The sequence below is a fragment of the Haliotis cracherodii genome, unplaced genomic scaffold, assembly GCF_022045235.1.
Source record: "Haliotis cracherodii isolate W230 unplaced genomic scaffold, xgHalCrac1.p SCAF_18, whole genome shotgun sequence".
Taxonomy (NCBI): domain Eukaryota; kingdom Metazoa; phylum Mollusca; class Gastropoda; order Lepetellida; family Haliotidae; genus Haliotis; species Haliotis cracherodii.
The window spans coordinates 1379292-1443741 of NW_027266273.1; the positions used below are offsets into that span (position 1 = coordinate 1379292).

The window sequence follows — 64450 nt, forward strand, 5'->3', positions numbered from 1 at the left end:
GAGTTAAAAAAAACCCGTTTGAATTATCCATCCTTTTCACAACAATCACTCTCTACTTTCTCTAATCAATATGGCTTTTGTTTCCAAGAAGGTAATTCGGAAACCATATTCGTGTCCTATCCCCTTCTTACCATCAACTTAAGCTTCTGACATATTTCTCAAATGATTACTAATAGATTCTTTACAGCATGTACGGTGCACTCAACTTTGACGGAATGAAAAGTATATGCGTGTGTGTGATTGAGTGTTTGTAATTGTGTGTGTGGTAGAAATCAAGTTGTGAGAGAGATGTATCTTTGTTGACACGATGCACGTTGTAAATATAGACCGTCAACGATGAAGAACCATCGCATACTACGAATAAACATGTAAACTCACATAAAAGTAATATTATCAATTGATGCTTATGTTCAAATTGTATTTGTGATCATGCTCCCCCCCTCCCCAAAGTACTAGAATCTGTACTTAACTGAGAAACTGTTGTCACAAATGTAACATGAGAGAGACAGCAGGGCCGCCCCATTGACTGGACGTGCCGGGAGTCAAACAAACAACAAACAACATATAAGAAATAATATCCATGCCGCAGCTAAATACCCCACTCAGACTCCGAGCGCCACGTAGGGTAACAACGAGTACCGTCTTTTGGTGTGACTGTGAATAAAACATAGGAATTAATTAATGTTATCTGCATTCTTCTTACTAGGTGGTTCAGTTGTCATGAACAATGTGTGACGTCATCCATTGGATCATGACATATCTATGCCAGTTTTCGAGGACGCGTAAACGAGTTTACAGTGGAGAAATAGTAGCGGGAACCTTTTGTTTTTGTATTGTCAATAAATATTTGTTTGTAAATTTCGCGTGATTTTGAGGATACGATGCGATTTCGAATATTCGAATTTTTGAAACGTCCGACCAACGCTGTCGATTCAAAGTGAAGCTTTTGGGCATCGAACTCACACATTAACACCCACATATACTCAACAAACTGTCAAGTGAAAAAGGGGGCTCACAAAAATTCGCTGATCACCGTTGTCCGTCTTATTATAGATTGTCTAATTGGGACAAGAACCGAATAACGGACAAAAAAAGAAAGATTTGATGTTGTCTCGTGAAACATATGATATTTGAAACTACTGATAACGCAGACCTTGAATGTCAACGTTTGATCGTTGATATGGTTAATCAAAATAGTATACGAAGTAAACCCGAGTTAGAATAGGTCTGCTTGCTGTAAGAAGCGACAATGCTTTCGTAAGAGGCGACTAACGGAACCGGATGGTCAGGCTCGCTGACTTGGTTGATGCATGTCTTCGTATCCCACTTGCGTTGATCGATGCTCATGGTGTTAATCATTGGATTGTCTCGTCCAGAATCGATTATTTACAAACCGCCATCATACAGCTTGAATATTGCTGAGTGTGGCGTTATACAACAAACAAACAATATATGACGATAAATACGAATATACACCTGTGAACATGGTGAGTGATTTCCTATGTTACTACTGTAGCAAATTTCCTTCTTCACATGGGCACTTAGATTACATTAGATTTTAAAAATATTTACGAAAAGGTAAATACAATTACACTGAAGTACAGACCGTGGAGCGTAAACCGTAAATATTTAAAAACCTTTGCCATATTATGTTCAGAGGCAGAAATCAGAAATCATAGCTGTTTCTTTTTTGCTGACTCGGCGTTGAACCAGGACATCCTTCAGTGAATGTTATCATCGTATATATATATATATATATCGTATGACTATAAAGGAGGAAGCGTAGGGCAAGACCATCACTACTCTTCCTATGGTTAGCTGCGACACGTTTACCAAGATGGAACTAGTGCTTGTTGTGGCGATTCTTCAGATACTTCTTCAATCTGAACAAGCATACGGCACATGTGTTGATGGCTTCCTACCAGATGCGATAATACAGTACATACAGTAAAGTACGGTTATAACGAACTCAAAGGACTTCTAATTTTAGTTCGTTATAACCGTAGTTCGTTATAAGCATATATACAGCATAACTACAGCAAATAGTCGGGACCAAAAAAGAAAGTTCGTTATATCCGTCAGTTCGTTATAACCGTGTTCGTTATAACCGTAGTTTACTGTATTTAATACCGACGCTGACGGCGAGCCCGTACTCGTCCTGTGCCCATCGAGCTTCTGGGTTCAGTCGTCGTCGTCGTCAGGCTGACTACACATCGTCATCATGAACTCCGCGCCCTCCTTTCAAGAAACTCTCCCGAATACCAGTTTCTCTACGGTGCATTTCGTTTAATAGAACGGGCTTATCCATCGCGACACCAGGGACTTTTGGATCGGTTTGAGACGGCGTACCTTAATGGTAGGAATGGGTTTTTAGATTGGAACAGCGTTACTGGTAGAACCTACACCCAAAAAGTAGCTTGGGTTTTTGGAGAGTTGATTTCAGCAGCTCGTATTACTGGGGATAATCGGGAATTTAACCGTCTGTTTTCCGCGGCAACATCCGTAGCAAACTATCGCCAGAGTACCCTTCGGAGACGAAACAGGAACCGCACATGCGATGAAGGACATCAGTATACACTCGATGCCTGGAATCAGCTCGCACTGGACATGGCTCACAGTGATGTTGGACGACAGATCAGGTTATCTTGTAGTCATTTGTACATGTAACAAGGTCAAACTACGAAATGGTCGAAATGGAATCGACGGATTATTCTTCGTACTTCTTCGGTCTTTACGATGAAACATCAATAGCTCTGTGTGGGTGTCGCATGCTGTCTCCAACACATGGTGGTCTTATTGGTTGGCAACATTTTCAAGGAACAGACCTCGGGCTTTCCTCCCAGCCCCAAGTTGTTCAAAGCGGCATAAAACCCAACTCTCTCACCTTCTCATTCAAGGAGGAGAAAACGGTTTTTTCATCGTGACGTTATTAACAATCACGTGATACTAACCGTACAAATATATGATTATTAATTATTGAAATTATTAGGGTGTAGGTTGCACTTTGATATCTGATCTTGAACTGTTTTTCCTCGGACTGACCAATATGCCATGCATTGCTAACTGCTATTAAATGTTGTAAACATACACTGCTATTTACAAACGGTTTTGTCTTTATTTCTGGGCTGACTGCAATATATAGATGGATAGATAATCATTGTTGGTGTCGTGTTCCCAACACCATTCTTATGCATTATATGCTGAGGTACACCTGTGGGGTTCTTGGTTAGAATAGATTCCCAGCTACCTAGCCTTGTAGCACGAGGCGACTTAATGGATCGGTCTGGAATGCTATGATATCATAATAATATATGACTGGTTTATCAGGTCCAGACTCCAGACAGTCACATAGCTGGAATATTGCGGAACTCCGCCATGCAAATCAAAGACCAGTAGTTGAAGTGTTGCTTCGTTATGACGAATTATCTGGTTCCAATTCCCACATGTGTAACAGCGATAAGCACCTTCCCGGGTGACCAAAACAATGAGGTGTGACAATAATGCTGAAACGTGGCGTAAAACTAACTGACTCACTCACTCTGCATTAAAAAGTTTGAATGCGCTACCTTCACACATTTACATATGGTACTGGAGGGTTAGGGCCACATGATGTTGGTATTGAAATGTAATTAATGATACCAATTATTTGATAAACGGTGAATATCTGATAACAAAATACTCTCACAAACGAACCGATATTGTTGCATGGGTAGATGCTAGAGTGTGTGACTGAATAAATAAATGTTGCTTTACGCTTCAGACGTCATTATTCATTGTAACCTGGTCACGCATTGTCATCATCTAATCCTCATTCACTGGAATACTGTCAAAAGCGACGTTGAACCCAACTGACTGACTGACTCACTCTTACAACTAAAAACGCGGACACATGTAAACTGAAAAGCAGTGTCATTACCTATTCATTATCACATTTATCTGTCTATTTATTACATTATTTTTCTAACGGCACAGAAGCCGCGCCTTTCACCATCGGGCATGGTATGCTGGCGAGAAAGTTCTTAACAGCCCTAGGATCCAACGATCTAAAACAAATAACTTATGTAGTTTATCTATCGATTGTGAGTACCACGGCACAAAGAAGAATGCCACTTTACAAGACGTCCGACACAGAAACCTCTTCACTCGTGCGCAGCGTTCGACAGGAAAGATTTTAAAGCAGCACAGCAATAAATAGAAACAGTGATGGTGTTTCGATGAGGTATTCATGTACAGGGTGTCCCTGACTTACTGACCCGCCTGTTATTGTGATAGGCTCGATAAGTCTAAATTAAGTGTGTTATGGGTCGTTCATGCTCCTTGAGCTGCAGCCAGGAATCAATGTAATACTCCTGCAACGGTTAAGTACATGTATAAGTTAAATGCAATAAAACACGACTTCAAAGGTGAAAGGAGTGGTCGTGATTTGATTTCGACACGCGTGAACTGTTTTTTTTCTGTTTGCCACCACTGTTGCATTCATCACGACTGAAAGCGATGATCAGCAAATTACATTTTGAAATACAAAAATATATTGGTAATTGAAGGTAAAAGAATAGCAGGACATTGTATATTGATTAATAAGACAGAGTTTCAATAAAATGTTTTTTTTTATTCTGCTTGCGGAAACATGTGTAAAACACCACACTTGAGAAAATGGCAACATCAAGATAAAACATTGTAAAATACTTATTTTGTTTTACATTATTATAATATTACTCAACAGAAGAAAAACCATCATGAAGGTAGAGCTCATAAGCGAGGAGGGTTATTAACATATTTTAAAGCTATGAAAGTTTAATCCTTTGCTTCGTTTAATAATTCCATGGTATTTCTCATAATTATATTCAAGAAAACAATAACAATAAAACGTGAATTGCTACTCGTTACTCGTCGACAGCAATATTCTCCTGTGCCAGGGAAAAGCTCAGAAAGCTCAGTGACGATTACTGCGACACAGAAGGGAAAGGATCTCGAAAGCTCGAAGTGATGCAGGTCTTAGAAGTTTACCACTTCGATGAAACCCATGAGCACGTATATGGACCTGACAAACCTTGAAACATAATCTGGGCGAACCGGGATTCGAACCCTCAATCATAGGTTTCTGGCATACCCAAGGGACGCAACTCTGCACAGAGAATTGCGGCGCATTAGACGACTGGGCCACCCGTGCTCCCTCATGTGTTTCGAACAATGGACACTGTGTGGTAGATTATTCTTCATTATATTCCTTCGTTAGTTTCTTCTGTCTGTGTGTTATGTGAATCTACCTGAAGGTCAACATGATGTATAACAAATCACGATAACACGATACACGAGGGGCGTTCAAGTTTTGCAACTTCAATATAAGACCAAGTCGCACAATATCTTTTGCACTTATAATTTTCAATATAATCTCCATTCACCTCAATACACTTATTCCATTTGTCCTTCTAGCTTATAATACCACTGTTATAGATATCCGCAGTGTAGCACAACAATTTTAATAATAATAACTTTATAAGCTGGTAATACTAACGGTTAACAACGGCGTGGCAGAGTAATGCATATTTCGTACGTTGTGCATTGACTGCAATTATCTCTGTTTCTGACTGATATTTTGCTACCATATTATTTATGTTGTTTTATCCTGTATTTATATGATTCATGACTAGTGGTATTGGCAAATTATGAGCCTGGTATATTCCAAATTCACAATTAACATCTAGAAGTGGAATCGTCGTGATTACTAATATCTTATCATCGAATAGGACGGTGGTACACAGTAAAGTCTTACAGAAGTCCCATAAGTTGTCTACTGGATAATTCGCTAACCGGAATCTAAGGTGGGTTTTTATGTCGTTTATTAGAGCCAATAACTGACTTGGTGTTATGGTGCTGGGTGCTAAATGACCCAAAGCCAACACATTGATTTGCAACTGGAGGTGTTCTGAATATGACAAAAAGGTTTGTACCATGCTTCGAATATTTTCGATTATTAATTCAACTTGCAAATAGTTCTTTGTGGCCCATTCTAATTTTGCTATTTGATTGATCAATGTACTGGAAACATTAGCAATTTCTTGTCCAACTATATCCAGATCGTTAATGACTTCATTAATGGCATGTCGATTCACCCATACTTGAATTCTTGTCGTATTAATAACAGAGAGCTCTTCTTGAATGACATGTGCCATACCTGCTTCATTCTCTGCAAGCCTACGTACGTTTGCTTAGTAGCGCTTAGGTCAGCGTCAGACACAGTGCCAATTAAGAAACTCAAGGCACTGCCAACAAACGGCAATAGCGAACGCTTGGGTCGTCTGCGCAACCTACCATATTCTAAGAAATTGTCTGCTGGGCTATTCAAGGTTGTATTCAGTCTTGTAATTTCTTCGTCTAATTTGATATACATGCTTAAGATGCCTTGATTTATCGGAGTGGTAGCGACTCGAGAACTGTCTAACCATCACCGCGACTTGATCAATAATATACCTATACTTCCAAATAAACTGATTATATGGTTCTAAATCAATAACGAAGGTTACTAGCCATTTCGACCTAGTCGTGGTAATATCATTCAGTTTTTTTAAATACAATGTTTTCATACATAATCGAACCCTGTGCTAACCCCATGAGAGGAGTAAACCCAGAGTAAACATGTTCTTCTCTGAAACATAAGAATAAATAATCATATACACTCGTTCTACTCCCAAACCATATAAAACTAAAATAACCAGCCATTGCCTGGAGCAACTGTTTCGCCTTTTTACTTTTGTTGGAATGTGCGTTTTCAGTAGAAGCCTTAGTTCGTTTTAGTTCAGTGGATCCTGTCCACATGTCTTCTTCGTCGCTATCCGCAATGGAGCTTTGGGACTGGGACTTGCTCACCCTTTCCATAAGTTTTGGATCCGTCTCAGATGGAACTGTTCCTGGCTCTTAGTCTCTTTTGTAACTCCGCCAGTGGTATGTAATCTTCTTCTTCCGAGTCTGATCTCTCATGGCGGTATCACTTAGTCATCTGAGATATGGGGTCAGCAGCTTTTGGACCTGAGTCTTCACTACTTGACCCGTCTGGCGGAAAAATGTAGTAGGCCTTCCTCCTAGGTCTGTCCGGTAGTGTCCTCCGGAATTTCTCAGTCATCTAGTTTTGCTATTCGCAAATGTTCGGCATGTGCTTTTATCACAGTGCCGTCTAGCTGGCTCTGGATGATGGAAGTGACGGGGGATGTCTGCTCGATTACTCTGTAGTATGTTACAATCATTTGGATTGTAATTTGCTCTTCCGCTGGTGATGTTTAAAGTAAGCAGGATCACCAACCTTAATCTCATTTGGCTTGCTGGTCCTGTCAGACTACTTGGCTTGCCTTTTCTTTGCCCTCCTCACCAACCTATGTACTAACACAAATTACACAAATGACTTGTGTTAACTTGTAAGGCAATCTTATGCTCCTGTTCCTCATCATACTTTTTCCTTGGTTTTAGGAGTGTGCCTAATGGTAGTACTACATCTCAGTTGTACAAGAGGAAGAAAGGCGAGAACTTGGGTGACTCACAGATATTGAACCGAATCGCTGCTAATGTCTGGTTTAGGTGTAAATCCCATGTAGTTAGGTTGTCATCAAGTTTCTTCGCCAGGATATCGTATAATGTCCTGTGGAAACGCTCCACTCTACCATTAGCCTGTGGGTGATAAAAGGAAGTTGTCACATGGTGAGTGCCTAATGATGCGTGTGTTTCTCTTACTACACGATTCACATTCTCTGTTCCGTTGTCGGTGACAATCTCTTGTGGGGAGCCATATCAAGGGAAGATCTCCTCTATTAACAGGTGAGCGATGGTTTCGGCAGTTTTGTCTGATCCCAAATGTGAACGATAACATTCCCTATCTCTAGCGTAAAACGCTGTGAGTAGATCACGGTTGTCTTTTTTTATTCCGATGTTGACCTTGCCCTTCGATCGTTCGCAGCTGCCACTGACATGCAAGCAGACTTGAATTTGTTGATTTTCACGTCTTCAGTATAGGGTGGTACAGTTAACATGAATGTCTTTGGCGAACACTTCGATTTCCCTCTCCAAAAATGGTACGAACATGATATAAATTCAGCTGATAGATCAAGGAAACCAAACCATTTTGATTGCATAGACGGGACACCGCCAGTGCGAGTGACCGACTGTTAGATCTAGTCCGATATTCAAAGCGCGGCGCTAATGTGACTTTTCAAATTGTCTTATTCGTACTGACAACATGGCGCTTGAATTATCATAAGTTGAAGAACTTCTTCCAAAAGGATCTTGAGCGTCGGTGCTGTTTTGTTTGCAAACACAACTGCAGGCGTATGTTGTTAATGCGGATGCACAGAAATGTCAACAATGCCCATATTTGGGCATATATCAATATTCATGCGCATCCAGATTTTGCAACCGGTTTCAGTTTGGTCTGTCAACTAACGAAAGTTGTTATGTATTTACACTTAAATATATATTTTACGTGGGTAATAAATAAAAAAACACACTCATTCTCGTTAGATACCATTTTTACGAAACTCGTGAACTTTCTATGGTATCTGATCAGTGTGCATTCAAATTACTCTCCTAGCTCTGGGGGAGTTTTCCAAAGCAAGCTGTCTGTTACATTCACAATCCTATCTCATCCTGCTGGGTACCAATTTGCAGGCGGATGAAAAGGGACCACTTATATTTCTTGCCTAATGAGACACTATATATTGGGTCCGTATTATTCGCCTTTGTACCTAATGGTCTAATGGTTCAGCATAAATCAAGGTGTTGTTTACTCTCGCCACTTCTGTTGCAAATAGTGAATATCTGGTGTTGTGGAAACAAGATTGTTATCAGCTTTGAAAAATAAAATAATGGACATTTCAGAATGCCCTCTGCCCCAAGACAGATGTTAATAGTCTGGCCTGTACTGATATGTTTTGTACGACAGTTAGACCTGGTAAAATGGCCTGTCAAGAGATAGGAGGGGCCTTCAAAAAGTTTTGCAACTTCAATATGAGACCAAGTCGCAGAATATCTTTTGCACTTTTATTTTTCAATATAATCTCCATTCACCTCAATACACTTATTCCATTTGTCCTTCAAGCTTTTAATACCACTTTTATAGAAATCCACAGATTGGCCCTCTAACCACGCCTCTGTGGCAGCCTTTATGTCCTCGTCATCCTGGAAGCGTCTTCCACATTGGGCAGATTTCATTTTCCGGAACAGGAAATAGTCACTGGGGGCTAAGTCTGGGTTGTAGGGTGAGTGATTTAACTGTTCAAGACATTCATGTTAACTGTACCACCCTATACTGAAGACGTGAAAATCAACAAATTCAAGTCTGCTTGCATGTCAGTGGCAGCTGCGAACGATCGAAGGGCAAGGTCAACATCGGAATAAAAAAAGACAACCGTGATCTACTCACAACGTTTTACGCTAGAGATAGGGAATGTTATTGTTCACGTTTGAGATGTTTGGGGCCACAAAATATGAAGTCAAGCACACTTCCACGGAGTTTCCGAATTATTTGTATGAGAACTGGTCACTTTTAGTGATCTGATCGTGCACTCGTGTACGTTCATTCATGAACAACACCTCCCGAAACAGCGCCACAAAATACACTTCGAAGGGGACACTGATGGCACAACCGGATCATCCCAAGTAAGTCAAGATATATGTCCAGATAGTTTAAACAGACTTGATTTCACCACGCTTATCCTTTCCAGCGGTCGGGTGCGTCACGCTCATGGGGACCCTCGCTCTATTGATCCGTAGTCGTACATTGTAAATGGATATAGCTCGATTATATCATGTCTGTAGAAGTTCTATGCATAACTTATATATAATGCAAACCAAATTTGATGCGTGTGACTATTTTGTATGGTTTAATGAAGTGTTTGTAAATCTCTCTCGTTCTAATTAATTTCTTCAGTTATTCCTTGTAGTTGCAAAATGAATGACGTCTCGCGATTTTTTATGAATGAAAAAAGTAGTCCCGGTGTGACAGAGGTCACGGTTATCCAATCAAAACGAGTAAAATAAGGTCAACCCTGTACGACACACGTGTGACGTACGGATTTAGTATCTTACCACCACGTGGATATCAAAGAAAGACGCGTGTTCAAAACTGAAACGAAAATATGAAAACATGAAGCACAAACGCAACCTCATGCGTTTTTCATGCAGCAATCGTGTTGGCAATAAAGGCACGTGTTGTAGGCACTCGTTATGCATTGTTTCTGCATGTCTTGACAACTGCAGCCCGGTTTAGAGATGCCATGCATATCTGAAAATGACCGCTTGAAAGCAATTGGTATGTTCCAGCCAGGAGTGTCGCAGCGTGTAGTTTGTTGCGTGTAGGCGATTGAACGTGCACAGAAACACCATTTGGACGTTATGGCAGTGGTTGCAGCAAACAAACACTGTCAGAGATCGACCAATGAGCGGCAGACTCTATCCCCCCCCCCCACACCCCCACACCCCCCCACCCCCCACCCCCCCGTCAAGTTGGTTGGATTCGAACCACCCATTTGGTTGGAAATTGGTTCCAACCTGCAACAGTCACTGTGAGAACAATCACTGGCCTTTGTTGAATATCGGCACATACTGTATGTCGTCGTCTTAGACGTTACGGGATTGTTGCGAGGAGACCAGCCAGACTTCCAATTCTGACCTACAATCACCGCCGATTGTGTCTGCAGTGGTGTAGACAGCGAGTGCGTTGGACGGCAATTCAGTGGAGACAGGTTCTGTTCACCGACGAGTCTCGTTTTCACCTCTGCAACGGCGATCGCCGAATACGAGTCTACCGACGTCGCAGTGAACGTTACGCTCAGAACCATGTTTTGGAGGGAGACCGTTTCGGAGGAGGCAGTGTTATGGTGTGGGAAGGAATCACTCGTTGTTCAATGGCAATTTGAACAGGCCGCGTTACCGTGACGAGGTCATCCAGTCTATTGTGCTGTTTTTGAGTCAACATGGACCTGGCATGACTTTTCAACATGACAACGCCCGACCCCATGGCACCCGGATTGTTCAACAAGCACTTGCTCGCTCTCCAGATCTTTCTCCAGTTGAACTCATTCGGGATGAAATGGAAAACCGGATCCGACGTTTACCACGTGCTCCGGCTACAGGCCAGGAACTGAGAGATGGAGGCTGGTGGAGATATGGGATGCCATCCCACAATACTGTGTTAGACGTTTGAACGCGAAGGAGATGCACTAGATGCATCCAAGCGAGAGAGGGACACACAGGCTACTGATGTGTTCTTGCATCTTCTCTTGTCATAACGTAATACCTGTGCTAGACATGTGTCATTAAATGAGTGAACGTATTTCACTGGTCCATTGTCTGAAAAAATGAATTCTTTCAGATGTGTGCATCTGCTTTGATCAGGTTCTTGTTTTATGTCGTGCCACAGGTCCTTTTGTTGCAGAGTATGCATGTAAACGATGATATAGTTTATACAACCAGTTTACAATCTATCATATCTTTTGGTTTTATGTGTTTAAACATTGTCAACAGAATATGTCTCTCATAAATCTTTGAGCGATTGGTAATGGGTATTTTACGAACATGTATATAAACACAACCGTGAAGACGGGAGTAGACAACACAACAACTGAGACGATAGAAATGGACAACGTGACAACCGGGACGACAGGAGTGCATCAAAAGCATATACCGAGATTCTCTACACACTCTCTGAACACCGTACTGATGTATTGGCAGAACTCCCGAAGGCAATACAGCTATTTATGTTTATAGTTTGAAAAAATTATCTAATCCAAAATGACAGAGTTTGCAATCGTTACCTTTTCAGAATTATTTGAAAATAAACCCATGCTACTCACGTCGTTATAGTGGAGATCGCTTGTTTGTTCACAAGGCCAATCGCTGATGTATTTGCCATGGAGGAAACATTTTGAAGAGGAACGTCGAAACGTGAAGGAACGACACCGTGCCTCATTGCTGCATAAAATAGCACATGCTGAGGCACTGTGACCCTCCACTTGTGCGACAGGTCCACCATTGAAACTGTTGGGGTCAACGCATGACTCCACCACCTTGAAACCCTTGAAGTCACTAGCTGATACAACATAGCTTGTCAGAAAAAACACCAGGGCCAGAGAACTTTTGAAACCCATTTTCTCTCTAACACGAGCAAATGATACAAATGTGTGTGAATGAATATCCCGATGAAAGATGAAATTTCAGTTACAACTGCCGATGATCTTGGGTGGTCAGAGTAGTTCAGATAAATCAACACAAGTTGTTTTCCTGGAAGTCTTATGAAGTAAAATAATGTTTGTATGTAGAGGGAATATTAGCTGCGTGACCAGATCGATATCCTGCCTTCATGGGAACGATTCATTGATTGCTGATTGACAGATAACAGATTTTACCAGATATATTGTTGTGTTTCCTGTAAATGTATAGCATAGACTAAAGTATGCTTGATCATGTAGTGCTACAGTTGAAGTGTCCTTCCTATTTAGACTACGTTTAAGTTGTAGATTCACATTTTCTTAGCCATATTCCAACGTACTGCTTATTTGGCATGTATTGATTATTAGAACTGTTATGTTTTACCATTTATGGACCGTTTTACAACACTTCATTTTATTCTGTTGTTGACAGCTCCACTGACACGAGGTTTAATGTTGGAAATGTATCTCTACCATGAACGAAACAAGATCGCCCAAACTTACACTAAACTCATTGTATGTAAACTTTGTCAAATGCATGACATCGATCAGCTTTATGTCGCACAAGTCAACAGATATGGGGTTCGTGTGACTGGAAGACGGTTTCCTTCATTTTCAGGTACTGCACATACTTTGACATGTTTAGCTTGCACGTACATATTGTATTTATGTTATATAGATTCGTAACGGACATTATCAATCATGAATGCAACTGTTTCAGCAAGTAACTGCAATAAAATAAAATTTATTGTTAATTTAGGAAGTTCCACACACACACACACACACACACACGCTAACATGTACTTTTTGTGCTAATCCACCCCTGGAATATAATGGGTCTATGCATATATTCATTAGTGTCAACAGACCGGTCAGGTTTCACTTTGGTGTGTTTAGTTAACAGTGGTGACTAAAGCGTTCGCTGAACGGACTCAGTTCGATTGCCCATATGGGAACGTGGGTACAAAACGTGAAGCCGATTTCCGATGTCCCCGCCATCATAATACTGCCCGAACTTTGGTGAAAGAACACTGTCTAACTATCTCACTTGGAAGATAGATGACGCCACAGAATAGCTTCAAAGTATACCATACTTTTCACAAACAAGAGTATTGGGTGGTCGTATCTTGTTAAACCGATGGCTGATTATAAGTAACAACGTATATATACACATTGAAATAAGTTAAGCAACACCCGTATAGTCTCAACACGTTCATCCGCGAGCTTGCAGGGGGAGGCTTGTTGACTACATGGTTGCCTCATTTCTAACATTCACAGCCGAGTCTTCTTTGCGGTCATGGAAAGGGTCGAGGTTGGCCGATTGTCACTCTGTGTGATTACCGTTAACTAGTCTCTTGGTTGACACAATCTTTGTAGCAGACACACAAAGTAAGAACACAAACTGCGTGATATTACTGAGCACAAACAAGTTGTTTTCTAAGATATTTTACTCGTGTACAAATACCCCAAATAACACTCGTACAATATTGTACTAAAACAATATCCGACAGTGTGATGAATAATTCACAATTGGTTCTCGCACACCAAGCAAACTGCACATCAGACAATTCTAGAAGTTCTCCTACTTTACGCAGTCAGTTTAGTTAGACGTCAATCTTGATTCGGGTCGGTCCTGCATAACTACACAGGGAAATGCGTTTATTCATACAACGCCACGAAAATACCCTTTTGTACTGATATGCAATGAAACTTCGTTTATCTGGAAACACCGACATCCGGAGAATTACAGTTTGCTATTACTCGTATGTTAATCAAGAATCTCTCATGTCTTAATGAGATCTAAACTCGTTTACGTGAATCATAAAAATATATTTTATATCCAATTTGACAACATGTAAGCGTTAGTGAATATGGTTTTAAGACGCTCCTATGAAGGCGACAAAACTCTCACTACAAAGCGTTAACGCCAGAGAAAAGTCAGTCTCGATTACAAGTTTTTGCCGAAAACATAGTAAGCAAAGCTTGAAACCAGAAGTTTGGTCAGCATCAGTCATGCTTTAGACAGCGGCCTGTAAAAATGGAATCGGGACCAGATAAACAAGTGGTTTATATTTTGAACATCATCACAATACGTAGATATGTGTGACCTTATGTAGTCAGACTATAGGGTTTATATAATATAATATAGCTATAAATCTAGAAACTAATTGTAAATATATCTGAACAAACGCCTAAAAACATAGAAATTGTCCTCCATAGAAATTGGTGTCCAATCTTTTAAACGTAAACTCAAATGTGTTTAGAAAGATAAACTAGACATTAATGGATGGTTTAATTGCTGAAAGATCATACACCGAAGCAAAGATCCGATAACAAGGAATAAATGCTACGAACTGTTATCGGTACTTTTTGTAAAACGCAACTTAGAAATTAGAAACGCCAAAGGAAATTACACAGAGTTGTCTCCCCGGATAACTCTCCACTTCCGGTGCGTACATTCGAAACGAAACATGACAGATGATAAATATTTGACAGTTACTAATAGATAACAACCGCTATCTTCTTGGTATCGAGTTAATTAACATGCTGATATGTGAACACAAGGTTGGATTAATGTATAAAATCCCGACTGCGATATCCCGGCATCAAACCAAAGAGCCCCATACGAACATCAATCACTGATAAAAAGGGAAACAAGAAAATATTGAAATACAAAGAAAGTAGCCAGCTATTCACAGAGGCTAATGACAGCTTAAATTTACAAAAAATAATTTCTATGTCATTTCTATGTCAAGGGGAAAGTCCGAAAGAAGAAAAGGAAACAATGGGCAAAGCTATTTCAAGAGTATATTTTCATATTTATTTTATGAAACAGGAAATAGTATGTTATTGTAGTTTGTTCTGGTGTGGTGTGATATTCATGCAGATGGGCGAATGGATGGACATAAAAAACCTTAATTAACTTCTGAGAAGCATGGATATTTAGGACGGCTGCAGATGAGAAATGCACAACACAATACAGGTGCCTTTATATAGACTGTTGTTCAGTAAACGAATGAAACGAATCCCCCTTTTACGCAAGCGTGACAACGATGTTTCCATAAAACGTTTTATTCCTTTCACAAGACATAACATAGAAAGCGGGTTTAATATCCTAAAGTTACATTAACGCTCTATTACTATATAAAAATTAATAAATAAATTATATCTAAAATGAATCACGGTGGTTAAATATTCACTTGAGTGAGTGAGTGAGTTGGGTTTAACGCCGCATTTAACAGTATTCCAGTTATATCACAGCATGTCAGCTAAATGTGGGAGGAAAGCCCGAAGTGATGCTTATCTCAGACGTTTACCACTTCAGTGAAACCAACGACCACGGGTATGGTGCTGACAAACCTCGAAACAGAATCGGGGCGAACCGGGATTCGAACCCACAATGAAATTGGCCAAGGGACGCAACTCTGCACAGCGAATTGTGGCGCCTTCCACGACTGGGCCACCCGTGCCCCCCTAAATATTCACTTGAAAGCAAATGAAGGAGAACGTATGTTCATGCTGCTTCATAGTAATTGAGTCAGGGTCTGGTTGTCTGATAACTCGATTACTAACAGACAGCAGGGATATAGCTGTGATGTTTAAATCACCGTTAAACAACAAATAAAACAAATAAAACAAATCAATAGTCAGCTTCCCGTGGCAAGGGCGTTAACTGAGTTTTAAAGTCCAGTTTCCACTATTGCCGAACTAGGCTGGAATTTCCAGGCTCGGCCGTAGCGCCACCAGTGGCTATTACGAGTTATTTCCCTTCTATTGACCAAACAACTGCCATTTGCTTCAAACATAAATGGCTGCGCCCTGTCAAGACGATCTGATCGATAATCAATATTAAATTATATTCGGGTCTTACCCGGCGAAGTACATCAAATCCCTTGATCACCTTGACTAAAAACACGAGAATATTTGCAAAATATCTGTCGACGCCAAGTTGACGGTACACATGATTTGCAAATCCTGCAGTCGACCGAAATCTGCACGCTGAAATCCATGTTGTTTAGGAACCGGGTGATTACATCGTTACGCGATTTTGATTGGACTATACATAGACTCGTAAGTTCAGCCGGAATTCTAGCCTAGTTCGCCAAGGGTGGAAACTGGACTTTTGTTCTCAGTTAACGCCCTTGCCTCGCGAAGATGGACAATGGTCTGCTCAAAACGTATCTTTAAAGACAAATAAAGTCATCATGCGGGACAAATATATTTATTCAAAACATTCTCCTTTATATAAACTTTAATTGAATTCTCCATCGACGTCAAGGTGGATAGTTGGAAACTGATCATGGCGATCGAAGACACACTGTGTCAAAATGACTTGTTTGCCAGCACGCATGACGACAAGATGTATCGGATTTGCATAACTGGTGTCCTGAATATATATAAAAAACAAAAAAGAATCATTTTAAGTTCAATAACCCATTTGGATATTGGTAAATTGTGTTTCATCAATCGTTCTCAGCTGACTGTACAGTGTCATACAAACGTCACCCTTAGCGTTCTTCATAAAGTCATACAAGTGTCGACACGCAAGAAATATATGATCGTGGGTTCGAATCACAGTGAGTCCCGATTATATTTCGAGCTTTGTCAGCACCATACCCGTGCTCGTGGGTTTCACCGAAGTGGTAAACGTCTGAGACCTGCATCACTTCGGGCTGTCTTCTCACATTTAGCTGACACGCCGTGATATAAAGCGGCGTTAAACCCAACTCACTCAATCATATAAGTAGCATGCAAAGTTTCGTACAAGTGTAATGCATGTGTCATACAAATGTCATACAAATGTCATAAAAGTAGCATATAAGTGGCATACGGAATGTCATGTTTTCTGTTATACCAAAGAGGCATCAAACACATGTTCCAATCCAGTGTAGGCGTGGTATGTTTGAAACTTAATTATTCTATCATCTTAATTGCAGTATTAATGTCTGAAATGTGTAAAGGTTAAATTATTAATGACACCAATCCAACTTATGTGTCTTCGGTGGGAATACATATGAAATATTAACATTAATTTAGTATTGTATTTGTATACTGGATGTGCTTCAATCTTTCGGAAGAGATTCTACAAAAGAGGTTAAGTGAAAGGAAACTCACTCCACAGCCTCTTTTGCTTTGAGATAACCGACACACTCTTTGGTTGACTGTTGAGCGTCAGAACAACAGCTTTCGTGGCACCATCCTGACTGACTCGGACAAGTCTGAAATCGTTGACACTGGTAATGTAGAGCACACTGTTCTCTCTTCTCTATATACATATGCGTGATAAGCATTCCAACATGACTTTGAAGTGGCCTGAAGATCAGTCAAAGTACGTTATATACATTAGCGTACGAATGTCATTACAATACCACCACAACACCCGATTCCGAAATACCATTTCTGAACACAAGACACATTATAATCTGAGGGCCATTACTCTAATGCTGGATTGAAACACATAGGAAAATCAAATGGGTAAATGTTAAGCAATGGTCTTGGCATACCACAAGAAGACGTCGTCCTAGTGTCAGGCCAACATTAAGCAATCTTCATTACGGTCCATGTTTCCAAAAATGAGAAAAACTACTTGGATTAAAAAAGATTGGTTGTTTGAACAAATTTCAGACAGACTAGAGCCTGAATGCTTGACCAATGATCCACGTCATTGGGAGCACGATGGCACCTGATAAACCAGGTCTCAAAACCTCAACACCCATTTCCAGTTTAAGTCGACTCCTTAGACAACGATGATATTCTGTTCAGGTGGGCTACCCAGAACCAGAATCCCATAGGGTGCGGTCTTGATACGTACCACTATCTTGTATTATACAACACTGATGACCTCATTTATTGAACTTTACCTTCCTTCACTATCGACATGAAAGTAGTAGTCGTCCGTCCGCCCATACAGCACACTGACATGTTCCATGACCACGGTCACACCCTTGCCATCTGTTCCTGCACTGAACACTCGTCCTTCAGCAAACCAGGTCAACCTGTTGGCTGCAAGGTATGTTTCACTGTAAATATAGCATTATATATACAAATGCAGTCAATGTCGCTGAGGAGTCAGTGGTGCCATGTCGTCTAAGGATCACGTGGACGTGGGTTCGACTCCTCGAGTCTTCCAAATTATAATAACCATAATATCCGAGTTCTTGGGTTTCACCAAAGCTGTAATCGTCTAGGGCCTGCATAACCCTTGGTATTTCTTCAGTGTTGAACTGACACGCCGTGATACAACTGTTTTTGTTTAACTCACTCACTTGGTCACTCTAATCTAGGGTTTCACTAAAGAGACAATCGCCTAGGACCTGTTTCACTTCGGGTGTTTCTCTCACATAAAACTAACACGTAATGATACAAATGCAATTATGTTAAATTCATTCAATGGTTGATGCAGAAACATATCCCGACATATCCCGTTGTATTCATATTCACAATCGGGGCAATACACAAGGGTAATACAAGAAACGTCATTATGTTGTTCCGCAAGGTCAGCTGGTAAAATATTCTTTACGTTGTTTATACGATTATATGGGGAATAAAATGGGATGAGGGTCCCGATCCGCAGAGCGTTCGCAATCTTACGACATATCGTAACTCTATAGTTAATCATAAACTTGCCGTAGCTACGAAGTCTTTGTGGATCAGGCCCCAGGAGTACTCCAAATACAGTGAGTGAGTGAGTTGGGTTTAACGCCGCTTTTAATAGTATTCCAGTTATACCACGGCGTGTCAGCTTAATGTGAGAGGACAGCACAGAAGTGTTATGTCTTCAGATTAAGCTCTTTTGTTTATGGACAAGTCATGTGGAACAAGTAGACAGAAGTGGGAATTAACGAAAGTAACTGCACCGATATCCGTGTCCCTAGGGATGATATAATGATGTTCTGTACAGCGTAATGAGACACCATGAATAGTACCTTCTTCGTTGATCTTAAGACCACAGATTGCCGTATCTAGAATGAGTAATGGGGATCTTTTCTTTTGACCAAAATGATACATCATTATCTTGTTATGTTCCGTCCAGTACATTGTGCTGAAAGATAATGCACATTTCAAATAAATTTCAAAAGTACTCATAGGTAACGGTGATCGCATTAATTCAAATGGCAATTAATAAAAAAACCCATGGACTATACCGAATGACGGAGTGATCCATCGATCGATCATCTTATTGCGCATCGAGTTTAGGCCACGCAACCAGTGGTTTGTCGCATGGTCACAACTACGAACGAGATATGATGACAACAATTCAGCCAAGTAACACTGCCCAACTTATCTAACCCTTTTCAGACATCTCTTACAAGGTGTGGCACAAGGGACATATCTTGGGTTCGATTCCCGACATGTGTACAATGTGTGAACCTGACTCATTCACTGTTGACTCAGAATCGATACAGGGAGTTTAGAATCTTTCATCAAATGGTTTAATAACCCAAGACAAAATGTAGGTTTGTACACAAATATGGTCTTAGCTATTTGTCTGAAGTCTGTAAAGTGATACTAGTTGTTGTCCTGTTTGCCATATCTAGTCCTGGATCATCCTTTAATAATTGATATCACAAAATCATTTTTTTATTGGTTCACATAGAAGGTATTTGAAACTTACAACTTTTGCTGATTGATGACAAGGTCACGTGGTTTCTCGAGACCATCAAGCACGAGAATGTCAGTGTCAAGGTCAGAGGTCCCGGCCCTGAGGGAGCCGCTGAACAGGGTGAAGAACACAATGCCTGATCGACTGTCCACAGCCAGACCCGTGATCTCGTCTGGGGAGTGGAATGTAATCGGTTGTCACTCCGTATATGTCGAATAATCGGTTACGTGGAATAGTTAGATATGTCGTGCAGTCGAATATATCGCATATTTTACCGGGGGTGAGATGTCAAAATGCCGATTATGAATTTAGTTGTATGCTTTACTGGTGGAAAGTTTACATATTAAATCAGGATGTTCATGAACTAATGCTACACGCAGGTCTAAATCAGGATTCTTTTGTCTGCCGTTGACATTCATCACGTCATGACACAACGTCGTTATGAATAATTTACAAACGCTTCGTTTTCTAAATATAAAATCGATACTTTTCAACAGCCAACCAGTTCCCGGGAGAGGATTAAACCATAAAAACATGATGCTGATGTAGCTGTGGGCGGCTTCTTTGTCCCACCACCTACCGTCCAGCGTCAACAATAGCTTAGGTTGACTGCCGTCCCACTTTATTTTCCTGATCGTGGCAGGCGATTCTGTGCAGTAGTAGATGAAGTCGTCACTGTAGGCATGGAGAGAGACGCTGCCAGTGGAGGTGGGGAGGCTGAGGTGGTCCTGGTCAAGTCGGCTCATGTGAAGCTTGGTCAGCGTTTTCTGACCAGTGGTCATCAGGATGTAGTGATCAAAGCGTTCGTAGGCTGTAATGCAGATAATGACGCTGTAACCAATATGGGCAAGGATATCGTTCCAATTATTTTCAGTATTTCTCACAGGGCATTATGTTTGCTTCGTGTTCATTGGCGTGTTCCCGCTGCGTTTTGCACTGTTTCCTTTGTTTTGAGAAGCGGCCCATAACAACGTGAGGTCACATCAACGCATTGTATCACAATAATTAGTAATTAACTTATATGAAAGACAGCGTCCTCCATTGTTTATGACGGCAATATGTGACATCATTCTGACAAAAGATTGACTGAGCCTGTGTCTCCACTTGTGATAGGAAACACACAGTTTACAACATTTTCCCGAAAAGGATTCTGGGTTATATATAGAATAACCTTTTCGCAACTCGAAATTACAGCTTAACAGTCCCTAGTGAAATTCTTCGCAAAAGCTTTTTTCAAACTGAATTTATTCGGCAAAGATATTCAGTAATAGCTTATTATATAAACAATCACGTCTTGATATTCGCTTATCTCTGGAGGAAACATGTCTTTTGATAAAACTCTTGTCACGTGACACAGCACACGTTAACCTCTGAGACAGCTCAATAAAACAGATGTTCTTTATCAATTTTGAATTTGTCTTAATTCTTTTACTGTGGCAGATTGAAACAGGTCAGCAAGATAATATCGTTGCAGATAAATTATACACTTATAATGTAAACCGAATAACATCATAGTGTCCATTTAAGTCCAAAAAGTAGCATCTTTCAAATTTTATCGAATCCACCGAATGCTTTCTCTATCTGTACGTTTAATGATTTACAGCGCGATTGAAAGGTCACCAGACTGCCATTATGAAATTTAAGTCGGATGATCTATTTTGAATATTTGTTCGAGGCATCCGTGAAATATGGAATGTCGACGGATATGATCCACATCATGCATAAAATGTAATAATTCATGTATATTAGATATATTAAATAGTCACCTTTACATGATGCTTGGGACGATGCCCCGATCAGCGACGTGGTGGAGAAACCATGGCACGGCTTACAGTCCATCTTTCCCTGTTGGTCCTGGTAGAATCCTTGAGAACAGGAGTGACACATCTTGTCCGAAAAGAAGGTCCCGGGGGCGCATTTAACTGCAAAATGGAGAGTTTGGTGAGCGTGGGGAAAGAGTGAGTGAGTGAGTGAGTTTGATTTTACACCGCTTTTAGCAATATTCAAGCAATATCACGGCGGTGGACACCAGAAATGTGCTTCACACATTGTACCCATGTACCCATTCTTCGGCGTGCCGCGACGGGCGAGCGCTTTAACCACTTGGCTACCCGACCGCCCCGTGGGGAAAGAAGGATGACGAACCAATAGACTCATACTATAATATTACTGTTACTTTATCAACACAGATGTTTAGTGTGTGAGCAGCGCAAAGAATGTATTAATGCATGTATATAATCGCAAAAAAAGGTGTATGTCTTGTTCAGTTAACAAATTTGGCACAGTTGATACAATGTTTTAAACAGAGTAGACATGCGAGTGAAAAGTTAAACAAACAAACATAAAAACATATGAACACAGCTTTAAATGTTGCCGAGGTTGGTTTGTTGCTGGTGGAAAAGTATGTGACCCCTCGTGTTTACCACAGAAAAGACCCCCTGGTACCGATCCGTCTGGACACGTCACTTCCTGTTCCGCTACTACGTGGGGGGTGTCTTCTCCTGCGCCCAGTTTGAACGCAGAATATTTCCCTCTCCTTATTTCCCAGTTGGATTTGTCCAGGTCATGCCAGGCGGACAGCAACTTGCCGACCTCGCCTTTAACTGTCAATTTAAAGGTACTAGTAATAGTCATTGGTTTCATATTTTCAAAGTGCAATTAGAACCTCACTTTCATTCATCTTTAGATTACAATATCAAAATACCTTGCTTTCCAACATTAAAAAAGGTTTTATAGTGCAAATTCACTGCATTAACACTCAATGTTTTCATCAATGAAATTATATGCAACTCACTGCCACAGTTTTATATGTGAAATGGCAATACATTATTACACAAATCATTTATTATTTGTATGACAATTAGTATAATATGTTTTAAATAATGTATACATAAGTATAACTGCGTTTCCATTTATCGATTAAAGGTACACATATTTAAAAAAATTCATAATAAATGTTTTGAGTTACATGTGTTTGAAATAAATGGATGTAAGACAGTAAAAATCAAAGTATTTGTTTTTCACATTCTTTATGTTCTTTTCCAATATGCATATGACATCACAAGTTGGTAAGGTCTGACCGTTAATTTACGAATGCCTCTTGATCTCATCTAGAAGCAAGAAATGAGTTTGCCGTTTGCATTTTATATCATAATGTAAAGCGAGATATCAAGAGTGAGTTTCACTGGTTAATGTCAATGTATCGACCAATATCCAACTACCCTGCACATCGCCGAGGCACGGGTGGCTCAGGCTCGGCCGTAGCGCCACCAGTGGCTATTACGAGTTATTTCCCTTCTATTGACCAAACAAATTCCATCTCTCCTTTCACTGCCATTTGCTTCAAACAAAAATGGCTGCGCCCTGTCAAGACGATCTGATCGATAATCAATATTAAATTATATTCGGGTCTTACCCGGCGAAGTACATCAAATCCCTTGATCACCTTGACCAAAAACACGAGAATATTTGCAAAATATCTGTCGACGCCAAGTTGACGGTACACATGATTTGCAAATCCTGCAGTCGACCGAAATCTGCACGCTGAAATCCATGTTGTTTAGGAACCGGGTGTTTACATCGTTACGCGATTTTGATTGGACTATACATAGACTCGTAAGTTCAGCCGAAATTCTAGCCTAGTTCGCCAAGGGTGGAAACTGGACTTTTGTTCTCAGTTAAAGCCCTTGCCTCGCGAAGATGGACAATGGTCTGCTCAAAACGTATCTTTAAAGACAAATAAAGTCATCATGCGGGATAAATATATTTATTCAAAACATTCTCCTTTATATAAACTTTAATTGAATTCTCCGTCGACGTCAAGGTGGATAGTTGGAAACTGATCATGGCGATCGAAGACACACTGTGTCAAAATGACTTGTTTGCCAGCACGCATGACGACAAGATGTATCGGATTTGCATAACTGGTGTCCTGAATATATATAAAAAACAAAAAAGAATCATTTTAAGTTCAATAACCCATTTGGATATTGGTAAATTGTGTTTCAGATTCGGATTCTTCAATCGTTCTCAGCTGACTGTACAGTGTCATACAAACGTCACCCTTAGTGTTCTTCATAATGTCATATAAGTGTCGACACGCAAGAAATATATGATCGTGGGTTCGAATCACAGTGAGTGATTATATTTCGAGCTTTGTCAGCACCATACCCGTGCTCGTGGGTTTCATCGAAGTGGTAAACGTCGGAGACCTGCATCACTTCGGGCTGTCTTCTCACATTTAGCTGACACGCCGTGATATAAAGCGGCGTTAAACCCAACTCACTCAATCATATAAGTAGCATGCAAATTTTCGTACAAGTGTAATGCATGTGTCATACAAATGTCATACAAATGTCATACAAATGTCATAAAAGTAGCATATAAGTGGCATACGGAATGTCATGTTTTCTACACCGTTCGGTGTAAGATGTGATTTGTTTCTAATACTGAAACAAATCAATAAATCTACATCATAATAACATTCATACTATACACCAGGGAAATATCCACAAATGTGAATGAATCCTATCTTACGCCACAGTAACTAAAATGTAACTTTCCAGCTACATCGAGACTGCCTGGAAATAATCAGTCTCATTCAGACAACTAGAAGTGGTCTACATCAGCATCATCACACGCCGCCCGGATGACACACATGCAGTCCATTAGGCATACAATGTACAATACAATGTACAATACGTTCCTCCGTCACCCGTGAAAACGTACGGTCGCTTTGCGGTGTAGTCGGATTTTACAACCAACGAATCAAAGGACGGTTCCAGCGAGAGGAAAGCCAGAGAGAACTCAGTTAATGAGTGTTCAGGTAACATCGGCAGATGTCATGGTATCTCGCTTGATGAGGTGACTGAAATGGTATGCTTGGTAGAAAGTTCACGCTCGACGCATAAAGTGTTAAAACGGCCTCATTTAGACACATAACACCATTATGACACTACATATAGGCCGCCAATGTATTGACGGGTGATGGAACAACGTAGTGTGGAGTCTTGATGACACTGTATACACCCGATTCTCAATAGAAGTTCTTATCATTAGTAGGGGGGGGGGGGGGGGGGGGGGGGATTATGTCCTGTTATACCAAAGAGGCATCAAACACATGTTCCAATCCAGTGTAGGCGTGGTATGTTTGAAACTTAATTATTCTATCATCTTAATTGCAGTATTAATGTCTGAAATGTGTAAAGGTTAAATTATTAATGACACCATTCCAACTTATGTGTCTTCGGTGGGAATACATATGAAATATTAACATTAATTTAGTATTGTATTTGTATACTGGATGTGCTTCAATCTTTCGGAAGAGATTCTACATAAGAGGTTAAGTGAAAGGAAACTCACTCCACAGCCTCTTTTGCTTTGAGATAACCGACACACTCTTTGGTTGACTGTTGAGCGTCAGAACAACAGCTTTCGTGGCACCATCCTGACTGACTCGGACAAGTCTGAAATCGTTGACACAGGTAATGTAGAGCACGCTGTTCTCTCTTCTCTATATACATATGCGTGATAAGCATTCCAACATGACTTTGAAGTGGCCTGAAGATCAGTCAAAGTACGTTATATACATTAGCGTACAAATGTCATTACAATACCACCACAACACCCGATTCCGAAATACCATTTCTGAACACAAGACAAATAATAATCTGAGGGCCATTACTCTAATGCTGGATTGAAACACATAGGAAAATCAAATGGGTAAATGTTAAGCAATGGTCTTGGCATACCACAAGAAGACGTCGTCCTAGTGTCAGGCCAACATTAAGCAATCTTCATTACGGTCCATGTTTCCAAAAATGAGAAAACTGCTGGGGTTAAAAAAGATTGGTTGTTTGAACAAATTTCAGACAGACTAGAGCCTGAATGCTTGACCAATGATCCACGTCATTGAGAGCACGATGGCACCTGATAAACCAGGTCTCAAAACCTCAACACCCATTTCCAGTTTAAGTCGACTCCTTAGACAACGATGATATTCTGTTCAGATGGGCTACCCAGAACCAGAATCCCATAGGGCGCGGTCTTGATACGTACCACTATCTTGTATTATACAGCACTGATGACCTCATTTATTGAACTTTACCTTCCTTCACTATCGACATGAAAGTAGTAGTCGTCAGTCCGCCCATACAGCACACTGACATGTTCCATGACCACGGTCACACCCTTGCCATCTGTTCCTGCACTGAACACTCGTCCTTCAGCAAACCAGGTCAACCTGTTGGCTGCAAGGTATATTTCACTGTAAATATAGCATCATATATACAAATGCAGTCAATGTCGCTGAGGAGTCAGTGGTGGCCACGTCAGGAGTCAGGATCACGTGGACGTGGGTTCGACTCCTCGAGTCTTCCAAATTATAATAACCATAATATCCGAGTTCTTGGGTTTCACCAAAGCTGTAATCGTCTAGGGCCTGCATAACCCTTGGTATTTCTTCAATGTTGAACTGACACGCTGTGATACAACTGTTTTTGTTTAACTCACTCACTTGGTCACTCTAATCTAGGGTTTCACTAAAGAGACAATCGCCTAGGACCTGTTTCACTTCGGGTGTTTCTCTCACATAAAACAAACACGTAATGATACAAATGCAATTATGTTAAATTCACTCAATGGTTGATGCAGAAACATATCCCGACATATCCCGTTGTATTCACATTCACAATCGGGGCAATACACGAGGGTAATACAAGAAACGTCATTATGTTGTTCCGCAAGGTCAGCTGGTAAAATATTCTTTACGCTGTTTATACGATTATATGGGGAATAAAATGGGATCAGGGTCCCGATCCGCAGAGCGTTCGCAATCTTACGACATATCGTAACTCTATAGTTAATCATAAACTTGCCGTAGCTACGAAGTCTTTGTGGATCAGGCCCCAGGAGTACTCCAAATACAGTGAGTGAGTGAGTTGGGTTTAACGCCGCTTTTAATAGTATTCCAGTTATACCACGGCGTGTCAGCTTAATGTGAGAGGACAGCACAGAAGTGTTATGTCTTCAGATTAAGCTCTTTTGTTTATGGACAAGTCATGTGGAACAAGTAGACAGAAGTGGGAATTAACGAAAGTAACTGCACCGATATCCGTGTCCCTAGGGATGATATAATGATGTTCTGTACAGCGTAATGAGACACCATGAATAGTACCTTCTTCGTTGATCTTAAGACCCCAGATTGCCGTATCTAGAATGAGTAATGGGGATCTTTTCTTTTGACCAAAATGATACATCATTATCTTGTTATGTTCCGTCCAGTACATTGTGCTGAAAGATAATGCACATTTCAAATAAATTTCAAAAGTACTCATAGGTAACGGTGATCGCATTAATTCAAATGGCAATTAATAAAAAAACCCATGGACTATACCGAATGACGGAGTGATCCATCGATCGATCATCTTATTGCGCATCGAGTTTAGGCCAAGCAACCAGTGGTTTGTCGCATGGTCACAACTACGAACGAGATATGATGACAACAATTCAGCCAAGTAACACTGCCCAACTTACCTAACCCTTTTCAGACATCTCTTACAAGGTGTGGCACAAGGGACATATCTTGGGTTCGATTCCCGACATGTGTACAATGTGTGAACCTGACTCATTCACTGTTGACTCAGAATCGATACAGGGAGTTTAGAATCTTTCATCAAATGGTTTAATAACCCAAGACAAAATGTAGGTTTGTACACAAATATGGTCTTAGCTATTTGTCTGAAGTCTGTAAAGTGATACTAGTTGTTGTCCTGTTTGCCATATCTAGTCCTGGATCATCCTTTAATAATTGATATCACAAAATCATTTTTTTATTGGTTCACATAGAAGGTATTTGAAACTTACAACTTTTGCTGATTGATGACAAGGTCACGTGGTTTCTCGAGACCATCAAGCACGAGAATGTCAGTGTCAAGGTCAGAGGTCCCGGCCCTGAGGGAGCCGCTGAACAGGGTGAAGAACACAATGCCTGATCGACTGTCCACAGCCAGACCCGTGATCTCGTCTGGGGAGTGGAATGTAATCGGTTGTCACTCCGTATATGTCGAATAATCGGTTACGTGGAATAGTTAGATATGTCGTGCAGTCGAATATATCGCATATTTTACCGGGGGTGAGATGTCAAAATGCCGATTATGAATTTAGTTGTATGCTTTACTGGTGGAAAGTTTACATATTAAATCAGGATGTTCATGAGCTAATGCTACACGCAGGTCTAAATCAGGATTCTTTTGTCTGCCGTTGACATTCATCACGTCATGACACAACGTCGTTATGAATAATTTACAAACGCTTCGTTTTCTAAATATAAAATCGATACTTTTCAACAGCCAACCAGTTCCCGGGAGAGGATTAAACCATAAAAACATGATGCTGATGTAGCTGTGGGCAGCTTCTTTGTCCCACCACCTACCGTCCAGCGTCAACAATAGCTTAGGTTGACTGCCGTCCCACTTTATTTTCCTGATCGTGGCAGGCGATTCTGTGCAGTAGTAGATGAAGTCGTCACTGTAGGCATGGAGAGAGACGCTGCCAGTGGAGGTGGGGAGGCTGAGGTGGTCCTGGTCAAGTCGGCTCATGTGAAGCTTGGTCAGCGTTTTCTGACCAGTGGTCATCAGGATGTAGTGATCAAAGCGTTCGTAGGCTGTAATGCAGATAATGACGCTGTAACCAATATGGGCAAGGATATCGTTCCAATTATTTTCAGTATTTCTCACAGGGCATTATGTTTGCTTCGTGTTCATTGGCGTGTTCCCGCTGCGTTTTGCACTGTTTCCTTTGTTTTGAGAAGCGGCCCATAACAACGTGAGGTCACATCAACGCATTGTATCACAATAATTAGTAATTAACTTATATGAAAGACAGCGTCCTCCATTGTTTATGACGGCAATATGTGACATCATTCTGACAAAAGATTGACTGAGCCTGTGTCTCCACTTGTGATAGGAAACACACAGTTTACAACATTTTCCCGAAAAGGATTCTGGGTTATATATAGAATAACCTTTTCGCAACTCGGAATTACAGCTTAACAGTCCCTAGTGAAATTCTTCGCAAAAGCTTTTTTCAAACTGAATTTATTCGGCAAAGATATTCAGTAATAGCTTATTATATAAACAATCACGTCTTGATATTCGCTTATCTCTGGAGGAAACATGTCTTTTGATAAAACTCTTGTCACGTGACACAGCACACGTTAACCTCTGAGACAGCTCAATAAAACAGATGTTCTTTATCAATTTTGAATTTGTCTTAATTCTTTTACTGTGGCAGATTGAAACAGGTCAGCAAGATAATATCGTTGCAGATAAATTATACACTTATAATGTAAACCGAATAACATCATAGTGTCCATTTAAGTCCAAAAAGTAGCATCTTTCAAATTTTATCGAATCCGCCGAATGCTTTCTCTATCTGTACGTTTAATGATTTACAGCGCGATTGAAAGGTCACCAGACTGCCATTATGAAATTTAAGTCGGATGATCTATTTTGAATATTTGTTCGAGGCATCCGTGAAATATGGAATGTCGACGGATATGATCCACATCATGCATAAAATGTAATAATTCATGTATATTAGATATATTAAATAGTCACCTTTACATGATGCTTGGGACGATGCCCCGATCAGCGACGTGGTGGAGAAACCATGGCACGGCTTACAGTCCATCTTTCCCTGTTGGTCCTGGTAGAATCCTTGAGAACAGGAGTGACACATCTTGTCCGAAAAGAAGGTCCCGGGGGCGCATTTAACTGCAAAATGGAGAGTTTGGTGAGCGTGGGGAAAGAGTGAGTGAGTGAGTGAGTTTGATTTTACACCGCTTTTAGCAATATTCAAGCAATATCACGGCGGTGGACACCAGAAATGTGCTTCACACATTGTACCCATGTCGGGAATCGAACCCGGTTCTTCGGCGTGCCGCGACGGGCGAACGCTTTAACCACTTGGCTACCCGACCGCCCCGTGGGGAAAGAAGGATGACGAACCAATAGACTCATACTATAATATTACTGTTACTTTATCAACACAGATGTTTAGTGTGTGAGCAGCGCAAAGAATGTATTAATGCATGTATATAATCGCAAAAAAAGGTGTATGTCTTGTTCAGTTAACAAATTTGGCATAGTTGATACAATGTTTTAAACAGAGTAGACATGCGAGTGAAAAGTTAAACAAACAAACATAAAAACATATGAACACAGCTTTAAATGTTGCCGAGGTTGGTTTGTTGCTGGTAGAAAAGTATGTGACCCCTCGTGTTTACCACAGAAAAGACCCCCTGGTACCGATCCGTCTGGACACGTCACTTCCTGTTCCGCTACTACGTGGGGGGTGTCCTCTCCTGCGCCCAGTTTGAACGCAGAATATTTCCCTCTCCTTATTTCCCAGTTGGATTTGTCCAGGTCATGCCAGGCGGACAGCAACTTGCCGACCTCGCCTTTAACTGTCAATTTAAAGGTACTAGTAATAGTCATTGGTTTCATATTTTCAAAGTGCAATTAGAACCTCACTTTCATTCATCTTTAGATTACAATATCAAAATACCTTGCTTTCCAACATTAAAAAAGGTTTTATAGTGCAAATTCACTGCATTAACACTCAATGTTTTCATTAATGAAATTATATGCAACTCACTGCCACAGTTTTATATGTGAAATGGCAATACATTATTACACAAATCATTTATTATTTGTATGACAATTAGTATAATATGTTAATAATGTATACATAAGTACAACTGCGTTTCCATTTATCGATTAAAGGTACACATATTTAAAAAAATTCATAATAAATGTTTTGATTTACATGTGTTTGAAATAAATGGATGTAAGACAGTAAAAATCAAAGTATTTGTTTTTCACATTCTTTATGTTCTTTTCCAATATGCATATGACATCACAAGTTGGTAAGGTCTGACCGTTAATTTACGAATGCCTCTTGATCTCATCTAGAAGCAAGAAATGAGTTTGCCGTTTGCATTTTATATCATAATGTAAAGCGAGATATCAAGAGTGAGTTTCACTGGTTAATGTCAATGTATCGACAAATATCCAACTACCCTGCACATCGCCGAGGCACGGGTGGCTCAGTCGTCTAAGGCGCCGCGATTCGCTGTGCAGAGTCTGCGTCCCTTGGGTACGTCAGAAACCTATGTTTGTGGGTTCGAATCCCGGTTCGCCCCGATTATGTTTCTAGGTTTGTCAGCACCATACCCGTGCTCATGGGTTTCACCGCGGTGGTAAACTTCTGAGACCTGCATCACTTCAGGCTTTCCTCTCACATTAAGCTGACACGCCGCGATATAACTGGAATAATGTTAAAAGCGGCGTTAAACCCAACTCACTCTTTGGTGTCAAAATAGGAAGATTGTGTAATCGTAGGAATCGTACCTCGCGCTGCCCTTGACCTGTTAGAGCGTGAATACAGAAGGACTTCCGACCCCTGAATCTGCACCCCAAGCTCCCTCTCATCAGGGTTACCAGTGTCAGTATGTTCCTCGGGTGTCGTTGTGTCATCAGGGTTAACAGTGTCAGTATGTTCCTCGGGAGTCGTGACATCGGGGGTGCCAGAAGCATTGGTGCTTTCATCCTGGAGCACTTGCCATGTGTTGAACAATTTGTGGAAACTTGGCACTATAATGTTGATATAAGTATTATAGCAGAGGATACACATTTCATTAACATAACAGTAAATCTATAACATGAAAACATGCTGTTGCTTGACACCAACCAATCATATGATAACCTTACGAAAACCGATAACAGTATATCGCAAAATGACGATTTATCATTAAAGTCATCGAGGTTTCGAACGTTGAAATTAACATTCTAAAGAGATTATACTCGCACATAAATCGTGTGGTGTTTGGGGTATCATTTCTATCCATTGTTATATCCACAATTACATAGACAAAGGTCCTAGTTTTAAAATCAATTCTCGGTCTGACTAAATAGATTCTTATCTCTTCTCGTTAATAAGTACTTTTATATTAATCATCTTGCCTTTAATATTTTAATATTTATTGTTCTGTGGTTAAAGCGCGCGCACGCACGCACGCACGCACGCACGCACGCACACACACACACACACACACACACACGTACACATACACCTCTCTGGATCTGCTTTTGGACTTGGCCAAATAACACATTCATTTCTGCTGATTTACTTAACACAGCTAGAAATACCTTCCCTTCTGCTTCATATTTAGATATATGCACACAGGTTCCGAGTGACAAATAAATGTCCACAAGACTGTATGACTTCAACTTTCCACTAGTTCATTTTTCCTTTATGTCGAGCAATAGTCCATGGTATCATCACTATTTGATAGTGATTCATGAACACTTTCTTATGATATAGATGCAATCGTACAATGGATTTCGTGTGATACCATGGAAAGGGTTTTATCACGTCATGTACTCTCTGGACTGATTAGCTCATTACTACAAGTCTGTCTCCTGTACAAGTACCTGTCCTACAGACATCCGACTCCAGTTATTCAATGACACCAAATACATCCCTTGACAACATGTTATAGGCACATGGAAGGTTGCGTTCTTACTGTCATCATTCTGAAGAACATCCGACAGATTGAGAGACGCGGGTTGAACGTCAGAGAGCAGGTTTAGCTGTCCAAACCTCTCCCCACCATACTTTTTACAAACAACCGTGTTTCCATCACAAGCCTGAATCTTCACGTCGTGTCTGCACCGATTGTTCTTCACACAGTCAAACCTGGAGCCGACATCAAGGAGATGGTCCCTAGCGGCTTGGATACTCACTTCCGCCTGAAGCAGGACTGAATACTTGACCCCGACTGTCCAGGGAGTCTGAGGAACTAACAGTGGGAGATAACAGTGAGTGAATGGGTGAAAGAATGATCTGTCTTTTTGCACATGATTTCAGTTATACCGTGTGTCAACGTACCATGGAAAACCGCCGAAATATGTATATCACTGTGAACGCCATCAGGGCATGGTGCTGACAAACCATAAATCATAATCAGGGCGAATCCGGCATTCGAACCCACAATCAGCGGAGCCTGGATTCTCTTAAGGATGCAATAATGCACAAGACGGCGCTTTCAACTAGACCACCTACATTTTGAAGCAAATTATTAATGAATACACTAACACATCAAATCTTATTCCTGCTTTGCATGTAGGTAAATACTTAAAAGTATTTGTTATGGTCTTGCTATGCCATAATTCAGTTCACACTTTGTATTTCATGTTTTGTTGTTGCAAGAATGGAAATACTGTGAGAAATGTTTCTTCATGCATTCTATGGTCATGTCTGTTTTTTTTAACCGTTCTATAATTGATGTGTATTGACATTTGTGTAAATATTTATAAAAAAATATATTATGTCTTCAATCTTGTATGGTCATTTCGTAACAGCAAAAGACTTAACTCGTTTTATAATCTTACTAACACAACCGGAGTGGCGGCGAGGTAGCCTGGTCGTTAAGCCTAGTCTCAACACGTCGATGACCTGGTTCGATTCTCTACCTAAGTACAATCTGGCAAGTCCATTTTTGTGTTCCTCCGACTTGATAAGGCCGGATTAATGCAAACATCAGCATATAACTGGAGCTCTGACACAACAGCACTAATTTTACCACCCCACACAAGCCCGATCTTGACGGATTGCACTCTAGAACAATTGGTTGCAAGATGTAGCTTTTTTACCTGTGCACGACTGAGTCAGCCTTTCGGGTTCCCATTCCCCGAGGATGCAGGTGTAGTTGACAGGCTCCTCCGAGAACACCAGTCCTCTGTTGCAATGGATGCTGCAGGTGATGTTGTCACCTTGCGCCGTGCAGGACGACGACACCCCTTGGCCAAGTTGCAGATCGACCTCTCGGCAGTCTTATAAAATACAATTATTATGTATTTAGAGGTGAAATACTACATTTATCTGAAAATATAAAAATCGATTTTTCATTAGAATGAAACATTTTCTGTCGAAACTACTTTCAGTCTTCCTCTTTAGTACGATGGTCACAACATGTATACTGAAATAGAATATTTGTCTTTTCTTGTGAAGTAACAAGTTTATATTATCGAATGACCTGGAAATCATTTTCACTCTTAGCTGCGGTACCCAGACAAATGAAACTGTGGCGCGGTAGCTTACACGTTATTTGACAAGACATTTGGTTATTAAAACTTATTGGACACACAGTACGTTTAACTCCATTCTTGCACGACATAGCTGCAACAATGCAGATCAGGCTAAAAGCAAAAATTTCTCAGTAACTATACCCGTACTATCACAATATTTAACGCTGACCGTGTTGGAATCCTGGATTTGAGTAGTGGGTCGGTTCGTTTTACGAAAATGCTGATAATAGACAAAAGAAATATGCCACCAAGACCCCCAAATAATAATTATTCACCTGTTCATTGTTCAAGTCTGTACATCCGCATCGTGACAAGACCCTCAAATACACAAAGATGCTTACTTCAGTTGCTGCTATAATCACCTGGGCATGCTTCAAGTTGGCACACTCTGCTTTGTGTGCTCTTCCCTTCACACGGGATCCCAGCATCCTCGGAGATGCAGAACCGCCGCCGGACTCTGAAGCCAGCACCACAGGTCTTGGAACACTCGCCCCAATCACTCCATTCAGCCCACTCCGGCTCAACTACAACATTGGTTGGTTGGTTTCTTGTTTTACGCCGCACTCAGCAATATTCCAGCTATATTACGGCGGTCTGTAAATAATCGCATTTAGACCAGACAATACAGTGATTGATATCATGAATATCGATCCACGCAATTGGGATCGAGGACATGTACCAACCAAATCAGCGGGCCTGACCACCCGATCCCGTTAGTCGCCTCTTACGACAAGCATAGTCGCCTTTTACGGCAAGCATGGGTTGCTGAAGACCTATTCCACCCGGATCTTCACGGGAGACTACATCATTTCACATGGTGAATCAGTAAACGTGATACACGTCAATCAGTAAACCACATCATAGATGATACACGTGGACAAATGATTTGTTTGTTTGTTTGTTGTTTAACGCCGCACTCAGCAACATCCCAGCTCTTGGACACATGAAGAAATGGAAGTAGGTAGTAGGGTTTTAAACTGCTTCTAGGAATACGACAGTATTTCCACAGCACTGGGATACTGAACCTATGTCTTTTTTCTGACGTGCGAACCTAAGTATTCTAATGGTGACACGTGTACATGTTTACAGCGGCATGCTTATAGCATGAATTATGAACCATACCCCATTTTTTCCTTTCCTGATTTTCAAATTCAAGAACTTCACTGCTGGTCTTTTGGTCAATTAACTTTAAAAGGGCAACTGTGCCTTGGAAAATATGGAAACGGAACCGAAATTAGCATGCAAAAATTAGGTTTGGGTATTTTCTTAGGGTAGTTGGTGTGAAACAAAAAATATTTAGGAGTGTTTATCGATAAAATCAAATGATCACAGATACTGGTCATCTGAGACTATTTTATAACTGACTTGTTCTTTCTTGACACAGCATGCCAGTGACATTGACAGGGCACACACATCTGTAACCGCCTGTCTGATCAGATAAGCACGTGGACCCCGAGCTGCACTGGTTGTCCAAGCAGAAATCTGGAGCTTGCCGGCATCGGTCACCAGAGTAACCGCCTTTACATACACACCGGAAGCTGTCGGTGGTGGGGACACACACATGGTCGCCACATGGGTTTTCTTTGCAGGAATCATTTTCTGTAATAATGACGTGTGAAAACGTAAAACGTACAACTTACAGTAATATATAGAGAGTTTGGCAGCTGAAAAATAGAAATAAATACAAAGTTATAGAGGATCACCCATATGAAATATAGCTATTCTTATTTCTCACGGTTATTCGACGATTACAATGGACAGGTATATGAATAAATACATAAATCTGACATTCAGGGTCTAGAATATCTATCGAAACAGATTCCATAGAGCGAAAGAGGCGTAATAGACGAAGTGATAAAAAAGATATGAATGATAGTTGAAATTAGTTATGACATAGGCAGTCTCGATAACGGTATGCATGTCATGTTCTACCGGTATCACCCGCAACTCACACACTCAACGTAAGTGCCAGTGATTCAGGTGGTTTGAACACGCCATGTGAAGGTCATGGTATGGGATAGCATCGTTCATCATGTTTTCAAGCAAAGTGTCAAATTAAGGAAATTGCTGAAAGCGGCGTAAAACCATACTCACACACACACTGTATAATGTGTGATCCTAACTTGTTGAATGTAAAATAACGTATGATATTTTGGTGATCCTATATATCTTGTGTGAATCTCTTATGAGGTGTCATATTATAAATTATGTGATTAACTGTGTGAACAGTTATGATAATATGTTAATGATAAATAACATTTGTGATCTATGATATATACTGACGGAGACACGTTGAGGGGGTGACCTCGAAGACGCTGTCAAGTCTTGTGAAGTTGAGGCCATGGACAGAAAACAATGTGGTGTTAAGACTTGCTTCACATGACTTCGACAACAGCCTGACTACAGACATATCAGATGATGGAATCACGTTGAGACTCTGGATCAGTGCGTCTGAAAGACAAGTTGCAGGTGCCGCCGTCAAGGTTCTTTTATGTGACTCAGTCAGAAAAAATTCCAAGCTACCTTACATGGTGTATGATAGGTAAAACATTTTCATCATTTAATAGCTGCAAAATTTCCCTTGTGACTCACTTTTCAAATTACCAAATAAACATTAATAATATATTAGAGTATGGTTAGGTCCCTAACGTAGATCTAACATCGTAACAGGATCCAACCCTTATGATGATGATGACGATGATGCTGATGCTGAATGGGTAATGCTTTGTGCATGTGCATGTGTCAAATGTACATTCAAATAACAAGCCCAACTTCTCACACAAGATATAAGACGACACGTCACGAAGAGAACTTGTATCACAACACTTACAGACATCCTTTTCCAGTGTGATGGTCAGACTTGCTCCTCTTGTAAGTGGACATTCCAAAGACAGATGTTTTTGATGCCACACTTGGCGGCCATCTTGAAATACGTTCACTGAGTTCTTGTCCCACGAAAGTGCCACGTGACTCCAAGTTTGATTTAAGCCTTCATCGATATGGATAACGTCACTAGAGGAAAAAAGAACAAGAATGCCATACATAAGCAACACTCTCCGTCATCAGATCTTCCTCAATTATCCAGTTATTATATATCCATTCTATCACGGTAAATGCCGTGGACCTTTTCACAAAATGTTTTGTGAAATAACATAACGCTAAAAAACATCCCTCCAGACTAATTACACTAATGAGGGAGAGAAATCATGTGCTAAGTTCGAGAAGGATAGATTAAGGCGGTGGCGTTATTTCAGAGACGAGGCTTCATTTTGATGGGGATGTTCATGTTCATAGAATGAAGATAAACTACCCTGGATAATCGAGGATGACATCAGACATATGTTAATTGTATCAGTGCAAGTAGCACGTGTCCTTTAAACACAGATTTAGGACACCACAAACACACGAATGATTTGATTGTCTTGCGCAGATGTAAAGTGCGCAGATAGCGGTCCTCCTGTTGGGTGGTCACACGTGGTCTACCGCTTCGTGACATGTCCCTTCTGTGCCGAGTCTGCTGGTATTGCGGAAGTGGAGCAATGGCCAGATGACTGTGTTTTCGGGTATCATTGAACATTCTATTCCAGGAGCCCCGTGAGGATCAGGGTTAGAGTGAGTGAGTTGGGTTTAACGCCGCTTTTAACATTATTCCAGTTATATCACGGCGAGTCAGCTTAATGTAGGGGAAAGCCCGAAGTGATGCATGTCTCACATTTACCACTTCGGTGAAACCCTCGAGCACGGGTATGGTGCTGACAAACCTAATCGGGGCGAACCAGGATTCGAATAATAGGTTTCTGGCGTATCCAAGGGACGCAACTCTGCACAGCGAATCGCGGCGCCTTAGACGACTGGGCCACCTGTGCCCCCGATCAGGGTTAGAATTGGTCTTTAGCAATACATGCTTGTCGTGTGAGGCTATTAACGGGATCGGTTGGTCAGGATAGCTAACTTGATTGATTGATTGATTGATTTACGTCATCATATCCCTCTAGCGTAGATCGATACCCATGATGTTAATCACTGGACTGTCTGGTCCGGACTCGATTATTTACAGACCACCGTCACATAGCAGGAGTGTGGCTTTAAACAACAAACAAACAATCGATGTCCGGAATTTTTTACTCGGTTCCAAGGGAAATTTCTGTATATCCAAAAGGCAGCATGTTTTTCTCCTAATTAAATGGTTATCATTACGTTTCAATAATTAATCTAGCAACAACAGATACATTTGATCACCACTAATGAATCACCCTAATGTTGATAAATGTAAAACTATAATTACAATGAGTAAATGGTTAAACAGTTAAATTTGCTTAATGCGACGAATGTAAAAATGTACCACAATTTACTTGCTCGAGAAACCTATTCCTCTTTGTGTGGCAAGAAGCCCATCCTTGATGTCCCTGTCATGATACAGTCGTAATGCTAAAAATGCCATAATACCCACCTCACTCACTCAAAATGACTCGCAAATACGAAAACAGAATGAACAAATTATAGCATAATTAGTCTGATACCTCGCAACTGATACGTCGATGGAAGAGGTTAGGTTTATGGAAACCTGGGTTCCATGCTGAGGGTGGTGTAGTTCAAAGGTCAGCCCATTCTTCCCCGAGTAAAAAACCTTTACCCATACACTGAAGGTAAATGCGCAGACGGCCTCCTGATAAGAAGACGGCATGGCAACTGTGACAGGGCCCTGGAGCATGATGTCTGAAGCTGTGAATTAAAAAAAAATGATAGCATAGGAAATCTTAAGACATACTGGAATGGACCGAGGGAAGCCTTTGTAACAAAAGAAAATTATTTCTTTTACGAATGTACTAGAACCCCATGACTTCCGAAGAGTAATTGAGTTTGGTTTAACATAGTTAGTTAGTGAATAGTATTTCAGTTGTATCACGGCATGTCGATCCTGGGGGAACGCCTAAATTGATGCTAGCTCTTGCCGTTAGACACTTTGGTGAAACTCAAAAGCACCGGTGCTGGCAAACCAAAATCATCACGGCTAATCGGGGATTCGAACCAACGGACATGGGTTACTAGTACGAGTAAGAGACACAACTCTGTACGGCGTGTTTGTGGCGACTAGGCCCAGACAGAGGCCCTTTAAGGCTCATTAACGACAAGACGTGTCCAATTATGAACGTAATATGGGAACAACCTTTGTTTAAGAAGATTTTACCGGACTTAACGAAATAACGTTCTTGTCTTGGGCCAAAGGAAGGTTAATAATTTGGTCAGTTGATGCTGTGTTCAAACTACAACCAATATAACTGATGAAGCTGAAAATTTGGATACTATGGGTTGAAATATAATTTTACATACAAAGTTACCGCTAAGATGGCTATTTTGACATATTGCTTACGGGATATGCACAACAATGTTTTCTTTTCTGAAGTAATGCAATACAACACCGTTAATGCATTAATGTTTAATGACATATTTCATAACCATCACACGACACCATCAACAAGTCAAGAACATCACTTACGGATGCACTCCAGCAGAAACTGTGCAGCATTTCCCTGTGTCCTCATTCCCGGAGGGCAGGCCAGGCAGGACGTACCCCCTTCATGTGGCTGGTATGTGCCACGGGGACATGTGGAACAGGGGGACAAACCCGTGCGTGAATAATAGCCAGGGCGACAGAGCTCTAGATACAGCAACCGAAAATCAAAACTTGTACATACTAGTACGTAGTTATACAAAACAATAATCATTCAAAGGTTCAGAGCAAAAATTGTAAAAACATCATTATCTTTGGAACAAATCGCGAGATGAATTCGTCTGTTCACGCACGCTAAAGCATGCGGCTCTAAATCAAAATAAGAGGTATCTAATCTATCGTCAGACTACCTCAAATTTCAAAACGCATCAGGTTAATCACCTTATTTGACATTCCTAAAATGGAATCTATATTACATGTGCTGGAGTAGCTACTGGTGTAGTATATATTGTGCACCTATTCTCTAACACCTGGTGTCATCACTGATCCATTCATTTTTCCTTTACGCCTAATGGAATCTGTTTCGTCGGGTAATGGCGTTATATAATTACAGATGTGTTGGTGTCATTGAAACTTTGTTCAGAAATTTTATTTGGAACCCACGGCACCATTTCCGGGTATCAAACACTCAATAACACACGCAAATCTAAAAACACATAATGTAACCAATGCTAATCGTAAGATTGGTTCCGGTTGTCAGCCTCTGTGCATTTGGTCGCCTCGCATTTCGACGGCGTGCAACTTTGCCAATATCAACGACATCTGGTCTGATCCATACTCGCTCATTTATTTTGGACTATTACGGACAGCATCACTCACTCACCAACACACTCCGTTACGTTGTTCCTCCCGTCTTTCAAGGTAGTGTGGCCATTCTGACAGGAGACACACGCAACAGAACCTGGTCTATCCTGGTACGATCCTTTCTGACAAGGTTCGCAAAGCTTACTGGAATTGAAGAAGGTACCCCGAGGGCATGCAACTGCAAGTACAAACAAAACGGGAAGAATTACAGAGACTAGATTGGCATGAACACGTTATTGATGCGGCTGATCAATGGTCAAAGTATTTTAATTATACGATGGGTATTTAAACGTCTATTTGATTTAATCTTTCCAAATGAAAAATGAAGGGGGTTGTATACATTCTTTTGCGCGGGGCGTGCTTTTTATATAGCGCCAAATTTCCACTTTACAACAGTAACAGAGAGAAAGCAATCACTATGTTTAGCACAAAAGTATGATTGATAGTATTTGACTTTTTAAGGTATGTTAGTGATAATGACATGCAACTTACATCAAAAGACAAACTTCATAATTTAAATAAGTTATATAATTGTGCAGAATTTTGAGTTAATGGATAAATACATTCACATTTTGGGACAACATTCCGTTGATGAAGTTATACAGTGCCACGAGGTTACGATGCAGTGACTATATTTATGGAACGTTTCGACTCTCCCCCCGTTTACAATTGCCGTAAGCACGGACTTGATATATAGGTCCGTGCAGTAAGCAATACGCGACCTGTTGTAAAATTATATATATTTACACATCGGGTATGGTTCTCGGGTCCTTCCTTAACACTGGCGACAGATTATGCAGCAAAACATATGTGAAACAGTCACTCTCCATTCTGTTCTCACCCATACTATAGCAGCCTACGGGGGTCACCTATCGCGAACACCTGCTGTCATCACTGTTTGATGGTGATTCATGGACGTATACTCGCGATATGGTCGGAACTGTGCAACTGACTCTGCTTTTGGCAGATATTTCATCACTGGTGTCAGTACTGCTTTTCAGTGGTCCATTCATACAACTTTCACAGCTATTTTGGCCTTTACACAAAACTGAATCTGTATCGGGGGATAATGTGAATGTCATGAATATGGAAAGGGTTATGTATGGCTCTTTTATGTGATACTCGCCGGTTCCCTTGTGGGATGATTCTATTTAATATTATACATAACATTAGCCATTTATGTATGTTAGTCTACCCGATTGCTTCCTTATCTTTTTGTCATCATTTGAAACCGGATAACTATGATCGTGTAAGTGGGTACAACAGTTCCATGATCACTGAGTAATTTTATATAATGGCAAATTGATCGTTTTTCATTAATATGAAAACTCGCCGTTGGTGGATGTCAACAATGTATCAGCTTATGAAAGTATACCATACACAACTAATACAGATTACTAACAGCCGTTTCTAATCGTTATACAGTGTAATTATACAATACCTTTCGGTGGAAACAACTCATTAATGAGATAGTGCCTTGCTGATGGAAGTTAACTAGAAAGGCAAATTCAAAAGTGACGGGCACAGTATCCTATTTTACCAAAATGATGTATTTCCCTGATCAGTCCTGATTCAGTGAAATTGATTTAACGCATGTGAAGTCCCCATGTATCTATTCCTTGTGTTGGAATTTCACTGCGCTGCTGTGCATGAATGTGATATCATATTTGTATGTGAATCAGTTACTACCTTTCTATGTATCCGTTCCCTGTGTCGCAATGTCACTTCGTTGTTGTTTATTATTGTGACATAAGAAGTGATTTGCCACTTAATGAGTTGACTGAATATGTATTTGTATCAGCTCCGGGTTTCACACGGTGTAAATATATAACGTCAGGATAGAAATGAATAGAATAGAATAAGAAATTACAGTATTTCAGTTATATCCCAGCGTTTCAGCCCGTGTGGGTGAAAGGGAATACAGTGGCGCAGGCTTAAAATGTGTTTCACTTTGATGGACCCCGCGAGCAGGGAAATGGTGCTAACAAACGAAGGATTACATTCGGTGTGAATCTGAGATTCAAACACACCACTGGATCCTCACGCGGCAAGGAGCCTTGCTCTGAGCAGCCAATATATTGCGTCACATTGCCACTTCGGGATAGTCATTGAAATACGTACCACAGGCATTTTTGGACTTGCGGGCTCTCACATAACCTTCATGGCATACCGGCGTGGGTGTCCTCCTCCTCACCGACACTGGACACACCTTCTGACCTGCGACTGTGAATGTCCCCTTTTTCTTGATGTCCTTTATAATCTTCACCAACTTCGCTATAGTCCTTACCGCGACCTGTTCAGCTGATGCCAACGGTGTCTCTTCAGACATCACTTTGATCTCAAATACGATGAAATTGATGGACGCTCCACGACGAACTTTTCCGAACTTTCCTTCTATATCTCGTCTCTTTCTCGAGCTACCACAGGTGACTTTCACATTCTCAACTGTACAGTGCCGTCCGCTGCACAGATTATTGTTCTTCAACATAATGATGAAGTTCGTCTTTACCTCCTCTTCAGCATCTTTGCATGGACCATTAAAGATGTAGGCAGCGGGTAGCGTCTGTCCCCATCCTGGTACTGTAGCTGTATGCAGTGATGAAAGAAGGCTATTGGTCCACGTAAATAATGTGCCAGTTATATAAATATCTCAAAAGAATTAAGTTTCCTGCATTATAATGTGCTCAGATGTATTTTATTGTACCTCATTGCTTTTGATTGTGAAGTCTGGGGTTGTCTGTGTATGCTGTCTGTTTTCATAGAAATCAAAGATTTGTGATCTGTTACTTGAAAATGACTTATTTCGAGATTGGATAGGTTGGAACTTTTCGGAGGTTTCTTTTTTTTTTATTGTGCTAGCCTTATGGTGATGCGATGAGATAGCTTACTGGTTAAAGCGTTCGCTCTTCACGCAGATGACTCGGATTCACGTGGATACAATGTTAGAAGCTCACTTTTAGTTTACTCCGCCGTGATATTGCTAAAGTATTCAATCTGCTAAAAGCCGTGTTCAACCATACTCTCTCATTCCCAAATGATTTACGACCCGTGAAGATCCGGGGTAAAATAGGTCTTCAGCAACCCACGCTTGCCGTAAAAAGCGACTATGCTTGTCGGAAGAGGCGACTTACAGGATCGAGTGGTCAGGCTCGCTGACTTGGTTGATGCATGTCATCGTATCCCAATTTCGTGAATCGATGCTCATGATGTCAATCCCTGGATTGTCTGGTCCAGACTCGATTATTTACAGACCGCCGTCATATACCTGCGGCGTTAAACAACAAACCAACCAACCCACCCAAATGACTTACGTTCACAACCAGGCACGTTGTCTGAGGTCCACTTCCCACTGCTGATCGGGCAGATGTAATACTTCTCAAATTCCCCAGGGACGTCATACCCTTTCTGGCAGAGGACAGAACACATCTGACCCCCCAACCACTTGTCACAAGCCACGGCTCCGTGTGCAGGGGCACTCAGTGGGGGACATTTGGGCACTGATATTGAAATGATAGAACAAGTCGAAGTATTACAACATGGAGAGAAAGAAAAGGAGGAATTTCCAGTAACAGTGTTATATATGGAATAATGATTTCCAAAAAGGCATTAGGAGTTTTATAAAACGATATCTTCTACGGGTGCCAACTGTCTCCAATGCCGAATTTGTATAACTGTCGACACATTTAGGTGTCAATCGTTTCCGGATTGTTTTCTACATACGAAGGGTCAGTGGTCGAACATGTTTTTTCAGGTCCTCTTTATCAGAATTGTTTAGCAAAGCATTACTTTGATCATATTTTGACCCATTTTACTTATTATTTTCATTTGTGATACCAGCTATCAGTTACTCCATATGTGTGAAGTTTAGGTTTGCAAATCCCTAAACTAAATCGCTAAAAAAATTATGTTTTCTTTTAATTCAAAACATTAATACATGTTCCTCTGACAAGTAATATATTGGAGTACATATAAATCAGGTCAAGGACATATAATTACAACGACAACATTTACTCCGTGGTCTCTATTGTCTTGGAAGTACCTTCACAATATGGCTTGGTCCTTGGTGGCGTGTTTTTCTGTCCCCAGTCCCAGAAAGTCCCACTTTTCCCCGTTGATGATGACGTGCATGTGATGTAGCTGCTTCCCTTTAGGGGGATGTCCATGCCGCACTCCAGCTTACACTTCTTACCTTCAACAAACGGTGGAACACAACCAGGCAGCTTCATATGTTCATCCTCTAGTGGTGGAGGCTCACACTCAACACCTGCAAAGTCACAAGGGTATTTGACCTCGCTTGTAATACTTTTTCAGTTATATCAGATGTAATCAGCACATTAACAAGACCAGCACTATGATCTACATCATCGCAATCCTGTGCTTTGTGTGTGTGTGCGTGTGTGTGAGGGTAAAACGGTATATTGAGGTCACCAAGGCTTCATTCCGAAAAATGCACGTTTTATATATATATATATATATATATATATATATATGTGTGTGTGTGTGTGTGTGTGTGTGTGTGTGTGTGTGTGTGTGTGTGTGTGTGTGTGTGAGGGTACAACGGTTTATCGAATGTACTCAGTACTATCGCATATTTTAACAGATCTGTTGGGCCCGTGAAGATCCGGAGTAGGATAGGTCTTCAGCAACCTATGCTTGCCGTAAAAGGCGACTATGCTTGCCTTAAGAGGCGACTAACGGGATCGGGGTGGTCTGACTTGGTTGATGTATGTCATCGATCCCAATTGCATGGATTGATGCTCATTTTGTCAATCACTTGATTGTCTGGTCCAGACTCGATTATGTACAGACCGCCGTCATATAGCTGGAATACCAACCAACAGATCTGTTGTCATTCTTAGTACTGCCAACTTCTTTTCGTAGTATACAAAAGAAACATTTGCTGAGTGGTAATGCATCGTGTACGAAGGGCACCGTAATGTAATCCTAACTTACGTTCAACTTTGACCACAAAGCTGCAAGGTTCAGCCTCGTTTCCTTCCCAATCCCCGACTTGTAACTTGACTATATGCGTCCCGACACCAAACTGTCCCCCGATGACGGTCACGCCAGAGGATACTCGTACACTCCTGATGTTGTTAGAGTTGTCGGTGACGATGAGTCTGGGCCACAGCACCGAGGTGAGGTTGGTGTCTGGACTGGCTGACTGGTGAATGGTCTGGGTGGGGCAGTTGGTGAACATGGGTGGTTCTGTATCTGTTAATGACATTTTTGAATCGATTTGATGCTTATAAGGCGCAAATAGCGGAGGACTTGATAATGATTATGATGATGTGGACGTAATGGCGTCATAGTTGAAAATAAATTTTAATTTGAAAAATACAAATGATCAGAATGGCTTTCTGCAAACCCACGCTATTGCACTATATTTCAACAGAAAAATGAGTCATACGCTTGTGAAAAATCACAATATGATCAATGTGATTTGTGATAAAAAAAAAAGTTAGATCTTTGAATGTGAATTTGAAGATTGAATTGCTTGAGATTTCTTTGAAATAGAACATTAACATAAGAGATGACAATGAGATGACTAAGCGTACTGGATAAAATAGTTCGAACAAAAGCCAGGACTATCTTAATCTGTCAGTTAATCCTTAAACTAATCGGGTTATTGGAACAGTGTTGACGAAAATAATTATATTCGTGTATCTATTAGGTCTAATGTGCTATGGTGATCTGCCACATAGATTCGACTTCAAATTTCAAATTACAGCTACGAACAGATGGATTCAGTTGACACATTATCTAATATCAACATGTTATTACAACCACTATAATATCTAAACATACAACAATGAACTAATCGGTACCATTAGAGTGAGTGAGTTGGGTTTAACGCCGCTTTTAACATTATTCCAGTTATATCACGGCGTGGTACCATTAGAGATACGTATTCGAGAGTTCGAATTGTTCTTTAAAACTGCATTGTGTTGTGAGCCATAGACCAACATAGCATTCTGACTTTTAACCTGTAGCTCTTTTACCCTAGGGAGGCTTAGCGTTACCATATATAGGGGAATGTGCGGTCACGGCTCCATTTCCCCCCCATTTTTACCGAGTGTATATGTCACTCACGGACAATAAAGATGATTAAGGTATGTGTTTTTATATCGGCGCAATTTTATCTTATGGATTGCCAACGGTATCTCACAAGTTTTAACATTCTTGGAAAAGTAATCAAGACATCAATATTTTACAATCGGAAAAACATGGACTGGGAAATTCCTAACCCAATGATCACGATTTGGTTCACATACCTTTACATTGGAAGTTCGTCACTGTCCACTGCCCTGTGTACGTGCAGCGACTCATCTGGCTTTTGGACGCTGACCAGCCGTTCTCAGTGTCACATTGCAATAAACACACGCTTCCGAAACTGTGGCCCTTGTCACACTTAAAGGGAAGCGCGTGTGGTGGCAAGATTAGACTGCTACACTCATAGGCTGGAAATAATGGCATAAGCTGTTATAGATGCTATCGTTTTCTTTCAATAAGGATGTTATCTCTAGCTCTCCCCTTACGTAGACCGCCTCCGTGATCTAATGGTAGAGCGTCCGCCCGGAAAGCGGAAGGGCCGGGGTTCGATCCCCAGCCGAGTCATACCAAAAGACGTTAAAAGATGGTACTTGTTGTTACCCTGTCTGGCGCTCGGCATTAAGGGGCTAAAACAAGGACTGGTCGGTTCGGAGTCAGTATACAGCTGTACAGTGTCTGAGTGGGGCATCATGTAAAACTGCGGCATGGTATCTCAGTTTGCTAGCACTATAAATTGACATCAGTCCGGACTAGTACACATATACGTTCAAGCACGTCGCTATATAAGTGCAATAATCTTGGACGCGACGTTATACCCCATTTCACTTCACCTCACCTCCCATTACGTGTATATTTAATAATGTTTCAAATCTAGTTCAATGGGAACAACTTGAAAGCACACACAATGGAGCAATAAATGCGTTGTGTCAAACAGTGTCACCAAAGGCAGTGTCTAGATTTACCTTCACATTTTGGAGGAGGACCACTCCAGAACTTGGATTGCAGACACGTGACCCGTGGTGTGCCAAACATCGAGTAGCCTTTTTGGCAGCTGAATGTACATACGTTGCCATACTTGTTGCCTTCACAATTCATGCGGCCATTGGCTGGATTTTGAAGCACTCGGCATCTCAGAACTGCAGAAATACCGGTTAACATACACTTGACACAAATATATCACAGTAACCAATCACCGAATTCATTTCTTTGTTTGTTGTTTAACGCCACAATCAACAGTATTACAGCTTTATGACGACAGTCTGTAAATAATCGAGTCTTGGTCAGATAGTCCACTGGGATATGATGACATACATCAACCACGTCACCGAGCCTGGCCACTCGGTCCGTCAGAGACCTCTGACGACAACCGTGGGTTGACGAAGACCAATTCAAATCAGGATCTTCCAACAGCAATTGAACATAGCATGTATCTGAGTAAAACACGTGGTTTAACTTTTATCGTTTGCTGAAATGACCAGCAGACAAGACAATACTGTCTTAGGGTAGAGCCCGTCCGAATTATAGTGCTTAAAGTAAACAGCTTGAAGTGAGACATACAAAGGCATCCATTCGGATTCTGTATATTTTTAAAGTGCGTAATAACCCTTAACACTAACACTTAATGATATACCATATGAGAGAGCTCCTGATATCATTCACCGGATTATCTGGTCCAGAGCCAAATATTTACCTTCCGCCGTCATAGGGCGCAGAGTTAAACAATCATGACAAAAGTAAATGGCCAAAACCAAACCGTGAAGTATACATGTATGTTCGGTGGTTAGTTATGCGCAATTATAATATAGGATGTTGTAACCAATGGCAATGCAACACCCTTAATTCGTTTCAAACACCGGTGACATCAATCCATTCACTGCATATAACATTCCGTGTTTTGTTCAGAAATCTCATTATCCTTTCTTCATGTTACGGGACCTGCTATACCTTTAACGTTGAACTTCATCTGACATTTTCTTTTGATGTTGTAGTGATCTCTCATGTTGTACACTATTTTGTGTGTCCCTTCATCGAAACTGCTGCCGGATCCTTTAGAAGTAATCATCTCAACCCTGCAATATAATGAGGTACCCATGGATATTTCTACTGTAATACACAGTATCTTTAAACAGCATCGTGTAGTGTCGACAAAGACAGGACGAAAAGTAACATTAAAAACAATACAAGGAGTTGAAATCCGTGTCAACAGTGGGTATGGTTGCAGCGGTAGCAGTAATAGTGGTTGTTAATGATTAAATTCATGTATATCAATCCTTACCTATATATCAGCCTCGTTCTTTAGCGTGTCAGATGTCACATGAACTATTTTTACCTCGCGGTAAAACATGCAGATGCACACATTTCTTATATTTGCACAGTATTCACATACCACTTGTCACATAATCTAGCCTATGTATTGGCTGATTGTGAACCCTGAACCTTAGGGAACGCTTCATTGATTTCGATCACAAAATCTCTGTTTTTGTTCACGCTGGAAATTCAACCAAAGGAAAACAAACCAAACAAAGGAAAACAAGCTGAAGTTATTTCAGTTTGTAATTTTATTACCAGATGCTGTAGCACTTCAGCATAAAAAACCCCAATATATTAGAATATCTTAATATGTTTTAAATGTGCACGTATGCAGCTGATTGTCTATTTCTCTGAAAGAGCGTGTGCCGGTTCACATTTTTTAGGATGACCATGACTTTGGGATGAGGCCTAATTCCACACAACTGACATTATACAAATTACAAATAACACTGCAAAATTTGAAACCAAATTTACCCCAAGCTGTTCTGAAGAGCATCGAAGAGTAACACATGCTGTTGGGCGATATTGTTTTGGATACTGCTGTTCTGGCGGTCGCCGTTAATATGCCCTACATCCGATCTCGCGCTTATATGCATGATCATTTTTGAACATTAAACACAGAATGTACGGCCGCACGTTACCTTTGCGATAAACTAGGCCTATATCGCATACTCATTGATACGTGGTCGCTTTTGTCAGCTCGCATAACCGTTGGCCATTTAGCAAGACAGACGAAAAGGTTGGAGGCGTTAGACATTTTACGCGGGTGCGTATGCACAGCTGTCTCGTCGCCTACGGTACCAGTTCAAAGGGCTTAATTGACGAGAGATTACCATCCCTTTGATTTGTTAGATTAGCGTTTTCTCAGTTGTGATAAGGCGTTATTGTATTTTTAGAACATAATCTTTTTGTTTACCTAAAAATATAAGGGAGACGCTTGTTTACAACGCCATGACATCACTGACGTCCTTTGTGGTTTTGGCAACAAACGTTGTAACCTTGACCTTTGCTATATAACTGTTAGTTTTCGTTGATACTTCATCAAATTACATCTGAGGTAATAAATCGAATATTACACTCGCTTCAGTTTTGATATCAAGTTTAAATCCCTCGTGAAATAGTTAAACCTGGGGCAAATAGAAACCGATTTCATTTGCGACATAAAATGTATGTTACATTGCAGATGAGTGGTATCCTAGAAATCCGTTACTGTAAAGTCACCCACGCTCTAACGTACTACAGACGTGTCCCAAATGATGTGTACCCATCCTTACCAATCACATTTCCTACGTACTACAGGCGTGTTCCATGCCATATTATCCAATCCTTACCTACAACGTCTTCCATGTACTACATGTGTCCGCCATATTATGTTATCCAATCCTTACCTATAACGTCTTCCATGTACTACATGTGTGTGCTCAATGCCATATTATCCAACCCTTACCTATAACGTCTTCCATGTACTACATGTGTGCTCAATGCCATATTATCCAACCCTTACCTATAACGTCTTCCATGTACTACATGTGTGCTCAATGCCATATTATCCAATCCTTACCTATAACGTCTTCCACGTACTACATGTGTGCTCAATGCCATATTATCCAACCCTTACCTATAACGTCTTCCATGTACTACATGTGTGCTCAATGTCATGTTATCCAATCCTAACTTATAACGTCTTCCACGTATTACATGCGTGTCCCTTGTCATGTTCGTATATCCTTACCTATAACGTCCCCGACATGCAACAATCGTGCCCAATGTTATGTTAACCAACCCTTACCTGTAATGTCTCCCACGTACTACAGGTGTACCCCATGTCACCGTGGCGGTGTCATGACCAGGGTCGGCGATGTAGGTATCTTGTACCCTGGGACATCTGATATTGGGGCGGTGGAACCTCATGTGCCAGTAGTCTTGAACATGAAGATAGTGGACAATAAGAACTTTTTTAATGTGACTATAACATACTATCTTTCATTGCATTGCGTTCTCAAAACATATTTACAACATGGTGAATCGCGTTTTGTTAAAACAAAAGGATGCTTTATCACTCACGGGCTGCCAAGAGGAAATCATACATTTGTATTGTGTAACGTCATTCTTTTCAATATGACTAGATACATTTCCGTGAACTAAATTATATTCTCAAAACATATTTAGAATATTGTTTCTTGACATGTCCAAATAAACGCATTACAAGATCCTTCAGGGGCTAGAGGGTCAGTGAGTGAGTGAGTTTAGTTTTACGCCGCTTTTAGCAATAATTACAGCAATATCACGGCGAGGGACACCAGAAATGGGCTTCACACATTGTACCCATGTCGGGAATCGAACCCGGGTCTTCGGCGTGACGAGCGAACGCTTTAACCACTAGGCTACCCGACCGTCCTCAGGGTCTATTGGGACTAACACTCAACTGACAATGAATAATTCATTTCAATATGAAAAAACGCTCAGAATACTTCAGTTGCGTCAGTATATATTACTGAAAACATTAGTGTCATCATTCACAGAACAGAGCGGACTTACACTACAAATGGTAAACTACCTTAAGTGACATTTAGAAGGTGTTATGATGAAGAAGGGAGATAGTTCTATGGATATACAACGTCTTTATTACGTCTCTATTACAATGAATGCGACGTTTACGCCGTTATCAAGCAAGTGAAATGTGAAGTAGGAAGGTTATATACATGTGGAGAATTGAAGTCTTACAAGGTTGAATGATGACAGATTGGTGTTTGTACAACAGATACGGTTGAAGTATAGATCTATTTACCTTGTGCAATTGGTTGTGTAGAAACTTCATTCCATATGGTAAAAAAATCAACGTCTCTAATTGAGATTGTTCGCCAATACATTTTAATTGTCATGATAACCAGTTAAGACATTACTTTTAGCACACATGACCTACATGAAATTTTAATAGCAATTAGTAATGTGTATTTTCTTAGACATTTGCATTGTCATCAATGATATAATTCTCTCAACATTACTGTATATTACCGTTATATATAATAAATTTAGTTCAGTGCGCATCTAACTGAAACGACCTTTACAAAAGATATGTCCAGACCTTCCATCAAGTGGTGTATTTTCTGTCTTTTAATAGATGAGATCGTTTCAATGGCGTAGGAATGTGACTTGAATGTATAAATAACCGATTTGGGGCAATACTGCTTCTCCTGGAGACCTGAACTAGAAATATAGGAGACCAGTAAGACCTCAACTGTTTCATATGGACCTGTGCGTAAAGATTCAGAGTGACAAAAGATGAGGTAGGGTGAGGTGAAATGGGGTTTAACGTGGCGTCCAAGATTATCGCACTTATAAAGCGACGTGCATGCACGTGTATGTGTGTTGCTGCTTGTACTAGTCCGGACTGATGCCGATTTATAGTGCTAGCGCACTGAGATACAATGCTGCAGTTTAACATGAATACCCCACTCAGACACAGTATACTGACTCCTAGCCGACCAGTCCTTGTTTTAGCCCCTTAATGCCGAGCGCCAGACAGGGAAATAACAAGTACCATATTTTAACGTCTTTTGGTATGACGCGGCTGGGGATCGAAACCCGGACCTTCCGCTCTCCGGGCGGACGCTCTACCATTAGATCACGGAGGTGGTCGAGTGACAAAAGAACTCTCCATGACAAGACTGTATGACAAGAGGACTTTAACTTTCCAGCAGTCAACTTTCCCTTTATATCGAGCAATAATCCAACAGCTCCAGCCTCTGGTGTGTACATTTCACAACTGTTGAGGAACAATCGATCAGGCTCTTTCAACAAAGTTCTCAAAGAGCGTCATATGATGCATGCTCAAAAGGTTTTGATCGTACGGTGCCACTAAATGTATCAAATAGTCAGGCTCAGTGACGTAACTGATTGCGTGTCACCGTATCCCTAAGGCGAACATTGCATTGGGTTGGGTTTTTAAATTGTAGAGTGGGGTAGCCTATAGCATGTCTGTATCATGATATGAAAATTATATGCACATCCACGTTTGGATAGCTTGGGCAGGTTTCGAAAGAATAGGTATTTGTCTAGTGTAAACAGGTGGAGTAACTGACAAATGCTTACGTTTATGTCTCCGGTGACAGCCGTAGCATGCCCATGTTACTGAAAAGACAAATAAAAATTGTGACAGTAAGTACATCAATAAACATCTATTAAGGTTAGTTAATCAAGGCGTGTAATTTTATACACCGTTAGTCATACCTCTCTGTAAATGTGAACGGCAATTTGAGTCATTACTTACCAAATGCAAGAAACAGGGCGAAACGAAAAAACATTTCTTCAGCTGCCTATATGCAGTCGCTCTCTTTTCGTGTATTGAATTAAATAACAAAATTCTACGTGTAACAAATAATAGCATCACAATAAATACATCTGAAATGACACAAACTTGGTTCTGGGTAGAAATACGTAGCAACCTTCATTAGGACGTTATGGTAATGTTATGTAGCACGAAATGAACCTGTGAAAACATTCTTAATACACATCAGCACGAACTGCGTATAGAAATAATGCAAAGCTCACTGTAATAAAATGTGCGTCTCCTTCATCAAATTACAATCTGGAAGGCCGTTACAGTCAAAAGTACAACGTCTGAGAAAAATTTATGGAACGTGGTTAACTGAAAAAGATATTAATATATTTTTTTATTGTGCGGTCTCGGAAGGTCCTACCAAGGATCACAACTAGGCCTTTGCTGGAAACACATTGGTGAGATGAAATATAAACTTGCTGTTGCAAACAGCAGAAACGTGAACAGGTTAGCAGGTACTTGTTTCTTATATCTTCCGAATAAAAAATATCTTCAAAATATGTTAGATATTGTAAGTACTTGGTGTTTAAAATGGCGTATTAATAATTATTAATGATGACAAAACCATAATTGTCCATTTTCGGAAGTAATCTGTTATTATATCATGCTATCAGTGTTCGTTTGGCAACACTCAGATTTCATATGATAGCGCTTATCGTTATCCAGGATTGTGTAGAAACAAATATTTAGACATGCACAAGACTGTGAAAGAGCTTTGTAAGTCCGCTAGTAGAGCGTTATCGCTGTACACAAAATATATTTATGCTGGTTGAATGTCATATGATGTTTTTACGAAGTTGTTTAAATCGCTGGTTGAACCAGTACTGTTCTATGGTGCCTGTATATGGGGTCTTACATAGTTTTAAAGAAGTTGAAGTTGTGCAGAATAGATCTGCCAGAATGTTTCTTGGTTTAAGTAAATATGCACCTGATCCTGCAAAGTCGAGGGGATATGGGCTGGTGCTCAGTTTCGACTTCTCAGACAGTAGAACGTTTCAGATATCTCTTCAGACTTAAATCTATGCAGCAAGAGCGCCTGCCGAAATAAATTCATCTATGGTCTGGATGTTTTACCACATCTTGGGATAGTAAAATAATGAACCTTTTGAACCAGAATAATGATGCTTTTTATTCAGGTAATGAGGCCACCGGCCCATTATACACGTGCAGAGCATGATGGCATACAAATATGACAGAGCGCTGAATTATAAGATTTACAATGCAGTGTTCAAACTGTTAATATTGGGGTTAATTATATGACAGAGGTACTCCCTTGAAAATGAAATTACGTTTCTTACCAGCAAGAAATACATATTTTGCTAAATTGTTGCAAATACTTTGATTAGTAGAGCTGAATAATAAGAACATTTTCTCACGACTTGGAAACATGTGATGATAATTGGGTATGAGATTAGACCGCAGATCAAGATAGAACGGACACACCATACAAAAGTGGAACTCATCTTCGATAGCACTTACAACACAGAGGGGACAGAAACGTTCATGTCTTGGTATATTATGATATCTGCCTGTTTCAACCATAAGACGATGATTGGATCCGAGAAAATTCAAGATATTAATTCGAAATAATGTTACATCAATTAATCGAATCCAGTTATTATATGAAAATTTATCCCTTACTGCAGAGAACAATTCAAGCTTAGAACAAGATTCACAATTATTGTGCAACACTTGATTTTCAATGTCTACGCTCCTTTGCCTAAACTGATGTAAGAATAAGTCAGATCTACCAACACCCTGTTGCAGCCATACCTCTGCAAATCCGTAAGAAAACAGCAATGATTTAACCTTGAGTGCCCAGCAAGCGTTGCCATTCTCTGCCCTTTTATATTGAAAACTATATGTTTTTTTCAAAATCAAATTATTATCTTGTATCAATAGTCGAAGCCAAAATTTTATAATTTTTAAATAATGTGACACTTTGACGGAGTTTCTCATCAAGACAGATTTTACAAAGCTATTTGGTGTGTTTCTACTCAAACCCAAAGTCAATTTACAGAATTTACTGTGCACATTTTCAATATCAGGTGATGCATGGAATCCCCAAACTTCCGATGCATATGTCAAAATTGGTAACACTTTTACATCAAAAATTTTGAAACAGACATCTGGTGGCAGATATGAGAATTTACCTAGTCTAGACTGGAGGATTTGAATCATCTTCCAAGCTTGCTGGGCTAATGTCTTCTGAGTTAAACTCCACGAGCCAGAAGAGGATAACTGGACACCGAGATACTTATAATTCGATACTGTGGTGACATCATCATTTCCTATCCTAAATTTTTCCTGATTTCTAAGTTTTCCGCCATTTCTAAAAATGACAACTTTACTTTTATCAGTATTAATAGTAAGTTTCCATTTATCACAATATAAAGATAGTTTATCAAGTCGCTTTTGAAGACCAACAACTGACACGTCCATTAAAATAATGTCATCGGCGAACAACAAGATGAACAGTTCTAGAGTATGTAAGGTAACACCATGAGCATCATACTCTAACTCCTCGACAATGTCATTAATAAAAAATGAGAATAAAAATGGAGACAGCTGACATCCCTGTCTAACACCTGACATACAATCAAAGAAATCTGTAAGACCACAATCTAATGAAACACAAGATTTGACAGATTTATACATATTTTTAAGAACTCTAAATACTCGTCCCTTGATACCACCCTTCCATAGTTTGAAAAATAAACCATTTCTATACACAGAATCAAATGCCCCTTTTAGATCGATGAAAGCACAGTATAGGCGACCTTTTTTGTAGGAAAGATATTTACTGATCAATGTCTCAACAACAAAGATGTTATCCGTGGTCTGAAAACCCTTTATGAAGACAGATTGTTCTCCAACGATACAACTTTCCTGAAACGCCCAGTTATTCAACCTGTTACAGAGAATTTTTGCAAAAATCTTACCAGCTACGTCAAGGAGTGTTATAGGCCTATAGTTTTGGGGGTCACATGAACTACCTTTCTTAAAGATTGGAAGAAATATACCAAAGGACCACTGATCGGGGAATATACCAGTAGACAAAACTAGATTAAATAAATCCAACAGCATGTTCAGACAAACCGGTGGAGCGTTCTGAAAGAACTCGACTGATATACCTGAGAGACCTGGTGCTTTACCTGGCTTCATAATGCCTAGTGCTCGTTTATACTGATAACTTCATCTAGCTCACTTTCTATATCAACAGTTCTATCAATCACTTCAGCTGAAATAGAGTTCACAAAATCATCAACAGATTTATCAAATTCAATAAAATCTTTACATTCACGGTTTCCATGAAATACAAATTCAAAATAACTCACCCATTCATGGGAAGTAATGTCTTTTGAAATCACAAACGATTTATTTTGCAAAGTACGCCAAAATCTCTTATTGTCATTATTATTCAAATAATTTACCAAATTGTTGGCAAAATTATTCTGGTAACAACGAGCTTTGTATGAGCACAAGTCTTTATACTCTCGCCAAGCCGATGTATATTGCAGTCTGTCAGCTTGGCTACCGGAGACATGAAATGCACGAAGCCATCGCCGCGCACTAGCACGTGCACTTTCACAGTCAGGATCAAACCAGTTACGTCTCTTGTTTGATTGACAGTTGATTGATGTAAACGGATTAGTTTCACAATGGCTGGCACATTTTGATAACATGTTTGTAAACAAATCAATTGCACTGTTTACCTTGTTACAGGCTACTGCATCGTCGAATGCTGAATGTATCTCTGTCGATTGGTTATTCCAGTTGTCAACATACGTCGATTGATTTTCATCTTTCCATTTGTATATGGTCCTTGTTGATAAAAGACCACGGGAATTGGCACTTGATGAAGTTTTTACTTTGAGAGAAAATGCAATTGGTAGGTGAGTGGAATCAACTTGATCTCCTATTTGAAAAGATGATATCATCGGGAACGAGGTTTCAAATGTCAGTACATAGTCAATAACACTTTGACCATTGTTAGCAAAGCAAGTATGATTGCCCACCCCAGCATCCCCACCAACACGACTATTACAGATTCTGAGACCTGTAGTTTTACAGAGATCAAGTAGGTGTTGTCCTCTTTTATTTAAGACGTTATCTTGAGAGTGTCGTGGTATGAAATTACTATCCTCCACATAGTGTACATTTTCATCTATGGGCAAATGGGTAGTGTCATCGTTTTCAATATAATCATGAGCACAACCTGTCCGGGCATTGAAGTCTCCCATAATATAGATATGACAATTTGGGGAATCAGTTTTTAAATTGCTGATATCATTATCAAGGGTGTCAAAGATATTTTCAAGAGAGTAAACACTAGATTCAGGTGGAGAGTAATATATGAGTGCAAGGAATAAAGTTTCACAACATGTTTCGAATTTAAGCCATAGGATATTTTCGGAATCAGTTTGGAATACAGAGCAAAATTCACTTATGTAATTGTACTCACTTACTTGAAATCAGATTGGGCGTTAAACGCTGTATTGGGCATAAAAATTACCTTTTTATTTCAGGATGACGCAGTTAACTGGCTCACTTCGCTGTGGAATGATACGGGTAGTGTAAATGGAAATAAGCTAAGTACTTACAAAAAATATAAGTGTACACCTTATATCGATTTCTATTTTAAAAATATTATGCTAAGAGACCACCGCCGTCATTCAGCCAAGTTCACATGTGGAATTTTACCTTAGTTTGTTGAGACCGGTAAATATTCCAAGCCTTCTATACAACTTTCGGAGAGGTTATGTAAATATTGCGTTTGTGATTTGAAGGAAGATGAATGTCACGTTTCACTACAACGCAGTTTTTAATGAAGATTTACGGTATAATTTATATTGTGCAGCTGAAGAAAACAACCGAAATTGTAATGTGATATGCGAAGACAAGAAGTTTATTTACTTAATGAATTCAAACATTTCACAAAAATTGTTCGCCTAAACGCTTTTTCAAATGTTTAAGACACGACAGTTGTCGCCATGATAATTAAATTACATCTCTCTCCCTCTCTCTATCTACCCTTACTTTTTCTGTCGTTATTGATTCGAGTAGGTTGTTATTGTTTTCTGTGTTCTGAATTCGTAGCTAAATTTCCCACCTCTTACATTATATGTATGCATATGTCTCATAAGCCAGTGAGCACTCCATACACCTTTTGTCTTATATGCATCAATTTAATATTGTACGTGTTGAGCGTGTGACACTACTGACTACTACCATATAAAGTACAAATCATCAGGGATTAGTTTTTATCATTTGCTGTTGAACAAATGAACAGGCTTCTCTCGGTTTGCCACCATCCAAGGGGGATTAACAGTAATCATGTTTTACAAGTAGATGAGGCATGCCAAACAAACATGCCAGCCAGGGACTCAGGAACTCAGCCGTGTCTACTGTTATTGTAACTTATATACACCTCTATTCTACCATTAAGTACGCCTGACAGCGCTGCTGGTTCAAAACAATATTGGGTGGCGAATCGAGACGACCCCACTAAATATGCTGAAAGGAACTACACTTTAATGTCACCCTACTTAGATGACTTTCAAGGTTGACAGGAGCTACATCACAGGTACTATGGTTACACAATAGAAACCTATCAATTATTAAAACATATCTGTGAGGTCATTCTATTGTTTGAATGCTTCATCATTTTTTCAGAATGGGGAGTTGTTTGTCAACTGTACATTATTTTGAACCAACATTTGAATTAATTTCCACTTGTAATAGACGGAAGTATTTTATACATTCATTGACAAGTGAATAATTTCATTTTTTTCTGAAAACGTGTGTCGCCAGCGGGGTTCGAACACGCATCGTTTGATTTTAGAACGTGTAATTGTCAACCTCAGCTGCTGCGGCACATGAAGGCATGATGTGAAATTAACTATAAAATATTTTTAAAATGTTGCTTAAAAGCTCAAAATGATATGTATATATTTTGTGTTAGAGCAGGTTACCTACAACAATGTTGAGATTTATTGCAATTAGATAAACCTTTGACGAGAAAAAACAAATAAGGTAATATAAATATCTCTTGTTCGGGGCTCTATATTTCCTATTATTCCCGTCAGCTTGTATTAACAGTGTGCAAGCGATTGATGCAAACTAGTTTAGGACCCAACAAATTTATGAAGAGCCGTGTACCATGCATTGTAAATGTCAGATCGCGACGGAGCTTGGCGCTACGTGCAAACTTTCAAATATTTTCAACAACAGAATAAGTAGGGGTGAGTTTTAAGTAGGGGAATATCCTCGTAACTGTCCATTCCTTACAAATAATAGGCCTCGGACCCTGCAGGGCCTCTGCTCCATTATTTTTAAGCAATGGGGAGTTACTCGGACATCCCCCTCTGCGTAATTACATTTGCAAGAAGTCGCCTCGCAGGAAGAAACAAACGTTTTATATTTTTTTTCGGTTGACAGATCGAGAATAAATATTAAGTTTAAAACTAGCATTCCGAATCATTACGTGTTTCCCATACATATAACACTTTTTCAACATATATTATTATTATTATTATTATTATTATTAGGGCTCCAAGCCGAAAGGCTGGAAGCCGTATTGTAATCGTTCGATTTATTATTTATTATTATTATTATTTATTATTCCGCCGATTTTTGTACCAGCGCTAGCACAATAACCACTGGCCCGATTTTGTTCAAATGTTGTGTGTGTACAGACCTTTGAGGACTAGATTCCCCCAAAAACACAAGGCCATAAGCCCAAAGGACAAGGGCAGATAACTGAAAAACAAGTATTTTTGGACGATATATTTTGCCCTGCTGCTCCACAACCATTTGTCCGTTTACTTTCAAACCTTGTATGTATCTGCTGCTTCAGTTCCTTGACATTGTTTGTTCTTTGACTTTGGTCATTGGACACATGGTTTGGCAGCCATATTGGATTAAAGGTTTTTACAGGTTTTTTGGGGTACCTGTCTTCAAATACTATCTCCTCTGAATCCACTGCATGAAATGCTTTCATACTTTCTGAGAATTGTCTCCATACAGAACACAACAAATAGCCATAGCTGTTTTTGGATATCTTTTTTAGTTGCGGCCATATTGGATTTAAGGTTTTCACAGGGTTTTTTGGGTACCTGTCTTCAAATACTATCTCCTCTGAATCCACTGCATGAAATGCTTTCAATCTTTCTGAGAATTGTCTCCATACAGAACACAACAAGTTAGCATAGCCGTTTTTGGATATCTTTCTTGGTGACGGCGCTACTGGATTTTGATTTTGATGATTTCTTTCACCGAATATTTGCTTTATACAAAGATCATATCTTGTAAGGTTCTCCACAGAAACCATTGAAAGTTCACATGAAGTTAGTCGGACATATGTACATCATATTTTGTTCTTGGTTGCATGCTAAAAGTAACACCGCTTGGTGGTAATATTGACAAAATACCGAATACATCGCTCAGAAAACCTAGGGTTATTTCCCTTTGACCGTCAAGTGTCTTTTGCAGTATGTATACTACCCTTGAAGATGAGGGTTAGAATTGGTCTTCAGCAACCCATGCTTGTCTTAAGAGGCGATTATCGGGATTCGAACATTGTCTTGCTGGTAATGGGTTTAGAACACACTGGTTAACTCTGGCACACGCCAATTTCGTAGCGGTGATGTCCTGCAAACGGTGACTATCATTTGCATGAGTTGGTACAAGCAAACCATATGCGGATTCGAACATGGTCGATGTCAAACATGGGTTAAGAACACACTGGGACATATGTGGTGATGTCTCACAAGCGGTTCATTACATTTGACGGCGTTGGTACAGGCAAACCATATCAGGATTCGAACATGGACGAGGTCGGAAACAGGTTTAGCACTTTATCTCAGCAATACGACATAAACCTGGGGCCCCGACGAACTCAGAACGCTCATCCATTTGACTGGAGCTCAACTGACAAAGACGTTACAGCCTGTTAAAGAGTCACCAAGCCGAAAAGCTGAAGAGTCCCAGTGTTATCGTTCGATTTAATATTATTATTCTTCCGCTGATTTTTGTACCAGAGCTAGCATAATAACCACTGTCTCGATTCCGTTCAAATTTTGTATGTGTATCCAAATACTTATGTACCAGATACCACACAAATTACAAGGCCGTAGGCCCAAAGACCAAGGGCAGATAACTGAAAAATAAACAAATTTTAAAGCTATATTTAGCCCTATTGCTTCGCAACCGCTTGTCCAATTACTTTCAAACTTAAGATGTGTCTGCTGCTTTGGATGCTGGACATTTTATGTTCATTGACTTTGGTCATTGGTCACGTGGTTTGGCAGCCATATTGGATTCAAGGTTTTCACAGTGTCTTTTGGGTACCTGTTTTTAAATGCATACTCTTCTGAATCCCTTACATGAAATATTTTCAAACTTTCTGAGAATGGTCTCCTTACATAGCACATCAAACTCTGTTAGCCGATTTTGGATATCTTTTATAGCGACGGACCTATTGGATTTTGATAAATTTTTCACCGAAACTTTACTTTGAAGATCATATCTTGTAAGGTTCTCCACAGAAACTATTGAAAGTTTTCATGAAGTTAGTGTGCCATATGCATCTTATTGTTTGTTCTTGGTTGCATGCTAAAAGTAACACCTTTGGTGGTAATATTTGATTAATATTTGGGACACCCCTGGAGCACGCCAATTTCATTGTGGCGATTTCCGATGACTATTTCTTTACGGAATTGGTACAAGCAAACCTTAAATAGATTCGAACATGTCCGAGGTCGGAAATGGGGTAGAGACAGACTTGGACACTCCGGCACACGACAATTTCGTAGCGGCGATACCCTACAAGTGGTGCCTACATTTGACGGATTTGATACAAGGAAACCCTTAGAGGCTTCCAACATGGACGTTTGTGCACAGTATAGCTTGGAGCCCGCCATTGCTGCTTTGCAGCTATATTTATTATTATTATTATTATTATTATTATTATTATTATTATTATCATCATCATCATCATTATTATTATTTTACTGGAATATTGCTGAAAGCGGCGTAAAACCATACTCACTCAATCACTATAATTATAATTATTATTATTATTATTATTATTATTATTATTATTATTATTATTTTTATTATTATACAATATTTTAAAAAATGCAACAAAGAGGGTTTGGTCAGACTGGTCTCTACACGCAGCCCTGACAGCGAATGGGACTTCTCCCAAGAAGCGCTGCCCAGTGAAACCCACCGAGAACCCTTCGTGGAATGTGAAGACTCCCCAACAGTGCAGTCTTATGCATTACCCAGATTATCAGAAGGGTTGTATTCCTGGCAGCAAACTCGGGTACTATCCAAGGTCAGTCAAGAGAATGGGAGGTACCAAGCCTAGGGCACCGAGACCAACTAGGAATAAGACAACTTGGTACTTGGGATGCAAGCGTGACACTTCGAAAGCGAGGTCCACATATTTGCCATGTGTTTCCTGAATATTGTAAATCACAGTAGTGTCAAAAGGGACAGAACATTCAATGATGTAAATGTTCTCATTGGATTTAACCAAAAAAAACAAGATCAGGTTTGTTGGCCTGGATAGGTCTGAGGCTGTATTTGGGCCTTTTCCAAAGACTTTTGTTTATATCATTTCCATTACAACCTCTACATATTCTGGGTCATACCATGGACGGACCTCTGAGTCAAATCCACAAGCATGGCGAAAACGCTAATAAAATGATCGAGCCACTTATGCCGCTTAAGATAATGTGTTTGTGCCAAAGCTTGGCATCCACTGACAATGTGTTGGACAGTCTCATTAAATTTCTTGCATATTCTACATTTCATATTTACATTTTGATGCAAAATCACACATTGACGATTTCTAGTGCGTAGTGAGTGGTCCTGAGCAGAGGACAGAAAGCCTTCTGTTTCACTTTTCAGGCCAGCCGACTTCATCCAAGCGAAGGACCCTGCTGGCTTGCTGATATAACTTGCTGCACATAAACTAGATGCAGTGGCCGTTCAGATAGCCTCTCCTTGAAAAACTGAGTCTTGGCCTATTTGATGTGGCACTTTACTTGGTTGTCACTCATTTCTGTACCGTCCACCAGAACAGAGCCATCAACAAACTCAACATTGACATTGAGATTATGTCCCACATCCCTGGCTCGTTTAAGGACGCTATTGAATGCTTTGTTTTCATCACGAGTTTACAAAAAGATCATCAGACAAATAAATGTGTGAAAAAGAGCACAGCACAATTATATCAAGAATTAGTTAAATATGAAACTGCAGCTCAGCTGATTGAATGGATTAATAACCAAATTGATATCTATAATGAAACTTAACAGTGAGTTTTACAGTAGGGCAGGTAACTGCATGAACAGACAATACCGATCACGTGACCCACACGAGGTCCCACAACCACCCAATCTCATTAAAATCAGACCTTAGTTCTCGCTACCGCTAAACAAAGATCTGAAGACATCCCATAAAGGGTCACGTCAGAACGACCTTTCATCCGACCAATGAGAGCGTCGCTTACCAGATCATGAACGTGACAGTCGGAATGTGATTTCTAATCATACAACCTCGAAAACTTTAACACGGGGTATTCCGAACGATAGTTACAGGTTTAATGACTGAATCCATACAATCTAGACCAACTATCAGCCATTCCAGAATGTTTTTTTATTTAAGTTTCAAATTTGTAATCGAGAATTTGTCAAAATATGTTTCGAAGCTTAGTCACCTATTTGAAATTAGTGCCGTAAAGCACGGGAAAGCTGCCTTCTGATTGGTCATTCTACTGGTCGGTCAAAGTTCGCGCAAGGTCGGTCTGACGTGACCCGTAATGGGATGTCCTTAGATCTTTGTTTAGCGGTAGCGAGAACTAAGATCTGATTTTAATGACATTGCCAAACCACCGTGGTGGGATTCTGACTGTGACAAAGCCAAGCATGACAAATATCATACTCTTTATATATTCCGTGTGGCAAATTCCCATACTGACGTACATGGATATTAAAGATTGAAATCATTTTTAAAGATGTAACAAGAAAAAAAGATATATTGAAACACTATAAAAGATAAAGAGAGGCACAATACTGAAGACATGTGGAAAGAACTGAATATTTTTAGGAAGCCTAAAACTACAAACAATGTACAGTAAGCAACGGTTATAACGAACACGCTTATAACGAACTAACGGATATAACGAACTAACTTTTTAGTCCCGACTATTTGCTGTAGTTATGCTGTATATATGCTTAAAACGAATTACGGTTATAACGAACTAAAATTAGTAGTCCCTTTGAGTTCGTTAAAACCGTAGTTTACTGTATCAGGAAACGACTGGCTTAAATACTTAAAACGAGTTCAACAGTACCACAATGGATACAGTGACAGAATTTCTATTTCTTCAAGACAATCAGCGTATAACTGTACAGAAAGAACACCATACTTAACAGCCCCTATGACATTACAAGAGGTAACGAAGTTAATTAA

At 40.2% G+C, this 64450-nt stretch overlaps 1 protein-coding gene and 1 pseudogene across 1 annotated transcript; both read right to left on the reverse strand.

Annotated features, from left to right (window-relative positions):
• Nucleotides 1–5510: 5510 nt before the first annotated feature.
• LOC139465967 (uncharacterized) lies at nucleotides 5511–6638 on the reverse strand (annotated as a pseudogene).
• Nucleotides 6639–23636: 16998 nt separating this feature from the next.
• On the reverse strand, nucleotides 23637–52928 carry LOC139465507 (sushi, von Willebrand factor type A, EGF and pentraxin domain-containing protein 1-like). Its single transcript, XM_071247229.1, has 28 exons — nucleotides 52895–52928; nucleotides 52717–52755; nucleotides 50414–50546; nucleotides 48259–48383; nucleotides 47277–47450; nucleotides 46536–46721; nucleotides 45214–45474; nucleotides 44300–44524; nucleotides 43572–43757; nucleotides 42382–42846; nucleotides 40280–40438; nucleotides 39442–39603; nucleotides 38465–38666; nucleotides 36775–36956; nucleotides 36228–36395; nucleotides 35310–35543; nucleotides 34307–34468; nucleotides 33510–33689; nucleotides 32381–32656; nucleotides 31206–31448; nucleotides 30080–30259; nucleotides 29412–29567; nucleotides 28226–28456; nucleotides 27658–27817; nucleotides 26969–27084; nucleotides 25901–26042; nucleotides 25156–25259; nucleotides 23637–23725 (listed from the first exon to the last, which is right to left on the reverse strand). Exons 1-28 carry the CDS (start codon nucleotides 52926–52928, stop codon nucleotides 23637–23639), a joined length of 4974 nt encoding a protein of 1657 aa, XP_071103330.1.
• Between the last annotated feature and the right edge of the window lie 11522 nt (nucleotides 52929–64450).

Excerpts from the sequence above, each read along its gene's own strand:
- LOC139465507 (XM_071247229.1), bottom strand. The coding sequence starts at position 52,928 with ATGTTTTTTCGTTTCGCCCTGTTTCTTGCATTTG. Across the intron at positions 36,957-38,464 it reads ATCGACGTATCAGTTGCGAG|TGACGTTATCCATATCGATG; the intron begins GTATCAGACTAA and ends TTTTTCCTCTAG. Across the intron at positions 27,085-27,657 it reads GTCATCAATCAGCAAAAGTT|CACAATGTACTGGACGGAAC; the intron begins GTAAGTTTCAAA and ends ATTATCTTTCAG.